General features: G+C 49.5%; 2 protein-coding genes across 2 annotated transcripts; both read right to left on the bottom strand.

The window, feature by feature from the left end:
* Nucleotides 1-1,976: 1,976 nt before the first annotated feature.
* On the bottom strand, nt 1,977-8,035 carry SRXN1 (sulfiredoxin 1). Its single transcript, XM_053573478.1, has 2 exons — nt 7,694-8,035; nt 1,977-4,041 (listed from the first exon to the last, which is right to left on the bottom strand). Exons 1-2 carry the CDS (start codon nt 7,901-7,903, stop codon nt 3,838-3,840), a joined length of 414 nt encoding a protein of 137 aa, XP_053429453.1. The 5' UTR covers nt 7,904-8,035; the 3' UTR covers nt 1,977-3,837.
* Nucleotides 8,036-16,059: 8,024 nt separating this feature from the next.
* On the bottom strand, nt 16,060-29,916 carry SCRT2 (scratch family transcriptional repressor 2). Its single transcript, XM_053573476.1, has 2 exons — nt 29,705-29,916; nt 16,060-18,895 (listed from the first exon to the last, which is right to left on the bottom strand). The coding sequence occupies exons 1-2, from the start codon at nt 29,835-29,837 to the stop codon at nt 18,105-18,107; spliced, it is 924 nt and encodes a 307-aa protein (XP_053429451.1). The 5' UTR covers nt 29,838-29,916; the 3' UTR covers nt 16,060-18,104.
* Nucleotides 29,917-70,698: the final 40,782 nt, after the last annotated feature.

Raw genomic sequence — 70,698 nt, 5'->3', positions numbered from 1 at the left:
GGACAACCAGGACTAGGACTTAACGGTAGAATTCAGCTTGCCTCTAATACTTTACTTATTCAACACTTTAATATTTTTAAAGGCAAATATACTCAAAAATAACTTGTTAAATAAAGGATATTTTAAAAGTCTACCCTGGTGAAGGGGGTTGGTTCCAGGGCCTTGAGGAGCCTAAGGGGTCCCTATGCACTGCCTTGCACCAGAACTAAGTTCCTGGGGGAAGGGACACAATGGGTTATGGGAGCCCAGAAGAAGCACATGGTCCTACTAGGAGGGGCCTGGAAGCTCCTTGGAGGAGGTGCCTTCTTTGCGGAGCTGGAGATTCTCTGGCTCAGTGCTCCCAGCATAGACAAGGGAGATAGGCCTACTCCAGACTTCCAGCCAGGTTATGCCTGAACTCCTGAACCTGGGTTAGCTATTGGGCCTTTCTCAGCCCTGCCCTTCCCATCTGTTCCTTCCCACATCAGCTGCTTTGCAGGCCCAAGATCCAGACCTGCCCTGGGGGCAGGAGAGCAGCGCCACCTGCTGTGGTAAAAGGGAAACGCAGCTTTTAGACCCCATCCAGCGCGACCCGCAGGTTATGCACCCTTCAAAACCCAGCTGCTCTTCCTTAACACCTTGGCTGCCACGCTAGAAAAAAAATTTGCTTTCCTAGGTGCCACAGTGTGTTATTATGAAAACAGAATTTAAAACGTTAAAAACAAAACTATCCTTTCTAATTTAATGAAAATTGTTTTCTGTGTGTCAGGCCACATGAGTTGTATGTGACTCATGACATACTTATAGAGTTTATTTCTAAAATTTGAGTCTTTTGTCATTCCACAATATTTAATTGTGTCTGTAGTGGTCTGTGGGTGGTCCTGGATAAAAACCTCTGAATCATACCCCCTAAGTATGTGCGACAAAATCGTGTCACCGCATACCACCCTATCAATTTTGTTCAAAAAGCGGCCAGATGAACATTCAAGGTAAAATGCAGTCAGAAGTTATGGTAATCAGGGAACACAGACCAGCAATGAGGAGCTCAAGTGGCCCCCCCGACCCACCTGCGAGCAGGGCTACAGGAGGTGAGGGAGATGACTTGACTGACAGTGAAAACAATGAGCAGAGACATATGAGTCACAAGGCCTTGGGCTCAAAACTTGTTTGAACGTGAGTTAAATACAACTCACATAACAGTTAATGTGTTAAATAACTAGTCCCTTCCACTCTGTTTGGCACCTCTTTCCCAGTGCCTATTAGGGTCCCCAGCGCCGCCCATTAAGATCTTCTTTATAAGAAGAAGTTTCAAGAGGCTGCGGCCACCAGGCCTTATTCTAGCCCAATGGGCATAAGAGGTGTCTACTATCAGGACACAGTGGCATCTCACAACAGCACAGTTCACAAAGCATGTCCTCAGCTTCCTTGATCTTTGATACAAACCTTAGGGGTACACAGTCCAGTTGACAGCTTGGAAAAAGTCCCTAGGGGAGGGAAAGGCTTGCCCAATGTCAATGAGTAGCAAGCTGGTCCCAGGACATAAATACCCTAGAGCCCAGCCTGGGGTCTCTCCTATCCATTGGGGGTGGGAGTGGAGGCAGTCATTCTATTTAAAAATAATTGAAGCAGTCTAAATAAGTAGCTCTCAGCTTGCAGTCCCTGAATGACTGCATTGCCGTCATCTGGGAACTTGCTATTAATGGAAAACCAAATTCTCAGACCTTGCTCCAGATTAACTGAATCAGAAACTCCAGGGGCAGAGCCCAGCTGTCTGGGATTTAGTAAGAGAACCCAAACCATTGGTCTAAAGCAATCGCACTCCTCTTTTTTTTTCATTAAATAAACTTTTATTTTGGAATGATTTTAGATTTACAGAAAAGTTGCAGAGAGAGTACAGAGTTCCCCTATACTCTTCACCCAGCCTACCCTAATATCAACATCTTACGTAACCATGATGAATTTGTCAAACCAAGAAAATGACACTGGTATGTCATGTCTAACTAAAATCCAGACTTTATTCAGATTTCCAGTTTTCCTACTAATGTCCTGTTCTTGTTCCAAGATCCAATTCCAGAAACCACATCACATTTAGGAATATATCCCTTTTCAGTTCTATTATTGGTTCCCTCAGTTATCTTTCCCTGGGACAGAGAATGGGTGGGAAAGCTGTTGTCCTTGTTATTGAGCCAGGGAAATTGAGACTTAAAAATGTCAAGTGACTAGGTTCTCTTAGAGGGCAATGAGAACAAGGCCCACTCAATCTGAATCCTTCCTCTATCTGTCTCTTTCCCCCCAGGACTCTTGCTTTTCAGAATCCCCCCTGGAATACTCCCACAAGCCTATCTTCATCCCACCAGGGCAGACAATGAGATACCCTTACCGGAGTTGGTCCAGGTCTTGCAGAAACCCACTTCCTGGCCCATCATCTCTTCCCCTAGACCCTGAAGGCCAGGGAAACATCTCAGTGGCTTCAGACTGGGCAGAGTGAAGCCCTATGGCAGAGACATACATAGAGAGAAAGAGACAGAGAGATAGAGACCAACCAAAATTATTTGTGATAGATGAAAAATGGTCACAAGTTCTTTGTGGCTTCTCCCACCAGGACATATAAAGAGGTGTAGTCTGTTTCCCATCCCTTAAATCTCAGCAGAGCCCTGATTTGCTGTGACCAAAAGAACTCAGCAGAAGAGCCACTGTCCTAGTTCCAGGCCCAAAACTCAAGAAGTCTTACAGCTTCCACTCTTACTCTTTTGTAACCCTGAAGGTATAATGTGAATAAGCCTGAGCTGCATTGCTGGAGGACACGTGGGAGAGAACAAAGTGACCCCAGTCTAAGCCTGTCACCTGCCAGACAAATGAATAAGGCTATCCCAAACCATCCAGGCCCAGCTGATATGGTAGCTGACCATAGCCTAACAAGGGAATCCTGGGCAAGACCAGCAGAACTGCCCAGATGAGTCCAGCCCAAATTGCCAACCTAAGTTTTGGAATGGATTGTTCTACAGCAAAGGCTGATACATGATTCCTCATTTCTCTCTTGGTAATGGGATCCCAGTTTTATTTCAGGAGGAAGTGTGCCAGTGTCAGTAGATGAAACATGACTGGTCTACCCAAGGGTGACAATTCTGCTGTCCTCTGCCCTCTTTATAGCTGGAAACAGCAAAGGTAGCTGACTCAGACCAAGGAGATCCAAGTCAAAGTATGCAGGGGGAGACAGCAGCAGACAGGTTTCTGACAGAGGTTTTACTTTCTGATAGGGTTGACAGGTTCAGCTAGCTTGGCCCTTTCTCTTCCCCCCCATCTTTCTTCCTTGAACACAGACATGATTTCTAGAGATATAGCAGCCATCTTGTGACCATGAAGTATTAAGCAATGAAGGCAAAACAAAAGAACTGTAGAGATATAAACTCTACCTTTGCTGAACTGTTGGACCAATACCAGTAGCCACCTATCTCCAGAATTCATGCTAGGTGGAAAAACAACCCCCTGTTTAAGCCACTGCAACCAAGATTTTCCTTTACTTATAGCTGAAAGTAGTCCATACAACAAGTTACTATTCTTGTCCTTAGGAATGTGAAACCAGCAGCATGTGGGTCTGCAAACCCTTTCTCATTTCATCCTCTCAATAATCCATCAAGAGTAAGGTTAAAACCCTATTTTCACAGAGGTAGGGATTGGGGCTCCCACATTGTTCAGAATGAGTCCAAGGCCTTGCAGCTGGCTAAGGGGGATCAGAGTCAGACCCTTTCCCCAGGTGCAAAAAGAATACACTCCCTGATACTCCTACATGTCCAGCCTGCTGGAGGTCAAATGTGTTTTCTGGGCTCTTGAAGGTGGTGACAGGTGCCAAGGAAGCTGCTACTGCAAGTCTGGTGTGGATGCCCCCAGGTATACACGTAGGTCCGTGAGGGTGGACTGAACAAGTTTGGCAGGGATGGTCTCTCGCTGTAGCTGCTGGTAAGCTGCATAGCGGTGGCAGCCCCCAAAGGAGTAAAAGTAGTCACCACCCTGGGCCCCTTTGATCCAGAGGACATCAATGGGGGGTACGCTGTCTGGGTCCTCCTGGAAAGAAGGGGCACATAGTTAGTGGGCGTGGTACAGTTCTTGACAGATGGCAAAGCAGACTTTGTCAACCTATATTGGGCTCACTGGTGCTCCCACTGGCTCATGAGAGACAATTGTTAAATAGCAAGGAATTTTGTGAGCCGGTTGACATCACCTTGGTAGTTTGAAAGACAGCCATGGTGAGAGTATTTACACTAGGGAAATGGGCAAATGCTACAAATCAGGGATTTTTTATATCCCCTAAATACCCAGGTGTAAAACATTTATCAGTACACCACATAAATTCTCTACATGTGGCTCTGTTCTAGACTCTGGGAAGCCAGAAAGAGACAGATACAGGCCTTGCCTTCATGGGGCTTTAGTCTAAGCGGAGAGATGGAACAAAGAAGTGAATAGTAGAGTGACAAATGCCATGACAAAAATAAGATAGGTGCTATGACAGGGACTGGGGTCCATAAGGCCACTCTGAGATGACACTGAAGCAAGAGTACTTGGGAAGATGGGAAAGCAGAACAGATTAAGGACCTGACTGTCTCAGTTCAGATCTCAGCTCTGCTATTAGCAGCTATGTGACCTTGGTCAATTAACATCTTTGTGCCTCAGATGCCCCATCTTTTAAGTGGAGATGAAGATAATAGACCCATCTCACAATACAGAATATGCATGTAGTAAATGAGTTAATATATGTAAAGTGTTTCAAACAATGCTTGGCACACGCAAAGCGCTGGATAATGTACACTGTGTATTACCTAAGGGATGAGCATTCCCATCAGAGAGAGGAGCAAATGCAAAGGGCCTGAGGCGTGATCAAGTTCACTGTGGTGGAGGCACAGCAAGGAGGTCAGAGAGACTAGAATAGACTCAAGGGCTTGAGGAGTGGAAGAGGTCAGAAGGGCAGCAGGAGCCAGCTGATGTGGGGCTGTTTCTAAGAGCAGCGGGTGGCCCTGAAGTGTTTTAAATGGGAGGGGGTAGCATGATCTGAGACATATCCTCAAAGTTGTCACAGTTGAGAACAGGCTTCGTGGGGTGGACAAGGGCAAAGCAGGCAGGACAGAGGTGAGATCTCTGACGGTATTCAGCAGAAGATATTAACACAGACAATGGTGTGGTGGGGACAGGTTAGGGACATGTTTTTAGGGGGCAGATCTGAAGGGTCTTGTGGAAGGAGTGGATGTGAAAGCAAGAGAGAGAAGAGAATCTATGTGGATTTCCTGCTAGGGCCCCAAGCCGTCAGGTGGAGAGTGGGTCATCCTCTTAAGTAGGGAAAGGCTGAGGCAAAATGCGGTATGGGGTAGAACACGCTGGGAGACCTCACTAAGTGTAAGATGACTAGAAGGCCTCCTGCCACTGGCCCATGGGTTCTCTCCTGCTGCTTTGGTAGAGTCATTTATCCATAAATTCCACAAATAATTATTTAGAAGGCACAGCAGTTCTAAGCTGGAGCTCTAGAACCTGACAAACCTGAATTTGAATCTCAGTTCCTTTACAGAGAGGTGAGGGGCCTCTGAGCAAGTAGCCTCACCTCTTTGAACATTGTTTTTCATCTGTAAATGGGAACCAGCTTTCCTACCGGGATGTTGACTGGATAGTGAGCTTATGTACAAGGAGGCGTCAGTGGGGCACTAATGAGGGGCAGCCAGGCCAAGCAGGCCTTGTGCTAGGCACAGGGGTCATGAAGGTGGGTGGGCAGAATAATGGTTCTCAAAGATGTCCACGTCCTAATCCTTGGAGCCTGTGAATATGTTACCTTGCATGGTAGAAGGGACTTTGCAGATGGAATTAAGTTAAGGATCTCAAGATGTGGAGATTACCCTGCATTATCCAGATGGGTCGGAGGTAATCATCAGGGTCCTTAAAATTGGAAGAAGGAGGCAGAAAAGGTCAGACTGATGTAAGGAGGAGTTGAACCTCCTGCCTTGGCCTCCCAGAGTGCTAGGATTACAGGCCTGAGCCACCCCACATGGCCTAAATGTGTGCTGCTTTTAAGACACTGCATTTGCGCTAATTTGTAACAGTGGCCATTGGAAACTAATACAGTTTGCAAGTAAACAAAGGCAGATCTGGATCATTTTTTTTTTTTTTCTTTTTGAGACAGAGTCTCACTTTGTCACCCTAGGTCGAGTGCTGTGGTGTCATAGTTCACAGCAACCTCAAACTCTTGGGCTCAAGCAATCCTCTCGACTCAGCCTCCTGAGTAGCTGAGGACTATAGGTGCCTGACACAACACCAGCTACTTTTCTACTTTTAGTAGAGATGGGATCTCCCTCTTGCTCAGGCTGGTCTTGAACTCCCGAGCTCAGGTGATCCACCTGCCTCGGCCTCCCAGAGTGCTAGGATTACAAGCTTGAGCCACCACTCCTGGCCCCAGATCTGGTTCTTGTCCTCACAGAGCATATGGATCTAACATGGAAGACAGGTGTCTGAACAGACCATTAAATTCCAGTAGGATCAGAGCTATGCTGGTGGGCACACAGGTTGCTGAGAGGCCAAGGAGCCCCTCACCCAGTAGTGGTGGTCAGGGAAGATGCTGACCCTGAGACAGGAAGATGAAGGAGGAGTTAGAAACAGAAAGGAAGAGATGGAAGCACTTCCTGACAGGAGAAACAGCCTGTGCAAAGGCCCAGTGGTGGAAAGAGCAGGCATGTTTAGATCCCTGCCTCCCACAAACAGCCATGCACTGTGCCAGTGCTGAGGCCAAGATTTGACTATGTCCCTCCATGCTCTTGTGGTGTTCACATGAGGTGGGAAGACCGATAATAAAACACAAACAAATGTGTAATATAATTTCTGGTGGACATAGCACTACATGGAGAAATACCTCAGGCTCAGGGACAGCTATTAAGGCCAGGGATCCATTAGCAAGGGTAGCAGAGACCTGAACCTGCTGGGTGCAGGCCTGTGGACATCTGGGGAAGTGGCTTCAGGCAGTGAAGACAGGAGTGCAAATCCTAGGGCTGAAAGATACCTGGGCTGTACCAGTTTGTTGGGGCTGAGGGATCTCACAGGCTCAACTTTCAAGGGTCTAAGGGGAAGGGGACACAATGCCATGTAGGTCCAGCCTGACACAATGTAGCAGCCAAGTTCCTGCCAAGATCACTGCAGCATTCCTGGACACCCTCCCTCAATGATGGCGCTGACCCCGTCCTCACCCATTTCCAGTTCAGACAAGGCCCTCCCAGTTTCACCGCCACTGTCACAGCCATAAGGAACCACAGCTTCTCTCTGGAGAGTATGGTGGCCATGCAGCTGGGCACTGTGGCCCGGCTGCCTACCTGTGAATTCCAGCTGTGCCACTTTCTAAGTGTCTGGCCTTGGACAAGGTGCTAAAAATGATCCTGTGTCTCAGTTTCTCGGCTGAAAATTGAGACAGTTATCTACCTCATAGCTGTTGGTACAGAATGCTAAGAACATAAAACAGCCCCTGGGCCACTAAAAGCTATCTTTATGAGTTAGCGATCATCATTTAAACTATCTCGTCTAATCTCGTCCTTGCTCACGTGAGGCGACAAGGCCCAGAGAGCGCCAGCCACTCGCTCAAGGTCACACAGCAAATGCCCAGCTCTGGGTGAGCCTGGAACCGTTCTGTCTGGGGTCCAGCGCGACCTCCCTCTTCCGGAGCCCTCCCTCCAGCTGACCCCCAGGGCCTCACCCGGATCGTGTCCACGAGGCTCTGCACCTTGGCCGGGTCCAGTACAGACGGCAGCGGCCGAATTAGCACGCTCAGAGGCACGTTGTGCACCGCGGCGATGCAGCCCGAGTGGATGCTGCCGCTGTGAGCGCCGCCGCTGGGTCCGGGACCCTCGGGTGCCCCCCGGCCTGCGCTCGCCCTGCTCAACGCTCCCCTTGCGCGCAGCCCCATCTCGCCGCCGCCGCCGCCTCGGGACGCGCGGCCTCCCCAGGCTTTAACTCGGGCCGGGCCGTACCATTTGGCGCGGTCGGGCGGGGGGTCCGGGCCAGCAGCGCGAGTTTCTCCCTGGGCCCAGCAGTGGTCTGGCCCCAACCCGGCGGTGCCCAGCAGGACACCTGTCCCGCTCGCTGGGCGTGGCCCGACCGGCTCCGGGCTCCTGCTCTCCGCCGGGGGGCGCCTCGCTGCCTCCTCTCCAGCGCGGGGCTCCGGGGAGTGGAAGCGCCCGGGCGGGCTGACTCAGGGTGAGTTTGCAGGTCCTGGGACGGGAGGGGCGTGGGTGACGCACAATCCGGGGTGACTCAGGCTCTCAGGGGCGGGGAAGAGGGGGTTGGGGAGGATTGTGGCCGGACCTGCCCAGCAAGGATGAGTCGGCAAAGCAGTGCTTGGCCGCCCAGTCCGTCGGAGCCCCAGGGATGACAGCCATACCACTGGTAATACCCTCCCCGTAATACTCGTAACACTTTGCACGTATATTAACTTATTTGAACCTCAAAACAACACTGCAAAGTAGGTATGATTATTTTCCCCATTTTACGGACAAGGAAACTAAGACACAAAGAGGTTTAAGTGATATACTCAATATTGTGGAGTAATAAGTGGCTGAATTAGGGTTCAAAGTTAGTCTGGCTCCAGAGTCCGCTTTCTACACCACTGCACAGTGATCGTCACAAAGAGCCTTCTGGAATTGTGGTAACTACGTGGACACAACCCTAAAGTTACACGCTGTCTCATTGTATCATTGCAGCATCACGAGGAAGTAGGTGTGGTTATTAAACCACTTGTTAGCTGAAAATGAAAGTCAGGCCATCGAAGTCCAAAGTCTGGGACCACTTATCCACCAACTCCAAGCAGGGTGGTGGACAATCTCAGACTCTGTTACTGTCCTCTTTGGTTATCTTCTCTCTCACCCTGGTTGGCACATGGGTGGGGAATGCATTACTCACCTTGTTAGCTGGAAAAAAACAGAAGTGAGGGAGGAGTTTGTAGACCAAGGGTCCTACATGGCCTTCAGCCAGTTACTGACACTTTTCTGGACCCTATCTGTAAAATGAGGTAATACTTCCCGCCACTCAAAGTTGTTGTGTGGTTGGAGAGGAGGCGCATAAGTGCTGTGTGAATTGCATCATATCCCATTTTGGTGTTGAAGATCATTCATTTTGAGTTCTTAGTCTCTTGAAAAGCCTTAGAACACAGAGGGCACTGTAAATTTGATTCCAGCCTTTCCCTTTCTGCAGTTCCAAAACTCAATCCCTGTAAGCTACTAAGTCATACTTTGTTTCAGGAATTTAAACTGACACCCACACCTCAGCCCAGAATTATTGAGAATTAGAGAATTTCACCAAGAAGGAAGTTGTCCCTTCGAGATCCAGTTCTTTATTATAGGAAGTAAGAATGGCAAGGCTCAGCACCTGTGACTCAAACAGCTAAAGCACCAGCCACATACACCAGAGCTGGTGGGTTCAAATCCAGCCCGGGCCTGCCAAACAACAATGATGGCTGCAACCAAAAAATAGCTGGGCATTCTGGCAGGTGCCTGTAGTCCCAGCTACTTGAGAGGCAGAGGCAGGAGAATCACTTGAGCCCAGGAGTTGGAGATTGCTGTGAGCTGTGATGCTACAGCACTCTACCCAGGGTGACAGTTTGAAGCTCTGTCTCAAAAACAAACAAACAAACAAAAAAAAAAAAACCCAGAGTTAAGTTTTTGGAGTGGAAAAATGGAGATTAGACCTGAATCTCTCATCATAGTATGCCCAGTGAGGCCCCACATCTGCTATCAAATTCTGTATGTTAAGATACCTATGGCCTAATTCAAAATGGCTTAAACATTAACATTAAGATTTGGTCTCACACAATAAGATGTTTGGAGGTAGGTGTATGCAAGACTGGTAAAGAGGCAGTTAAATAATATCATGAAAGACCCAGGTCTGTCCATCTTTTTGTGCCATCACCCCCAGTGTTCTGGCCTTTATCCTCAGGTTTGCCCCCTTGTGGTCTCAAGATGGCTGCAGTAGCTCAAAACATCACATCACTTCCTAAGAATGTTCAAAGTGGAAGTTAAGATACCCCTTCTTTATGCCACTTAAAAATTTTCTTTTAAGAAACAGTGTCTTGCTCTGCTGCCCCCCATCATAGTTCATTGTAACCTCAAACTTCTGGCCTCAAGCAATCCTCCTTGAAGGTACCTGGGAGTCCAGACACACACCAACATACTCATTTTATATATATATATATATATATATTTTTTTTTTGACTTCTTTAGAGACAGGGTCTCACTATATTGCTCAGGTTGGTCTCAAACTCCTGGCCTCAAGTGATCCTCCTGCCTTGGCCTCCCAAAGGGCTGAAATTATAGATGTGAGCCATAGTGCCTAGCTTGTGCCTCTTTTTAGGAGTGAAGAAGCTTTTCCTAATCTTCCTCTTCTCACCCTGCCCTGCTAGGGTTCATACTAAACCAACCTCTGACAAGGGGAGTAGAATTGCTCTGACTGGTTTAGCTTGGTTGGCACTCACATCTAGGCTAAAGAGGGCTTACCCTCCCCTGAAGTTCATGGCTCCTGATCACTGAACAAAATTGGGAAGACCTGGAAGCTGCAGCTAGTTTTCCTCTGGGAAGCCTCCCTTCCCCACTCTCAAGACTATGTGGTTGCTGGGGCAGACCCATCCCCACATCTCTCAAAAGTAGACCCTGAGATATTTGTGCACATATAGTTTATGTGGGAGATGTTCCTGTTAGTATTGCTACAAAACAAATAACTCCAAATTTTAGTAGCATAAAACAACCGTTTTATTATCTTTGCAGATCTGTGGGTCAGGAATTCAGACAGGGCACAGTGGGGACTGCATGCCTCTTCCTTATAATGTCTGGAAGGTGACTTGGTGACTAGGGCTAGAATCATCTAAAAATGTCTTCACTTAACACATGTAGTGGATGGTACTTCCTGTCGGCTGGAACCTCATCTTGGACTGTCAGCCAGAACTATACGTGGCCTCTCCATATGGCTTGGGCTTCCTCACAACATGGCAGCTGGTTTCCAAGAGCAAGTGTCCCAAGAGAACCTGGCAGAAGCTTTATGGCCTTTTCCAATCTAGTCTTGGAAGTCATGCAGCAGCATTTGTGCAGCATTTTATTGTGGGACCTATCACAAGCCCTCCCAGGCTCAAGGGAAGGGGACATAGATACCATTTCTTGATGGAGGGATAGTAAGTTTCTAAAAGAGTCTGTGAGAGGGCGGCGCCTGTGGCTCAGTGAGTAGGGCGCCGGCCCCATATGCCGAGGGTGGCGGGTTCAAACCCAGCCCCGGCCAAACTGCAACAAAAAAAAAGCCGGGCGTTGTGGCGGGCGCCTGTAGTCCCAGCTACTCGGGAGGCTGAGGCAAGAGAATCGCGTAAGCCCAAGAGTTAGAGGTTGCTGTGAGCCGTGTGACGCCACGGCACTCTACCAAGGGCGGTACAGTGAGACTCTGTCTCTACAAAAAAAAAAAAAAAAAAAAAGAGTCTGTGAGATAGGATAGACTAGTGTTTTGACCATCTTTGGAAGATACATCTGCTGTACGAGGTAATCCCAGGATGTTCTGGGGAATGGAGAAATGCCAATTAAAGGGAGTGTTAATAAGAAGATTGTTAACTGGGCAACTGGGGTTCATTCCTTCTGGGGACTTTCCAACATGTGTCCATATTGTCCCTCTGAGGAACAAGGGGGCAGGGTATTTATTCACTGACTCCTGTCCCATACTGTTTGAAGGCAGCCTGAAGTTGTAAAATGTCTGTCATTTCTGATCTGCCCTGCACTTGAACATCTGTGGACTTAGAGGCATGGAGCTTTTCACTTACAAAGACCTGAGAGAGGTGGACCTAGGGGATAAAGAGCAGGACACCAATAAATTTCTTTTCTGTCCAAGTCAGCCAGAGTCCATTTTTGTTGTATGCAACCAAAGGCCCTTAATACCTCCTCTTCCCATCTTGCCCCTGGGCTTTCTGCTTTTCCCACAGCAGGTTGGTCTAGATGCAGTGCCCACCCCTTTGCGTTCATTTTTGACGAAGAATCTTGTACATGAAGGATTCAGGTATGCAGAGGACTCTGCTGAGTGTGTGGGAAGGTGAGAGGATTTCTGTGCCATGAAAGTAACATTCAACTTTAATTTTTTTCTCCTGAAACGGCTCTTGTCCACTACAGCTTAGATTACAAGCTTCTTCCTGGTTGCTTGGTCCCTCTCTCCCTTGCTGTTTTCCTCCCCATCTCCTCTTAGTCTCCTCTACTAGCCCCTATATTCCTGTTCTTATATCATTCAGAAAGTTTGCCTCTTTCTTCTGCAGCTTAGGTACCTGCTGAGAGTCTGCTTGGCATCTTGAGACAGTTTCACACATAAACTGTTTTGCTTCATGGTCACAAGATGACTGCCAGTGCCAGCTAGGAGCATCCACCTTTGTTTGCATTCAGAAGAAGAGAGAGGACCTCTTCCCCTGTGATAGTGGAAATAAAGCCTTTAAAGAGCAAAGGAGGGTTTTTATTCACAGGGTCACCTCCTGGTTCAAGATTGCTGCTGAAGTGCCAGCCATCTCATCCAAGTTTCAGCCTTGAAGGCAGTGGAGAAATGGAAATGCAAAATTTAGAGTGCTGTCTCAACAATTTCATATAAAACTTTCCCACTGGTCTCCCTGGATCCATTCTGCATTGTGAAACAGATCTGCACTGTGAAAGATCCCTGTGGCCGCTGTGAATATAGGAAAAAAAGTGGGGGAAGCAGGATGGATCCAGGGAGACCAGTGAGAGAGGCTAGTCCAGCTGTCTAGATAAGAGAAGATGGTAGCTATAGACCAATGTGGAGACTGGGATGATGGAAAGGAAAAATCAGTAGGAGCCATTGATGGATTTAATGAATGGTTGGGTGGGAAAGAAAGGTGTGAGAGATGACGTCTGGATTTTATGACCCCAGTACTGGATGGGCGCTGGCACCATTCAGTTGGAACACTCTGGAGGAGAACAAGTCATGAGTTCAGACTTGGGTTGGTCTCTTGTGTACTTTGGGGATATCCAAGTGGAAGTGGCCTGCTTGCAAATACAGATTTTCAGCTTAGTGAGGACATCTGAAGTGAAAATGTAAATTTGTCGTGTCATCTACATGTGGGTAAAAATTGAAGCCATGGATATATGAACTTGCTTTAGGAGAGCATACAGGAACAGAAAGTGGGTTCCTTCCTTGGGTATAAGAAGGTGAATCTGCAAAGTTGCTAGGCGGAGCCAGATAGGTGAGAGAAGAACCAGACAGTCATGTCATGAAGGTCTTGAACATCTTTGAGAACACTCTGAAAAGCAGACTGGACTGATGTGCTAGTTTTGGGCTATAGGTAATAGAACCTGATTCCCCTCACTTAAACAATAAACTCACAGCACATACCTGGGAGTCCAGAGGCAGTGCATTGAGTAGGTTTTAGGGTGTTTGTTCATTGGCTCCTTGATGTCATCAAGGACATAGGCCTTTTCCATGCCCCCACACTGCCATCCATGCCATAGGCTTCATGCTAAGGCTGGTTCCCTTCATGGTCACAAGATGACATGTTTCTCTGTGCAGGTTCAAGGGGAAGAGAGGATGGATTTCTTTTCTGTCTCAGTTCATTTGTGTTGCTGTGAGGGAAATACCTGAGGCTGGGTAACTTAAAAGAAAAGAAGTTTGTTTGACTCACCAGTCAGCAGACTGTGGAAGAAGCATGGCATCACCATCTGCTTCTGGTGAGGGCTTCAGGGAGCTTCCAATCAAGGCAGAAAGCAAAGGGGGAACGCGCATGTCACATGATGAGAGAAGGACCAAGAGAGAGAAGGAGGTGGTGCCAGCCTCCTTTAAGCACCAGATCTCCAGCGAGTTATTATCCAGGGAGGGCCCAAACCATTCATAAGGGATCTGTCCCCAGGACCCAAATGCTCACCAGGCCCCACCTCCAATACTGGAGATCAAATTTCAACATGAGATTTGAAGGGTCCAAACATCCAACCATATCACTTCCTTTTAAGAGTGAGGAAGTTGGGTGGCACGGTGGCTCATGCCTTTAATCCTAGCACTCTGGGAGGCTGAGGGGAGTGGATTGCTTGAGTTCAGGAGTTATAGACCAGCCTAAGCAGAAGCAAGAGTGAGATTCTGTCTCTACTAAAAACAGAATGGAGGCTGAGGCAAGAGGATTGCTCAACCCCAAGAGTTGAGGGCCATGGCACTCTACCCAGGGCAACAAAGTGAGATTCTGTCTCAAAAAAAAAAAAAAAAAAGAGTGAGAAAGCAGAAAAGTTTTCCATAGGTATTTTTTTTTTTTTTTAACAACTCTCTCCTTAAATCTCATTGGCCAGAATTGATCTTGTTCTAATCTTTGAACCCAGGGGAGATGGTATTACTCTTAAAACAGTTGAGATCATCCCTTAAGCTGGTGTCCAGTACCCCAGGTTGCATGACGGCTAATCGAGGAGGAGGGAGTGGAATGGATATTGGATCACTGCAACTGAACTGGATGTAGCTGATGGGCACCCAACATCCATCCCCACCACCCTATAGGGTACCTTCTGTTTTGCATGGTTAGAGAATTTAAAACTACATTTGTCAGACTTTAGTAGCAAGGTACTGACAGTGAATTAAGATCTGCCAGTTACATGCACTTCTGTGATATTTGAATGGCAGAAGAGGGCTGGGACCAACTTCCTGCTGCTTGACTCTTGCCATTATCAAGATGTTCTTGGATAAAGTTTTTCTCTAGTAGTGTTCCAGTGTCATGCCACCAGCATAGTGGGAGACAGAAAACAATTATAGAAGCAGTGGCAAGGCCTGCTGATCCCTGGAGTGCACCTATATTGCTGTGTTCTTTAGTTCTAATGCAGTCTCCTGATCCTCCCCCCACACCCCAGTGTGATTGTGGGAGAGGCAGGAGCAGCAGTTCTGGGATCTAGTGTCCAGCTAAGGGGTCACTCCTTTAGCCCTTCCACAAATTTTGTCAGCAGCCTATTCCTCATATTAAATTCTCTTTCAAAGGGATGTAATACATGTTTATAAAATCCTGATTTAGAGTAGTTTCTATTCCCAGCACCTAAACAAACATGATGGATCCAACAGCCAATCAGGAGCAGTGTGTAGCCACAGAGGGCTGTGTGTGGGTAGTTAAGGAATGCAACAGGTGTCCGGCCCCTCAGAATCCCATTGGAGACTTTGTATGGGAGTTCCCACAAATGCTGTCATTGTTGGAAACAACTAGCACATTGCTAGGGATGCAGCCACTTGTCCAGAGGTGTGTGAAGGCAAAGGTGGACAGGCACCAGGAAGAAAATCTAAAACTGAGTGCACTGCTTACAGAAGGAGGACGTCCACAACAAGGACCCAGGGGAGAGAGGTTCCAACCCGCAACCCTCTCTCTCCACCACCCTGGCATCCATCCCTTGAAGCATGCAGGCCAGGCTTCTCAGCATGTCTGTTTTGGGGATTGAGGGGAAGTAGCAGGGGTTGCTGGTAAAGTTTTTAGGAAGGCAAGGACAGGTTTGTATTTTGAAAGATTGCCAAGGCAGCTGTCAAGGAGGAGAGATTGTTTGTCCATGATCTTCCTGAGTACTTTTGGTGACTGGTAGCTCACAAGCTGTAGGGACAGCTCACTGTTCTGGGACAATGTGACCTGCAGAGCCAAAGTCAACCATTTTGCTTGGTTGCACTTGCTGCATGCATGATCATAACTGACCAGGGCAGAGGGGCGGGGGATGAAGTGGGCAAGAATATAGAAATAGTGAACTGGCTGTCGACAGACAAATCTGGACCATGGTTGTAGTTGTTTGGCAGGTATAGTTAATTTGAATTGCATTTCTTTAAGATGAGATATATGCTTTCCTTTTAGTCACAGGTTCCATCATTCCCTAATGTCTTAAGGCAACTGCCTTCATTTGCTTATGTTATTAATCTGGTTCTTGAACCCTTATTTGATGCCTGGGACTTGTGCAGGCTAAGGGACCCCTGGGGCTGTGTGACCCTGGTGGCAGCTACACACTGGTCAGGCTATGGAGAAGGAAATGGAATGGAAAACCTCCATCTCTCAGATGCCCTCCCAATCATCCCAATCACAAGGTCCAGAGGCTCTGGTGAGTGGCCAAAGTCCCTTTAATATCCCTGAATTGCGTTACAAGTAATACTGCTGAAGGTGGGGAAGGGAGGGGGCCCTGGGGGTCAGTTAGGAGAAGAGGAGGGAGGGGGAGCGCCAAGCGCTCATACAAAATATGGCCAAAAGGCTTAGCATGCATGGAAAATTATTGCTGTCAGAAGTTCCTATTTACAGGGTCAACACCCTCCATAATTGCTTCTGTGACCCCTCTCCTCCCCACCATCCCTGCAGCCTCCCTTCCCGCTGGGCCTAGAGCTGGGCAAAGGCCCACTTGCCCCTCCGAAGCCCTAGAGAAGTGCCCCTGCCCCGCATCCTCAAGTCCCCGCCCTTTTTTTGTGGCTAGGGGGAGGGGAAGGAGGAGTCCGAGAGTCCTGGACTCAGGCCTGGCCCACTAGCTGGGCGCAGAGCGATGAGGCAGAGGCGTGTGCTTAAAGCAGAGAGGGCCAGGGCCCTTGCGAGTGGAGGTGTGTGCTTCGATCCTCGCCCGGGCATGCAAAAGCGCAGGGGAGGAGGTAGTGGCGGCCAACGGGCAGGTGGCTGGCAGCCCCGGCCCCTCTGCCTGGGAGAGTTGCATAGACATGGCTGGGAGAGAGTGCTCCTCCCGGGGAGCAGGCAGGAGGCCCCAGTGGGTCCGGGGCTCAGTCGGTCCCTGGAACCTGGGGTCTCTAGATAAGAGGAATAAATAGGAAACAAATTGAGGAGCCTCCTCTCCCTGGGCTCCATGGAGTTGGAGTGGAAGACTTAGGAGGATGGGGACCTGCCCCATGACCGGACCTCCTGATACTTCCTCACCGCCTCCGCCCCCATCTCCTTGAGGGTCAGCAGGCTGTCCCTCCCATTCTCAAGTCCCCTTTCTTAGTGAGTTCAGGCTCTGATTAGGGTGGAGCTTCTCCCGAGACAGATTGTGTGGGGGGGGTGTGGGGAGAGCGCGCGCGTGCAGCCTGCTCTGGCCTTTGCTGCCCCTCTCCTTGCCTGGCTCCCTGACCTCCCAGTCCAGCTGGGGAAGCCAGACTATACCTAGGTGAGGCCAAGAGATTAAATAGAATAATAAATAGATAAATAAACAAATACACAAATAAATAACTGGAGGGCCCAGCTGGACAAGGGGAAAGGCATTGGTGAGGTGCTCCAGGCCTTCCCCCAACAAATAAGGAGGGGTACCTGTGTTCTGGGGAGGAGGAAAAATGCTCAGAGATTCTGGGAGGAGGGTGGCTGGGAACAGGAGACTGGAAGTCCAGGGAAGGGCTGTCCTGGGATAGGAGAGGGCCCTAAACTCTCTCAAGAGTTTTCTCCAGGCTAGGTAAACTCGGAGGGGTGAGAGACGCTAGAGGGATGAGGGGATCTGGAGAGAGTAGGGGCTGGGAGTGGGTGATGAGGCCCCCGAAGACTGGAGAGAGTGGAAGATGTGTGGGGTGTGTGTATGAACCGTGGCATGCGGGGGATCTAGGACAGACTGGAGACTCCAGGAAGGATGAAGATCAGATCCCCAGATGGACTCACACAGGGGGACTCAGCAAAGACTCCAGAGGGATGGTCTAGGGTTGGATTGTGGTCTGAGGGCTACAGGTGCTGCGTCCAAGTATGGATAGGGAAACTGAGGCAGGCATAGGCGTCAAGGGTATGTTTGGGGTTTAGATTGGGGGCTCCAACAGAGGAATGGTTAGAGACTCAGCTGAAAAGTGAGGGAAAAGGTCTGAAAGTTAGGAGAGCGGTGCAGGGATTGGGCAGGAGAAATTTCTGGCTCTGAGGCCTGGGAAGGGGTGCGGACCTGGTGCCTGAGTTGGGAGCCTTGAAGGCGCGGACAGGGGATCAAGGTCCAGGTGGTGGCTGGAAAGGTCGGTGTGGGTCAGGGGCGCTGGGGTAAAATGTTGGAAGTGACTTATGGGTTTGGGGGCTGGAGAGAAAAATTCCGGGCTGGGACGGGGTTTCCTTCGAGGGGAGTAGGCAGGGAAACGCAGCTGGGGATTGGAGAGGGCGCTGCGGATGCAGGTAGGGGGCCCGGAGGGCGAGTTCCGGGCGCGCGGGCGAAGCGGAAGGCTCAGCTTGTTGGGCCGGCGGGGGGAGGCGGGGGCGGCTCGGCGCCCTTGACGCAGGCGGCCTCGCAGTGCTTGTGGAGGTAGGACTTGAGCGCGAAGCTCTTGTCGCACTGGCGGCAGCGGTAGTGCTTGAAGGCCGAGTGCGTCTGCATGTGAGCGCGTAGGTTGGAGCGGTCGGCGAAGGCCTTGCCGCAGTGCGCGCAGCCGAACGGCTTCTCGCCAGTGTGCGAGCGCATGTGCCCCTGCAACAGCCAAGGCCGCGAGAAGGCCTTGCCACACACGCCGCACTTGTGGCGGAGGTTGTGCGTCAGCACGTGCATGGCGAGCGCAGGCATGGACACGTACGCCTTGCCACACGTAGGGCACTTGCGCGCCAGCTGGCTGTCCAGGCTGCGGTGCGTCTGCTTGTGGCGGCTCAGGTTCGACGACGTGGCGTACGTCTTGCCACACTCCGCGCACGCGTGCCGGTGCCCGCCGCCCGCCGGCGCCCCAGCGCGCCCCGCGCGGCCCCCGGCGCCCCCGGCGGCCCCAGCGGCCCCCGCGTCCCCGCTGCCCCCGCCCCGTCGCCGCCGCGAGCGCCCGTCTGAGATGAAGAAGGCGTCCATGGAGTAGCTGTCGGTCACGGCCGCCTCCCCGCGGAAGTAGCGTGCCGACAGGCTTGACTGCGGGCTCTCGGGGTCGCTGTACTCCTCCGGCGCCGCCGGCGGGTACGCGGGCTCGGCCGGAGCCAGCTCCAGGCCCGGCTTCTGGTCCGCATCGTAGCTGCTTGCGGGCAGGCAGTGCGGGGCGTAACCTGGAGGGGGCGGAAAGTGGGGGAAATTGAGGGCGAGGCGCATAGGAGGGCTTCTCCCTTTGGGCAAGGCACTCCGCCTCGCCCTCCAGTTCGGCATCCTTGTGACAGGTCTTGGAAAGCGATGGCTGCTTATAAGACTGTAACGGACATGCACCTGAGCAACTCACGTCAGGTTGCCCGGGTTCAAATCCTTCCTCCACGGGCCACGGTACAAATAATCGCTACCCCAACCCGCAGAGCACAGGGCCGGCACGGTTCTACCGACTTTGCATTCACTATCTGCATCAGTGCTCACAATCATACAGTGAAGGTCTTAAACCCACCGTGCAGGTAGAGAAACTGAGTCAGAGAGAGATACAGCAGCCAGTCTAAGCTTACTGCTAGTAAGTGGGTGGAAAAGGAGCCAAAATTCAGATCTTGGCAGTGCGACGCCAAAGTCCAATTCTGCCATCCCAGTCAGATAACTTCTCTGACTCTCTATTTTCTCATCTAGAAAATGGAGCTTGTGATTGGGCACCTTCCAGGGCCTTTGGAGGGACTGAGTAAAGTGATAATAATAAACGTGTTTTGAGTTCTTCCTGTATGCAAGAATCTGCCCCAGTACTTTTACATGTGTTAACTCATTTGTCACAGACCCAAGAAGTAGGTACTGTGTATTATAACCCCCGTTTAACATGTGAGGAAATTGAGAAAGAGGAGCACATAGTACTTTCTATATAAATGTAAGCTATTATAATTGTGCTTTTTACTTGCTTTAAGATTATTTGCCACCCCTACTACATTCTGATCTTCCCAGGGATGGATCTGTGTGCCCAACACGTGTCTAGCTCAAAGAAGGTGTGCAATGAATAAATGTTGCATAAAGGAACGCCATCACAATCCGTTAGACACACCTCCCAGGGTTGCTGGAGGATTTAAAAGTGGTGGTGTGAAATAGGTACTCCAGGAAGGGAACAGCCTTATCTTTGTTCCCAAGCTGCTTTGCTCTGAGCTCCTCAAGAAGTCTTCCTGGGTCTCCAGGGAGAATTCATCTCCAACTCCTCCTCCCACTTAGCTGGAGTTGGACCAGAAGTCCTGTCTGCCAAGGGTTTGAGTGATTGTTGGGTGGACAGGCTGAGTGAGACTCTCCCAGGGGATTCCATACGAGTTTCTCATGGACAGGGGCCACCCTGATTTGCCTCTACTTCCCATGGCCTAGGATGGTCCTAGCACCTTCACTGTGGATCCTGGAGCTGGGCTCCCCAGAGAGTTTCTGGCAGACACAGAACAAACTTATCATCCTGGCACTTAATTACCAAGTGTTTCTATTGTCCTTTGATTCTGGAGTACGATGGTGGTTAGGCCCCAATCTGAGGTTTCACAGCTGGGGAGTGGCAAATCTCAGGATTTCACCCTCTCCTCTGACATCCCCTTTCACACCGCCCTCCCCAATCTTTAACCAGCCCTCCTCTCTACACCCTTCTTCACTGGAGTGAGCAGGTGGAAGAGGGCTTTGTAAGCTGGAAACAGGATCCCAAGATGTTCAGACTTAGGGCTGGATACTCTGGTCAGCTTTCATTCCCTCAAACAGCCTAGTTGATTCAGCTTCCAGACCTTTGCCTCTCATCTGGCATTTGGAATGGTCACAGGGTCAAGTCTGAGCAGACAGAAAGTGAAGAAAGGTGTGTCCTTATTATTTCTTCTGTCTCTTTATCAGACAGCATGGGCCCTCTGCATACTGAAGTAATTGGGTATTATAGGGGAGGATGACTCAGTAGGAAAGGGCTCTGTGGTCAGATGCAAGGGGGGGGGGAGTGATAGTGGCAATTTTTAATTGGGGGTGGGCAGTTCCTAGCTTCTTAGCACCCCATCCCTCTCCTCTCATCTGCTTTTGGTCTGGAGGTTTCAGGAACCATGCCTAGTACTCCAGAATGTTCCAGAATGTTTAGGGAATATTATTTCAGACTACGTTAAATACCAGTTGGGCACTCCCAGACCCCCTCCTTCTCTTGTGTATTTTGTCACATTGTAATTACCTATGATAACACTAGCTAATATTTATTGAGCACTCACTGTGTGCGGGGCTCTGCACTAAATGCTTCACTCCCATCATCTCACTGGATCATCACAAAAATACTCATTACAGACACAGAAACTGAGGTACAGAGTGGTGATGGTTCTTGCTCAAAGGGTGGAGCAAGAGTTGGAAACCACGGGACTGATCTCATTTTCCCACACGGGGAGGTCTTTGAGGAAGAGATTGTGTATGGGTTGTTTGCCTTCCATCCTCGGGGCCCTAGCACTCAGTTAAGTATTTGTAGAATGGATGATTAAGACTTGCCAGGCCACCTTCACTCCCTAGCCCAGCAGGGTCTGCTGTAGACAGTCTTACCCCCAACCCCCAGTCTCAGGACAGGTCAGCACCTCATGGGCTTGGGCCATGGAATGGGTGGGGTGATTTGATTCCTCAACACAGATTCTAGCTAGGTGACCTGAGGCAAATTGTGCATCTTTCTGTGCCTTGAGTCATTTTTCTGGAAATGGAGATAGCATGAGATCATTTTGATGGGGGGTAGGTGGGGGGGGCCTGATCATATGGCCCATGTCTTGTACATGCTGTTATTTAAGAAGGATGAAGTATTGGTTAAGAACACAACTTGGGTTGTGTTCAGGCTTTACCATTCCCAGCTGTGTGACTTTGGACAAACTGCTTGACCTTTCTGTGGCTCTACGGTTTCAGTAAAAAGTCCACCAGCAAACAATGTGTAAAGAAGTAATAACCAAGATTCCTAGTGCACTTAAGTGTCCAGCACTGTTACAGGGCTTTGCAGGCATGAATGCATTCTACCCTCATGACTCTCTAAGGCGAGTGCCCTTTTACAGAGGAGGAAACCAAGGCACCAGGAAGTTAAGTGACATGCCTAGAGTTGTGCAGCTGGTAAGTTAGAGCCAGGATTACAGCCCAGTGGCTGGCACTTGGTAAATCCACAATACATGTTGGCTGTTACTATAAATAATAGTAATGGTCTCCCCAGACAGGTTTCTGGGCTTTGGTTTTCTTGGTGCCCACCCCAACACATCTTGCTGCTCCTCTCTGGTCCTCTGTTTCCTGACTCAGGATGTGTAATTTCTACTTCATGTTCTGATGAGGAAATTTCTGGTGCATGGTAAGAACTCAATGAACCGGGAAGTTTTAAACCGAGTGCTCTTTCCTTGGCGCCCTCTGCTGGCTGCTTTCAACACTGTAGCACCTTGCTCATGCTGCTAAGGGCTCTTTACACAGAATAAGGTGCACCTCAAACAAAGGCTACTTATTTGTCTAGGGGCCAATGAGGAATTGTCTTCAGGACAGGAATTGTGATCCCAGACCAGATGCCATTCTGTGGAGTTTGCCTTGGGTTTGGAGCATCATAAGAGAGTTTGCATGGTCATGTATGGCAGAGATGACTGTGGCCAGATTCCTTAACCTCTCTGGGCTGGGCCTGTATAGGAAGATGATTGACTAGGATGCTCTAAAGATCCTTCTACATTATGGCTGAATCAGTCTCTCCACAGTACTCTTTGTGGAGGATCAGGGAGTCCTCCTTGAACTCCATCCCCTTCTCCCGACATCCGCAGACATCTCCATATGTAACCTTAGGCGAGTTACTCTTTTTGCCACATGTGTGTAAGGGGGTTCATAATAGGATTGAATAAGTTAATGCATGTAAAGTACTGAGTATAAGACCTGGGACATAATAGCTGGTCTCCCAAGCTGTTATTTGTATTGTCTTTATTATTATTCCTACATTTCCTGGTGAGGTACTTCTAATCTGCCAGAGAGTAGAAGGAAATACACATGGATGTCTCAGGCTGCTCTGTGACCTTGGGCAAGCCATTGCACCTCTTTGGGCCTGAACCCTGGAGAATCCTGTAGGACACTACAAGCTGTACTCTGATCTTACAGATGGAACCCAGACAGGTTTTGGGTGCCTTCTTCTGCCCCAGTGGTGACTCTAGAAGGCTGAGTTCTCTGCCCTCCAGCTGACAGGGTGAGACGGGACTCTTCTGTTTGAGTCCTGATAGGGTAGGGAGGAGCAGGGTCCAGAGAGAAGAGACTTGGCTCTTATTCTGGCCCTTCTATTCATTTCTTAGCTGTGTTGGGCAAGTCTCTCTCTCTCTCTTTCTCTGCTTGAATCCTCCATTTGAGGGATGGGGACCAGAGCCACCTGTCACGTATGGATATAAGATGGGCCCAGAAGCACTTTGGAAATATGCAGATGTCACTTGAGGATGACGTTGGTTTTTCCCTGCCCAAGACTTGAGGTCCAGAATCCACTAAAATTTTTTTATGAGAAATAAAGTGCTGCCCCCCACCCCCTGTAGATATTGTCTCATCCAACTGCCTGATCCCCTGGAGTGAGGATGTGTGGGGGAGCTCCATCACAAGTACTACTACTATTACTACTAGTATTTCCAACTAGCACTAGTCCTCCCTGGGAGCCAGATACTGCACCGTGCTCAGCACTCATGGGAGATGATTTGGCCAAGGTCACCAGAGGGGGAGACAGGTGTGAGACCCTCCAAAGCCAGTGTTTTTTCCAAAACTCCATGGAGGGTATGGAAACTTGCCAGGGAGAGAAGATTCTGAATTGGCAGGGGAAAGGGTGCTAGGTTTCTTAAAATAATACCATGCATTTGGCCTGTGTCTTATGGGAGTGTTTGGGGTATGAAGTAGGTGTTGTAGAAAATGCTCCAGCCCCATGTAAATATTTGTAGATAGTACTTAATAACAGTAATGACTAACATTTATTGAGCAGTTAGTGTGTGCAAGGCACCCTGCTAAGTGCTTTATGCATATTAGCTCATGTCTAAGTTCACTTCCTCCCATGCCCTTGTTCTGCAGAAGCTGAAGCCCAGGGAGGGGCCTTGACCCACCTCACATCACCACACAAGTTCTCCTCAGAGCTGGGCTGGCCTCCTTTATTTTTTTTAATGGAGTCAGTCTAGGTCTCCTTTCCTGTCTCTCCCAGACTTCCAGGGTACCAAACTTCTCCAGGGAATTCCTAGTCCCAAACCTACCTCCCTGTCCTGAGCTAGGCAGGAAAAGAAAGGGACCTTGTGGTGGGCTAGCTTCCCAGGCGGCCCACTTTCCTGAGGAGGGCTAGGCCTGCTGGGTGGTGGGGCTGGCGGGGGGGGGGGGCTGCTGCATGGGTATATTTAGAGCTGCCTCTTGCTGTGCCAGGGCCTCGGGCCTCGAGAATCAGCTCCAGCCAGCTGAGCAGAAAGCCAGGTCTGTCAGCAGCAAAGTGGGATAAAAATAGTTTCTCCTGTCTGCTCACAGAGCTGGGCAAAGGGGCTGGGTACCTCCCCCTCCCCTTATTATAGCATCTTTGTTAGCGGTTCCCTGGGCACTGGACCAAAAATGACACCCACCTCCTCCAAACGCCTGGCAGCTGGTACATCTGCCCACGGGGGAGGAGGTCCCCAAGTCCAAATGAGAAGGGCACAGAATGAGGTCTGGCCCCACATGACCGGCGCTGAAGGGCATGGGGCTGATGCCCACTGACCCAGGTTCAAGCAGTTCTAGAGAATTCCAGGGCCCTTCCTCAGCACCCCCTCCTCTTAGAATTCCCTGTTTTCTGGTCTTTCCTGACTGTGACCCAATTCCTGTGGCCCACAGGGAGGTCCAGGGCTCTGCAGGAATCAATAGGAAAGATTTTTCAAGGGGTTGTGGAGATTGGAGTGAGTGGCTCAGGGTCTTGAATTGCCCAGCCCTGGTTGGTGGGCCGGGGGATCTCTGGAGACAGGCTGTGTTGCAGAGGGCCCCGCCTCCCTCCAGTTCTCCTGCTTTTGCTCTACCTTCTTCCTGCCCTAGAAGGGTATAGAGGGCCTCTTCCAAACCTCTCCACTACCCACATGCTGGCAGCAGACACTTCACCCCAGAGGTGTCCACAGCTGGGAAGAAGACTAAGAGGTTGGGGGGCCTCTCATCTCCTGGCAGAGGACTTCCAGGCTGTGGGCCCCCCCAGATCCCATGGATGTAGCACCTACCAGGAAGGTGTGACAGGGCCCACCATTTATGCTCCTGTGACTTTGGGCAAGTCACAGGCCCTCTTTGACCTCAGTGTTGGCTCTATGGGTTGCAGCTAATCATTCCCTGCCCTCTCTGCCCTTTGCCTACTGGGTGAGTGTTGTAGGGATTGCTGCACTGACAAAAGGGACTTAGTATACTCCCCTGCCCTCCTTCAGCAATCACAGACTGTCCTGTCCAAAGCATGGAAGCTTGGCCTGGACCCCACATGGCCCCCTGGTGACCCCTGGCTTTAGGATGAATCAGGGCCCACAGATTCTGTATCTCACTTGGGTCTGCCATTCCGCATCCTGACTGAGGCCTGTTAATTCATAGGAAAATCAGATTTCTGGGTTGCCAGGTCAGAGTTTAAAGAGCTCATACTCAACTATTTGATTTCAGGAGAAGGAAACTGAGGCTGGGGGGAAGAAGGGGAGGAGATGAAACCAAGGCCACATAGAAAGCTAATAATGGGTCTAAGACTTGAACACAACCAGCCTTGAGAATGGATCTGAACATAACCTTGGACTGGAAACTGGACCTGGATCTTATTCCTGGACCCAGAATGTTTACCTGGATCTGTTCCTAGACATTGAAATTTGAACGTGGAGGTGGGTTTGTCCTAGAAATTGGACCTGGCCCTATATCCTCAGATATTGACCTTGGACCTAGACCTTGGGCCTGGTCCTTGGTCTGAAGTTTGACTTAGATATAGGAACTGGACCTGAGATCTGTACCTGGATGCTAGACTGGATGTTTGGCCTGGACCTTGGACTTGGAGAAAGACCAAGATGCCAGGGGAAGAGGTGGTTATAGAAGACTCAGAAAGGGCCTGCTATATGTCCTTTAGCTCCTCCCTAGCCTTCTCTGGGCTCCCTCTTCCAGGAATTGGGGAAGCCCTTTTGTATCTCTGCTCCCCCGATGGACTTTCTGAAGAGTGGGGTGGATGTGTGTCAGCTGGTAACATTCGGCTGGGCTCCCAGGCCTGGCCTGGGCGACTACCTGGCGCCATCAGAGAGAGTGAGAGGAAGTGGGCTCTGGTATAATGTGGTCAACTAGATAAGCCCATGGGTAGAGGTAGGAGGGCTTCCTCAGCCTGCTGGGGGAGGCTTAATGTAGCTACAGAGGGCAGACAACTGTGTTATTCGATTGGCATTGATCCCTCCTCTGCCTGGGTCAGATGCACTCTGGGAGTGGATGGGGGTGGGACAGTGCTGGGGGGTAAAGAAGGGGGGCCTGGCTCCCAGCTGGAACTCAGTTACAGTGTAGGGGTGGACTCTCCAGAAGACATCCTTGCCAGGGGCCCACAGAGACAACTGACATACAGATGGACAAGCCACATTCTGGAGTGGCTGAGAGTCCAGCATCCTTCAGCATGGGGTCAGGTCTGTGAGGGGTGGGCTTGGTGGTGTTGGAGGGTGAGGTTCTGAGAGGCTTAGGAGAATGTGAATCAGCAGGGTCTCATGGAAAGACTGAGTCTGTGCTCAGAATCACCCAGCGGGGGAGAGGGGAGGAGAAACAGTGGAGGAGCAAGAGGGGCAGAGGCGAGAAAGGAGGCATTTCATTGGAGGGGACAATGCAATTAGATCTTATTTCCCTCGTTGGGAGCTTGCAGACCTACGGCTTTCTCCACTTGGGAGGAGGATGCTTTGTGGGTTTGAGGGAGCCTGGAGCACAGACACACCTGCTGCACCCTCTTCCCTGCCTGGCAGAGGCTGAAAAGGGAGCAAGGAGGCAAAGAAGAGTGTTGCTTCTGTGTGTGTGTGTGTGTGTGTGTGTGTGTGTGAGAGAGAGAGAGAGAGAGAGAGAGAGAGGGAGGGAGAGAGAGAGAATGAGAATGCTCCAGGGATTCTACAGCATTCCCAGAATTAGGGGTATACCTCTTTAATTTAGGGTCCTGCATCGTTATCAGTTAGGAGCCTGTGGTTCCTCTAAGCTCTCCCCCAGCCCTGCCTGCCTCCCCTCCCACCAGCCTCATCCTGACCCTGCAGCCAAGAGCTGCAGGAATGGCTTGTAAGAAGATCTTTCTAATAACTGGAACTATCTCCAGCCCCGGGCCCTCCCCCTTCCTCCCTCTTTCCCTGCCTCCCTCCCTTCCTTCTCCTCCCTCTCCTCATCTTCCCCCCTCCTCTCTTTCTCCTTGTTTACCCAGCACACTTACACACGCTGGGAGAGAAAAAACGTCGGCTCAGCAATTTTTCACACTTCCCTCAAATGCTCAGCAAGGTTATTTCCGGCAGAGCAGAGACAACGGGCGACCAGAAGCTGGCTGCTCTCTGAGGACCCCCAGTACCTTCCACCCACCCATGGAATGAGAGATCCCTTACTGCCCAGGCTGGCCACACCCCAGGGAGGGGAGAGGCTCCTGAAAACAGGATGAGGCAGATCCTGTATTTCCTAGTCATACCCAGGCTTTAAGGATCACACACACACACTCACACACACTCCTGGTGTTGGCACTGATCATCCATTGCAGACACTGCCAAGGTGGCCAGGCCGGGGTGTCTGTCCTAACCGTGGGGCAGCCTGCAAGAGACTGAAGCCAATAAAAATGCCTGATCCCAGAAACTCCAACACCCTCAGCCAGGTGGCGTATGCTCAACAGAGCCCTAAGGAAACCCTGACAATGGCTTCCCTGCATTCTGTTAGACCCTCATGCAATACCTCCCACCTTATAATTGACCTTCACAGAAGATGAGCTTGTAAAATTGGAAGGATGCTTAGTTCATGCCGTCTAAACTCTTTCACTGCTGAGAAGGCTGAGGACCAGAGAAGGGAAGGCACTTGCCCAAGGTCACACAGCAAGTCAGAGATTTTTAGAGCCCAGGCTTCCTGAGTTTCAGGCCAGGCATCTGGCTATCAGGACAGTCTCAGGATTCCCTAGAGGCCATGAAGTTGTTCTGGAGCCCTTTGGGGAAAGGGACAAAGACAGAGGTGGTTCTAGGATGTTAATCCCTGTGGGCCCTCCACAGAAACACCCTGCTGGTGCTCTGCCCCCACCCCGCTTCCCACCATTCATTCAGGGGCTCCCTTCAAAGCTTTTTTGGACGGCATTCAAGGCAAAGCATTCTCCTGCCTCCTTCCTGAGGAGCAGCCTGCAGTTTTGGCTGTGCATGGGAAATTCTCTGGGCTTCTCTGGGTTTCCTCAGCTGGCCTAGCCGCAGGACAAGGGTGTGGGAGGGGTTGTGGGGGGTGGCCAGAGCTTTTTGTTAATTTCCTAAGGGATCCACATGCAGTCTTGCAGATATTTCAGTTTCTACACAGCTCCCAGCACACACTTCCTAGCCTTGGCATGGCCCCAGGTCCACCCTCTGTCCTGCCAACCCTCTGCCCAGCCCAGCCATATCCCTAGGCTTCTGTCTCTAACTTCAAGAGGCTCTAGGGTTAAGAGAAGAGGACAGTAGAATAAGTAACATGGGCAGAGGAGGAGGGGGTTCTGTGGAAGATCAGGGAGCAGGGGCCGAGGGGTGTAGCTGTGTCCCTGATCACTCCCTAACTTCTCTGACCTTGAGGAGGTCACAGAGCCCTTTGCCCAGCACCCTTTCTCTACCTGGCATGGCAGTGATGGAATGTGGGTGAAGTGCTTGGAAATCCCTGAGGTGGAAGCCTCCACCCTCCCCACTGCCTATCTTTGCCATTTCAGCCCTCCCCTATCTTAAGCCCTTTCTTCCCTCCTTTTCCTCTTCTCTCCCTCTCCCCTCTTATCATGTACACACACACACACACACACACACACCCCAAAGCTGGTGCCACATGTGATGTTGGAACTCTCACTGCCAAAGGACACTGGAACACCTCCTCTCCAGACACCTGCTCTGATGGAGGTTGCAAGAGGAGAACATTTCTGTGATCCCCTCAATGCAGAGTGGGGTCCACAGAAGCAGTCTCTACTCCTTCTCCCTTCCCTCCAGAGATCACCCCCTTCTGGGCTTGAATGACCTCTCTTGTCCCCCAAACCCTTGTCCCTGCAGGAACTTGTTCTGAGAAGAGATGGAGTGTGTGTGTATGGCGGCGGGGTGGGGGGGGGTTGGGGGGGTTGGGGGGGAGTGGGGGGGTGGGAGGGGGTGGGCTTGCAAGCAGCAGCAGGGTTGGCTTTGGAGGGAGGAGGTTGTGCAGCCCAGGGAATCGAGAGCCACTTTGGAGGAACCCCTCCCAGATATCTCCTCTTCTTTCAGTCCCCAGGACAGGCACAGCCTTTGGCAGGCATGTGGCTGAGGGTAACAAAAGAGTTGTTTCAAGAAGGGGTCTGAGAGCACTTGTAGGGCATTGTCAGCAAGAGCAGTTTTGAAGGGAGGGAGGACACCCCAAGTGACTCCCAGGGAGCCAACCCCAACTCTCCCGGGACTGATAGTCCCATCCCTTTTACATTCCCCACCGACAGGGCACAGCCGGGCAGCCAGCCTCTCCTCATGCGAGAGAGGAGCCCTCATCTGCCTTGTACGTTAGCCCCGTCAGCACCGGCCCTTCCAGAGCGGTCCTCTCTCTCTGGTCTCCCATCACCCCCTCACTCCAGCCTTGTTCTAGGGCCACAACTTTCAGAGTCCGCGGCTGGCGCATGGCTTCGGGAGGAGCCGACCCTGCGACTTTCCCTTTGTACGTCCTAGCCCCTGCCCCGCCCGCCTGGCCCTCGGGAAGCCCGGGAGGCGCACACGGCCAGAGAAATCTTCTCCCCGGGTTTCCTGCTGCGCGCGCCCCTCCTCGTGGCCCAAGTTAGGGAGGGCCACAGCTCCCCGCGCCACTTCCCCACCCCCGCCTTGCCCCCGCCGGGTCCCACTCACCGTTGTCCCCTGGAGGCCCCCGGGCACCAGGCAGCACGTAGGCGGTCTCCAAAGGGTGGTAGGTGGGGGCCGGCACCCCGCTGCACTGGAAGCCGTCCCCTTTGATCTTCTTTACCAGGAAAGAGCGCGGCATGGTGCAACTGGCTCGGGGCTCGGCGGGGGAGGTTGCGTGGGGCCCCGGTGGGGGGAGGCGGCGGGCCGGGCGCGATTGGCTGTCCGCGCGGGGTTTCAGCACTGGACAGCTCCCAGCGGGCGGCAGCTCGCAGCCGGCCCCGGTAGCTGCGGCCGCGGCTCGGGCTCGGGCTCCCGCTCGGGCTTGGCGGCGGCGGCGCGCAGACAGGCGATCGCTGGAGCTGTGCTCAGCTCTCCGGCTGCCGGCTTTATATGGGACGCAGGCTGGAGATCAGGTGGTCCCCTAGCAATGGAACTGTTCAGCGCTCTAATCCATCAAATGTCCCCCAGGACAATCGCTCCGCACACGTTCCCCTGAACCGGCGGCGGTGGGGGCAGGCCAGGCGCAGGGAGCAGCGGGCAGGCAGGAGGGGAGAAAGTGAGCGCGAGAGAGGCGCAGAGATATCGGGAGACAGAGAAAGGGGAGTGAGGGGGGAGGGAGGAGAGAGGAAGAGCGAGAGGGGGAAAGAGACGCGGAGAAAGACAGAAAGAGACATACAGGGGAGGAAAGACGCACACGCAGAAAGACCAAGATAAGGACAAAAAGACGCAAGAGAGAAACAGAGAGACCGAGATGGAGAGAAGTAGCGACACACACGCACGCACACGGGAGGGAAAGCGAGACGCAGCCACACAAAAAGGAAGCCCCCCGGGGATGCGGAGAGAGGAAGAGAAAAGTGCGAAACAGAGGAAGAGGCGGAGGGCAGCAGAGGGAGAGCGGTCCGGGCACATGGGGACTCCGGGAAGGCTTTGCAAAGGAAAGAGCGCGCGCTCGCCAGAGGCAGCCCCCCCACCCCGCCGCCAGTTCTCTCTCCCCGGTTCCGAAGTGGCCAATGTGGACACTCAGCTTGAACTAGAGGAAGTCTCCCCCACCCCACCCGCTGCTTGGGCTTGCGCTGGAGCCCAATGTTGGGTTTGGGGTTCAACTTTCTTCTCCCAGAACTGGTGGGGGAATGAGTCCCCCACACCGATGCCTGGCCTCGCTCAGCCGGTCCTGTTCCAGTGCCTAGCTCAGACGGGCGCTGCAAGAGGAAGTGAAAATCGTCCAGTAATTAATTTTCCTGCTGCTGGGGGGGTGGTGATTTTGACACATCCGAGGCTGTGTCTTTCCCTGAAGCGGGGAGCAGACAATAGAGACACGTGGACTGGGAAGGGAGAGGGGGGAAGGGAGGGGGAGCGGGGCTCCTGCTGGAACTCTTCGAGGTCAGCTCCTTTGTCTCTGGAAGGATCTGAGCAGACCCCCTCCAATTGGACCAAAACCTGGGGGAGCCCCCATATCTTGGCAGGACCAAGGAGCAGAAGAACTCAGCCCTCTGCCCAGAGGCTGCTGGGCAAAGCTCCATGGTGGTGGGCTGGCTTCAGCAAGTGTGGGATGGCCAGTACACAAGAGTCCCAAAATTAGACTCTAAGAACGCCAGGTTCTCACTGGTCAGTGGCATTCTGTTATGGGATGCAAGCCTGGTGGAGTGAGGATATCCTTTTGGGACTGCATTAGCCAATACCAGCTGGGAGGCTAAGACCTAAAGAGGGTGTGGAGGTGCCTGAGTTCACACAGTGAGTCAGCAGCAATTACCCCAGACCTCAGTGGCCTCTGGGCACCACTGGGTCAGGGCCTATCATGGTCCTGGGGGTGTGGCTTAGAAGCCTCAGAGTAAAGTTTGGGCCCTTATTCTGCCAAGGCCCTGCTTTGGGTACTGGCCATCTTCCAGTTGTATTGCCTCGTATTTTTGTCTCTGGGACATTTAAATTTTTATTTTGTTTTATTTTATTTAAATTTTTTGTCCTGGGACTTTTTTAACCCCAGTCACTGAGAGTTTAGGTGACCACACCCCTGCTTCAGCGCACACCCCGTATTCTCTACTCCAGCCACAGGAGCCTTCTAGTTCTTTAGTCTTTCTCTTCTCTTGGCTGCCACCGTTTCTGCTGCCTTTTCATCATTTCATCCTGCAAACCCCTACTTGTGCTGAAGACTTAGCTGAGGCATCATTTCCTCCAAGAAGTATCCCTGACATCCGTCATTGTGGATGAGGCCAGCTCACCCACTGGTCCCTGAGATTCATGGGGACAAGGACTGTGTCCCATGTCTGGAATAGGACCAGCTGCGGCAGGCCAGGCATCGATACAGGAGACTGATTCCCCTACCAGTTCTGGGAGAAGAAAGTTGAACCCCAAACCTAATAGGGGGCTCCAGCACAAGCACAAGCAGTGGGCAGGGTAGGAGAGACTTCCGCTAGTTAAACCTGAGCGTTCACATTGGTCACTTCGGAATTGGGGGAGAGAAGACTAGAGGCAGGAAGGTTGCTACTGGCTCGGCGCTCCCTTTACAAGGTGCACTAGGGTCTTCCAGCCCCCCTACTTATTAGCCATGGGAGCTTGGGCAAGTTACTCAACTTCTCTGCACCTCAGTTTCCTCAGCTATAAAATGAGAATAATAACTGTGGCTACCTCAGACCTCAGGGTGTTGAGAGCATTACGAGAGTTGCTATACAGGAAGGGCTTGGAATGGAGACTGGCACATGGAAGTTGGTCAGTGCATGGGGGTTCTCTATATAGCGTCGTTCCTGTAGCATCCAGTATTTATTTATCACATTTGTGAGATTGTGGAGAACAAGTGGTGAACTAGACATCCCTTGTCTCTGCTTTCTTGGAGCTGACATTCAAGCTGCATGGACACTAAATAATGAAACTCTTAAATCAACAATATTCTTTCAACTATTTTTTCAGGGCTGTGAGGTACATAAAATGGGGTGAGGTGGGCAGTGCCTGTAGCTCAGTGGGTAGGGTGCCGGCCCCATATACTGAGGGTGGTGGGTTCGAACCCAGCCCCAGCCGAACTGCAACAAAAAAATAGCTGGGTGTTGTGGGGGCACCTGTAGTCCCAGCTACTCGGGAGGCTGAGGCAAGAGAATCGCCTAAGCCCAGGAGTTAGAGGTTGCTGTGAGCTGTGTGATGCCATGGCACTCCATTGAGGGTTATAAAGTGAGACTGTCTCTACAAAAAAAAAAAAAAAAAACAGGGTGAGGTGATGGAAAGTGATAGTGCCTTAAGATAGGGTAGCCAGTGAGGGTCTCCTGGGAGAGATGACATTCAAGCTGAGACTTGACTCAGCCATAAGAGGATTCAAGGAAAGTGCTCTTAGCAGAGGCTTCAAAGGCACTGAGGCAGGAATGAGCTTGGGCCAAATGAGGACAACAAGATGTGGAAGAAGATGAGTTCAAGAAATTGGCAAAGGCTTGGCACCTGTGGCTTAAGCGGCTGAGGTGCCAGCCACATACACCTGAGCTGGCGGGTTCAAATCCAGCCCGAGCCCGCCAAACAACAATGATGGCTGCAACCAAAAAAAAATAGCCAGGTGTTGTGGTGGGCGCCTGTAGTCCCAGCTACTTGGGAGGCAGAGGCAGGAGACTCGCTTGAGCCCAGGAGTTGGAGGTTGCTGTGAGCTGTGATGTCACAGCACTCTTACCCAGGGTGACAGCTTGAGGTTCTGTCTCAAAAAAAAAAAAAAAAAAAAAAAATAGAAAGAAAGAAAAGAAAAAAAAAAAAAGAAGAAATTGGCAAGGCCAGAACCTAGAGGACACTTAGTAAATCCTGAATAAATGAATGACTGAGTGAGATAGATTTGGCCTATATCTACATCCCGTAACTAGGTAGGCTTATTGGTTGGAGAACAACTTTTTACTGCTTGCGTAAGAAAGTTGTTTATTTGTTTGGGGTAGCCCTATTTTTGAGTTTGTGCTGGGTACTGGGATCTCTGACCTCTAGGGATGCCTAATCTGGTGGGGTTGGATAAGACAAGTGGATATCAATGGGTTCATCTCTGCCTGTCTGATGGTCCTACCACTTAACCTCTTGCATACGAGATGGCAAAACCGAGCCCAAACTGATTAACAAGGAACTTAGGGACGGAGCTGGAATTGGACTCTCTCATTATGTCTTCTCACTGGGCAGGACATAGAGGTGAGCCATACCTTAACTAATCAGAGGAGGCCCTACAAAAGTGACACATTAAGATCCTGCAGCCCACTAGTGTCAGGTCGAGGATAAGATCCCAGGGATGTTTTTGTTTTTTTGAGACAGAGTCTTAGCTTGTTGCCCTCAGTAGAGTGCTATGGAATCACAGCTCACAGCAACCTCATACTCTTGGGCTCAAGTGATTCTCTGGCCTCAGCCTCCCTAGTAGCTGGGACTACAAGCGCCCACCACGATGCCTGACTATATTTTAATTAATTAATTTTGAGACAAGTTTCAAGCTGTCGCCCTGGGCAGAGTGCCATGGCATCATAGTTCACAGCAATCTCCAACTCTTGGGCTCAAGCAATCCTCTTGCCTCAGTTTTTCTATTTTTAGTAAAGACAGGGTCTCACTTTTGCTCAGGCTGATCTTGAACTCGTGAGCTCAAGCAGTCCACTTGCCTCAGACTCCCAGAGTGCTAGAATTACAGGCGCCTAGCTATTTTTAGAGATGGGTTCTTGCTCTTACTCAGGCTGGTCTTGAACTTCTGAGCTCAAGCAATTCACCCACCTCAGCCTCCCAGATTGCTAGGATAACAGGCATGAGCCACTGTACCTGGCCCAAGATCCAGGTCTTAAACCTCAAGGTGGCATGGGCACCTTAGCAGATAAGAAGAAACCTTCAGCTCAGAAGCTCTGGTTCCAAAATACTTTCCAGGGAGGAGGCCTGAAGCATGGATGAAATATGCAATGGCCAACACAGTTTCATCACTAGGACACCAAGGAGGACCTTTTGTCCCATGTACCTCCTCCAGTCCCAGCTTAGTGGGTTCAGAATGCCCATTGTCAGGAACTAATTTCTCCAAGTCACATCAAATAAGAAGAGAACTTTTATTCTCAAATATGTTTGCTGTAGTATCAGAGACTAGAATAAAAACCTCATGCTGGAGAAAGTGAGGATGGGATTGTAAAGATGACATGTCCTCGACAGACCATTCTGTAGCCATTAAAAATTCTCATGGTTATAGGATATTCTGTCAAGTGCGTATCTTCTTCACAACCCACTCCTCATTTTCTCCAGCATGGGCAAAGCGAGACCCCATCTTTACTAAAATGGAAAAACTAGCCAGGCATTTTGGTGGGCTCCAAGTAGCTCTCTGCTACTTGGGAGGCTGAGGCGAGAGGATTGCTTGAGCCCAGGAGTTTGAGGTTGCTGTGAGCTGTGACTCCACAGCATTCTACCCAGGGCGACAGACCCAGACTCTGTCTCAAAACAAAACAAAACAAAACAAAACAAAATCTCAAGGGGAAAAGCTCATAGAATTATGTTGAGTAAAAGATGCAGAATTGACAAATCTCTCACAGCATGTCCACCACTATGAACTAAAATAAAAATAAACATACACAGAAAAGTGAAAGAAGGGTGTGGGGCTGCAGTTAGTTTATCCAAAAAGATAATAAAATATTTCAGCACAACAAACACTGATCTTGGGCACTTGTTGATCATCCACTTACTTTGAAATAGAAGAAATGATAGCATTTAGTAAAACACGTCAGGATGTCCATTATTCATCCTATGACTTTGGAGAAGCCAGCATTGCCAGGGGCAAATATCCCCAATGACAACAATAATTATTATATTAACAGTCACAGTACTGAGCAGCTCTACGTGCCTGGCACAGCGCTAAGGGCTTACTCTTTGGAGAAGCTGGCCTTGCCCAGGGCTTTAGGAGTCAGCCTATTTGCAGTTTAGATTCCTCTTCTGCCATTTCCCAGCTCTGTGATTCTCTGTGCCACTGTTTTCTCATCTGTAAAAGGGGGATAAAATTGGATCTGTCTCATTAGGTTGCAGTGATGATTAAATGATGATGCACCTGTAAAGCGCTCAGAGCAGTGCCTGGTGCGCAGGAACTTGATGAATGTTGACAATGGCTATATACATGTACACATCTTCATTCAAGTAAGCCATGGCCTCATGGAAGAAGACTTTATTATTGGTCCATTCTACAGATGGGGGAGAAATCACTGGCTCAAGCTACATAGCCACTGTATGGGGGATCTGGGTAGGATCCCATGTCTATGTGGCCAATACCTGCCTCCCCAGAAGCCCCAAGCTGGCATAATGAGTCTAGCTGGTGACAGCTGCAGGCCTGGCCTTCTCGCCCTACACAGCCTGTCATGACATCCTTCAGATTTCACCTGTGTTCTGCCCATGATGAAGGAGGCAGCTACCAAGGTCTGGGTATGAATCTCAGGGCTGTGTGACCTTGGATAGCTGGTAAAGAGGGGACTATATGGTTTGTAGACTTTGCTCTGAGGTGCCACTGGGGAGCACTGACCTGGGAGTCAGGACCCCCATCCCAGCCCCAGCTCTGCTCCCTTTATACTCCCTTCTGGGCCCCAGCTTTCTTGTCTGTCAAGTGGGAATGGCACAAGATGGTCCCTGAGCTGCTTTCCAGAGCTGATAATGGAATTCTGTATGAATTCCAAGGAGGGGAGTAGCCACAAATGCATCCGCTCTGCGCTGATGGAGATCTTCCTCCGGTAAGCTTCACTTACTCTGCTGTTTCTCCAGTGTGTGTTAGCAGACCTGTCTCCTCTGGGCCAAAGAAAAGAGGGTAAGAGAGGAGGAAACTGGAGCTATGTCACAGCTTCTGCACCCAAGCTCACAGAGACGACTCGCCCAGGGGTGCGTGGTGGGTTCTCTGAGATTTGATAAATGCTGCGTTCCTCCATGTGTCGCTTTGGTCCTCTGGGAAGCAGATGTGAAAATGGAGGTGGAAGTGCAGGAGGCCAGGTGCGGGAAGGGAGGAAGAAAGGAGGGCTGGAGAGAAGCCTCCACCACCGCACCGCTCCGGGGAAGTCTTGGCCAACCCGACGGGAAAACCAGTGAAAAGATTCCAGGAAAGGACTCCAGTGCTGGACAGAATGGCTAGGCCCTCGTTCCTCTCTGAGTTCAGTCACCAGCTAGGGCTGCTCTGGAAGAGACACTGGGGGACTAGGAAGTTGTTAGTTGCAGCTGGAGGCTCTCGGTGACTGTAGTCCAGAGGAGATCCCGATGGCACTTCCCCATGGCTGCCACAGATTTTTCTTTATTCATTTAATAAATCCTGGGCTGTGTGCCAGATACTGATCTATGCACTTACAAATGTTACCTGATTTAATCCTCATACTTGCCTTTTAAGGTAGAAAGTATCGTAAGCCCCATTTTACAGAGGGGGAAACTGAGTATAAGATTTCACAGCCAGTAGGCAGTGAGCCATGAATCTAGGCCAGGCAGTCTGCTCTACGGGCTGTGCTCTGACCACTTTGCCATGCTGCCTCCTCTCTAGCTGCAAGGCCCTGGAGGCAATTTCTGGGGACCTTTCTATTTTCATTCACTCTTCATTGACCTCAGAGCCTCGGCAGACTTCAAGAAGGGGCCTACTAGGGTGGTTGAGGGCATGGCATAGTTCCAGCCCCTCCTGAAGCTTCTACCCTTGATGGAACTTCTACCCCTAGTCCCATTACAGACTCCCACCTCAAAGCCTTTACATATACTGTTTGTTTTGTTTTGTTTTGGTGGTGGTGGGGGAGACAGAGTCTCAGTTTGTGGCCCTGGGTAGAGTGCTATGGCATCATAGCTCACAGCAACCTACAACTTAGGCTGGTCTTGAACTTCTGTGCTTAAGCAATTCCTCTGCCTTGATCTCCCAGAGTGCTAGGATTATAAGCGTGAGCCACCATTCTAGGCCTTCTTTGCATATACTGTTCTCACTGCTCAGAGTACGCCTCCTACCACTCCTTGCCTATTAAGCCCTCCTCCCATCACCCCCCTGCCTTGTCCTTGGATCTAGCTCAGGACAAGGGTGGGGGTGGGGGATGGCTAAAAAGCCCCAGTACAATAGATGCACATTGAAGCAAGTGAGGTGGCTCAGAGTTTGGGCCTGATTCATGCTGAGCGTAGTTTTATTTATTTTATTATTATTATTATTTTTTGAGACAGGAAGGGAAGGAACATATTTCAAAATCCCAGAGGATAAGTCTAACTAACATTTGCTGAGCACTTAGTATGTGCTAGGAACCAAGCCCAACCCTTTACACAGATTACCTCCTTCAACTATCATAATAACCTGTGAGATGTGCTCTTTTGTTATCCACATCTCACAGATGAGAAAACTAAGGCTCATATAAGCAAGATAACTTGCATGTAGGTAAGAAGAAACCCAGCTAGAAACCAATGGTATCAGGATTCAAATAGGCTGTCTGGCTGCCAAGCTCTGATCTTAAACCATGAGTTATTGTCTCTAAGAGGGCCAAGGGTGCCGGTGCTGGGGCAGGGCAGGTGGGCTCAAAGGAGTGTCCCTACCCTTCCCTCCTGCCAGGGCTGACAGCTCCCCGAGTGGGGGCCTGGCTCCACTCCATTCATTGTTACACTCCCATTACTTCCCCAGTAAGCACTCAGTAAATACATGTACATCTCCTGAATGAGTGAATAAACTAAGGAGTGAAAAACCTTCTTATGACAGCCTCCTACCTCCCGTTTTGCCAGAGCCAGGTTGATTTGTCAACACTCAAGATTTTCCTTCTTTTGGGGGAGACAATTGGATTCCTATCTTGACTAACATAGACACTGATATTCCCCCATTAAGATACCTTTCCTTCAAAGTTGGAGACATTCCTGAACACGCTAACTCCTGCCTCTGACAAGGTCCCATCTTAAGCAACTTTCTGAAACCTCTGGAAGGGTACTGGATGGCAGGGATCTGATCACCAGGCCCCCCTGCAGGGTTAGGGGATTTGGGACAGGCCACTGGCAAGGGGTGGGGGTGGGGGATGGCTAAAAAGCCCCAGTACAATAGATGCACATTGAAGCAAGTGAGGTGGCTCAGAGTTTGGGCCTGATTCATGCTGAGCGTAGTTTTATTTATTTTATTATTATTATTATTTTTTGAGACAGAGCCTCAAGCTGTCGCCCTGGGTAGAGTGCCGTGGCATCACAGCTCACAGCAACCTCCAACTCCTGGGCTCAAGCGAGTCTCCTGCCTCCGCCTCCCAAGTAGCTGGGACTACAGGCGCTTGACATAACGCCCGGCTTTTTTTTTTTTTGGTTACAGCCGTCATTGTTGTTTGGCGGGCCGGGCTGGATTCAAACCCTCCAGCTCAGGTGTATGTGGCTGGCGCCTCAGCCACTTGAGCCACAGGCACTGAGCCCTGAGCGTAGTTTTAATCCTGATCCTAGCCCTGCCTCCTAAAGCTGTATGACTTTGTTATTTTATTTTATTTTATTTTTTTGAGACAGAGTTTCATTCAGATGCCCTGGGGTTGAGTGCCATGGCATCATATCTCACAACAACCTCAAACTCTTGGGTTCAAGCGATCCTCTTGCCTCAGCCTCCCGAGTAGCTGGGACTACAGGCACTCACCACAGTGCCTGGCTATTTTTTTAATAGATGGGTCTTGCTCTTGCTCAGGCTAAGGTGTATGACTTTAGGCAAGTCACTTTGCTTCTTTGTGCCTCTGTTTTACCTCTACCTGCTAAATTGGGCTCTCAGGCTTGGAGTAAACCTGCCCTCAATAAATGGGAGCATTGCTTGAATGGCCTTCAAAATATCAGCATCATCCCTTTGTTACCTTCATTTGATAATTGGGAAAACCAAGGCAATTGGGAAAACTGAGGCATTGGATGGGGTAGTGTGCCTCCTCTGGAATGCTCAGGCTCCCTGCCAGGTCCAGGCTGCCACCCTCACCCTATGGTGGCCTCTCCTGCCTCCCTCTCTTCTCTACCAGCCAGGCTCAGAACCAGCCCTGGCAGATGCTGAGGCAGCTGTTAGATCTGCAGAGTGGGCATTTCCAGGCTCCCAGGACTCCTGGCACAGAGGAATCAACCTTTCTCAGCACCCCCGGCTCTGCCTCCTGCTCACTGCCTCTGCTCACACACCAGCTGGGACCCATCAGCTACTGCAGAAAGCCAGGAGGTGGCCCAGGTGGGTGGAGGCAGGGGGCTGTCAATACTGAACTGTGCTTGACCCCAGACTTTGGACTCTCTTTCCTGGCCTCTGCCTCACCCCAGCTACAGAGGGACAGGGTGGCACAGGGGTTAAAAGCATGGATGGTTTGGGTTCAAATCCTGCCTTGGCTACTTATTAACAAGTTATCTGTGCTGGGCAGGCAGGTTACCTATCCTTTGTCCTTGGCTTCTTTGACTGTTGGATAAGGACTTTAATACTAATGGCACCTGCCTCATAGGACAGATGGGAGATGCATAAGGTGTTTGCACATGTTTGCACACAGTCAGTTCTCAGTGACATCAGTCATTGTTAATTCCAAGTCCGTTGACCTCTTATAGTTGACCTCTTGGGCCTTTTAACTTCAAGAAGCCTCTCTTCTTTCTGCTTCCAGTGGCTCTAATGGTCAAGATCATGAGATGAGGCCAAGCTCGATGGCTCACGCCTATAATCCTAGCACTCTGGGAAGCCAAGGTGGGTGGATTGTCTGAGCTCACAGGTTCGAGACCAACTTGAGCAAGAGCGAGACCTTGTCTCTAAGACTAGCTGGGCATTGTGGTGGGTGCCTGTAGTCCTAGCTTCTCAGGAGGCTGAGGCAAGAAAATCACTTGAGCCCAAGAGTTTGAGATTGTAGTGAGCTATCACACCACAGCACTCTACCAAGGGTGACAAAGTAAGATTCTGTCGCAAAAAAAAAATCATGAAATGAAATTTCATTGAAACCTTATCTAGACTATGAAATCTTTTTTATTGTTTTAAATTGAGACAGGGCTTGTTCTGTTGCCTAGACTGAAGGCAGTGGTGCGATCATAGCTCACTGTGGCCTCAAACTCCCAGCTACATTTTTAGTTTTTTTTGTATACAGCCCAGGCTTTTCTCAAACTCCTGACTTCAATCTTCCAAGCTTGGCCTCCCAAAGTGCTGGGATTATAAGAGTGAGCACTGTGCCTGGTATAGACTATGAATTCTTTAAGGGTAGGCACCAGTGAGAGACCAGGTACCCCATACAGGCCTAGCACCAATCAGGTACTCATTAGAAGTTCTGCTTGGCTATGATACCACACTTTCTTTTTTTGAGCCAGAGTCTCACTTGGTTGCCATGGTAGAGTACTGTGCCATCATCATAGCTCACAGCAACCTCAAACTCTTGGGCTTAGGCAATTCTCTTGCCTCAGCCTCCTGAGTAGCTGGGACTATAGGCACCCTCTACCACACTGGGCTAATTCCTCTATTTTTAGTAGAGATGGGGGTCTCCCTCTTTTTCAGGCTCATTTTAAACTCCTGAGCTCAAGGGATCCACCTGCCTCAGCCTCCCAGAATGCTAGGATTACAGGTGTGAGCCACCGTGCCTAACCAGGAAAGTCCTAATACATGTTCATGTGTGAACCAGTAAGTGGTACAGATGTATGTTTTCCATACATCTGCCCATCCTGGATGTCTCCCTGAATCACATTTCAGTTTATCAATATTCTGAAAATTACAGGACCTACAACAGAACACAAAACTCCCAGAAACAGATGAGCAGAACCAAGCAGAATGAAACTGTCACCTCCCTCACTCTAGACATTGGACTTCTGATTACATAGCCAGACATTTCTTAAGATTGCTTTGTTTCCCCAGATGACATGCATCAAGCTACTATCAAATGGTTTGTTTTTATGTCTCCTCCTCCCCACATATTTTGCAAAATCTCATTTTACTACCCTTCTTCCTTAATCTCTTTCTCATAATGGCCTTGCCCCCCAAGAATGGCAAATCGATTACAGCTCAAGGGCCCAATCTTCATTGGTCGATAGTAGTTGCCTGATACATGGTGTTGAGATTAATTTTGTAACTGAGTTTGGGCTCAGTGAGGAAGATTGCTGCAATTGATTAACAAACAATGTCTGCCAAGCACAGGAAGGGAAGTAACATTTGTGATGTACTTGTCCCTGTCACAGGGACCCAACTTAGGGTGCAAACAAGGCATCAGGGGGTCTGTCATTAATTTGGATAGGAAAATGATTATGTTTTTCATTTCATTAATCACTATCTGAAACTTATCCTTCCTTCAATTATGATTGCAGGCCATGGACCACAGTGGTATTGGCAGGACCTGTAACACTGTCACCCATAGAAATCCCAGATATTTTCTTATCATATTACAGATGTTCTAGATATCTTGAAATATCATTTACTCTAATCACAACTTGGAAATTACAACAGTTCCTTGCTAGGCATTCACTTAGATTTACTTAGTGCCTGGTAAATGGCCCAGTAATGTGCCAGGCCCTGGGCCAGGCACCAGGGGAAGGGAGGAGATGTGTAGGACTCAGTCCCTCCCTCAAAAGAGACAGACAGACAGTGACAATGGAAAGGCCAGATGCTTTGATAAGGGGAGGTACATGAGGCCCCAAGGCAGCCTGGGGGGATCAGGGAAGGGTCCCCAGGAAGAGGCTGTCTCCCAAATGACTTTATCACTAAAGAAGAATTCTGGAAGCAGAAACAGCTGGTTTGAAGGAACTGGGAAAGAAAGAGGACCAGGGCTTGTAAAGTACTTCATGGGAGTGGTGGTGGAGGGGGTGGGAGATGGCTAGGGAAGGTCAGTCAGGGACGTCATGCTTGGATGGTGCCCTGGCTATGGTGAGGAAAGGGTGCTGGCCCCTGCTGCCCCATCTGTCTCAGTGGCACTGAACTGTGACTTCAGTGGCTTGGGGAAGTTCAAGGTCACTGTCTGGGGGTGGGGGAGGTGAAGACCATCTCACCAGAGCTGGCAAAGGCCAACTGGGAAGTGGGGGCCAGTGCCTCCCCTCATGGCAGCCGCTGCAAAGAGCTTTCTGCTTAGAGGCCTGAGCAGGTCCTATTCCTTTATTTATGGGCTCTGTGAACAATTTCCTCTTTGCTGGCTGGCTGGCTGGATGAGTGTGCGATGGGGGGATTACTCACGCCCCAGTTGTGGTCCGGCCTCTACAGGCTGCAGGGTAGTGAGTGAGGTAATTAAGTGTAAAAGACGGACCAGGCAGGGGAGGGCTGAGGGGGCTGAGCAGTCGCTGGTTCTTTTCAGGAGCAGGGGAGTGAGATAATGTAGGATAATAGCCTAGCCAGGCCCTGCCCAGGCAGCCGGGCCTGTGCCGAGAGGTGCCCCCCAAATGGCCAAGACAATTCAGCCTTTTCAGGGAAAATGGGGGGGCTCGGGCAGGACTGGCTCCCAGGGACAGCTGTATGGAAATGACAGCTCCTCTCCTTCGTCCTGTCCTGTGTGGGCTGAGGGTAGGGGGCAGGCCCTTTGGCTGGGAGTGAGGCTGGGGAGCAGTAGACAGAACCATGAAAGGTGAGGCCAGATGAAGGGTCCTTGCGGGGCTGGAAGACTGAGCTATGCACACAGACTCCACAACCTGACTTAGCTGGGTGGCAATGGTGGCTTGGGTTTGGCTAGTTGTGTGACATCAGCCTAGTCGTGGCTCTTCTCTGAGTTGCAGCACTTTTATCTGTAAAATGAATCTGTCAAATAATCCCCATCTCCCATGGGCGATTGGAGGATGATGCTTAGCACCTGGCACACAGTGGGTGCTCCATAAATGCTTAAGATGGTCACATCCAGAGTCAGAGCACATTGATCATTTGTTCATTTCATGAATAAATGTTTGCGTGCCTACCATGCACTTACAGTTCCTGGTACTGGGAAAGTAGTGATGAATAGAAAAGGTCACATCAACAATCTTCCTTCTGAAAATTTATTCCATGGATGTGTCTGCACACAAGTGAAGTGAATACATTCAATAAAATACATTTATGGCAGATTTTTTTTGGCATAGCAATCTTAGCAACAATCTGAATGTCTGTTATCTCTGAACTGACTACATTAGATATGGAACATCCAAATGGTGAAATACTACACAGCCATTAAAAAGGGTGAGGCTGGGTGACTCCTGTGGCTCAGAGGAGTAGGGCGCTGGCCCCATATGCTGGAGGTGGCAGATTCAAACCCAGCCCCAGTCAAAAACTGCAAAAAAATAAATAAAAAAGGGGGGTGAGGCCATTTTTTATGTACTGATGTAGAAAGATCTCTAGGATGTATGGACAAATAAGAAAATGTGAGGAATAGTTTGTGTCAAAAGGGGAAAGGTAAAAAAATGTATTTATATTAGCTTGTATACATAAAAAACTAAAAGTAGTCATTACCTATAGAGAGGAGTGGGGTTGGAATGAGAGACAGGTGTAGGAGGGAGACTTTTCACTGTATGTTGTTCCATACAGTGAAATGTTTATTTTATTTTCATACCAGTGAATGTATTACAAATTCAGAAAAATAAAATAGTAGTTCAGTGGTTAGAGCGCTGGCCACATACTCTAGGGCTGGTGGGTATGAACATGGCCTGGGTCTGCTAAACAAAACAAAAACAAACAAAAAGGAAAAGAAAATAGAATAAAAGTATTCAGCTGGGCAGCACCTGTGGCTCAAAGGAGTAGGGCGCTGGCCCCATATGCCGGAGGTGGCAGGTTCAGACCCAGCCCTGGCCAAAAACTGCAAAAAAACAAAACAAAAAAAAGAAACGTATTCAGCTGCTTCTTTTCTCTTTCTTCCTTCCCTTCCCCCATATTTGTTAGCAGTGGCTGGTAAGGTTTGGGACCAAGCAGGGAAGGAGCTGAGTGAAGCAGTGGCTCAGTGTGCTGGGGCATTGAACAAACAATCACATACATCAAGGATAATGAGAGCCAGGTTACTCACCACCAGAGGAGAGAATTACAAATGTGGAAGCAGGGAAGGCTAGAATGAACCCTGTGGTGTTAGACTGGAGTTAGAGGATCAGCGTACACTCATGGCTTTTGATGTATATAGTTACACAAGCGTACATGCAACATGTGTGCATTTGGGTGTGAGAGAGATGCATATGTGGATTCCCCAGTTCTGTCCATACCATGTAGCAATGAGTATCCTCAGCACCTAGATCTTCATTTATAAAGACCACCCTCCACTGAAAGGAAACAGGGCTTGGGAAAATGGCTCATTTGAGGGCTGAGGCAAGGAAAGTTCACAGTGCTTGATATTAATACCTCGGTACATGACACATCTAGTTGTGCCATAAAATAAGGAAGTGCTCAAGTCACGGTGAGGATGTGTCAAAAGAGCAGAAGAGCCAACTTGAAGATGTTCTCCTAGGGTCAAATTGGGAGCAATGTGAGTATCAAAATAATGAGAGTAGCAGATTATAACAACCCATTAAATAAAAATAGAACGGATATACATACACACATATTAAACATACCTATGCAGGAAGAGAAAGCTCTTTCTTACATTAGAATGCCCAATAATCAATGTAGAAGGAAAGATGCAAATATCATAGTAATAATTGATTCAGACAAGAATCGTTCACTACTAGATGCTAAAACTAAAGCCATTGTGGGAGAGTTTGTTGAGGACACGATACTTACATGGTCTTAAAGTATCTTCCCACAAGATACAATCATTGGAAAGGGAAGAGGAGTGACCTTATAGTGGATAACATGACGGAGAGCCCCTTGATCAAGTGATCAAAGGTTGCCTCACTTGTGGGACAAACTGATGGGGGCCTCCTGATGGGATACATGGAAAACAGCAAAGAACCACTTCTGTGATGTTCCTGCAGAAGACACCTAACTGAAATATAGTCATGAGGAGCCATCAGATATACCCGAATTGAGGGAACTTCTACAGAGTAACTGGCCTGTGATCTGGGTACATGTCAAGGTAATGAAAGGCAAAGAAAAATTGAGGGACTGTTGCAGATAAGAGAAGACTAAGAGAATAAGACAATGAAATACAGTGAGTATTTCTAGATGGATCTTTTTGCTTATTATAAAAGACATTATCATTGAGATAATGGACAATATTTGACTAGGCTCTGAAGATTGGATGGTAATAATCTATCAGTGTCAGCATCCTGATTTTGATGATTTTATTGTGGTTATGTAGGAAACAAACACCAAAGTATTCCACGGTAGCAAGCAATCAGATCAACAGTTTACGCTTGATGGTTCAGAAAAAAAAGCTCTCTATAAATATAAAGAGAGAGAATGACAAAGCAAATATATTTCAAGGTCAACACCTGGAGATTCTGGGTGAAGGACATATGGAAATTTTTGTATAATGTTGCAACTCTTTCGTAAGTTTAACATTATTTCAAAATAAAAAGTTATTTAGGTGAAACTGAAACCATACAGTGTCAGGTAGTGATAAGTGGCATATAGAAAAATCAAGAGGGCAGGGGAATAGAAATGAAGAGGTAGTGTTATTTGAGATGGTGTGGGCTGGGCAGGCCTTTCAGCAGGGAGGAAGGGTGTGGGTCTGCAGATACCTGGGGGAAAGCCTTTCAGGCTGAGGGACCCATCTGAGAAAAGGCTCAGTGGAGCCAGGTTGGCATGTGTATTAGCATCTGTTACTGTGTAACAAATCATCACACACTTAGCTGCTTAAAAAGACAGCCAGTGAGCTCACAGTTCTGCAGGTCACAGTCTAGTCTGGCACAGTGTCTGGGTTCTTTGCTCACAAGGTGGAATTCAAAGTGTAGACTGGGCTTGGTTCTTGTCTGAAGGCTCTAGGGAAAGATCCGCTTCCATGTTCATTCTTGTCTTTGGCAACAATTCAGTTCCTTGTGGTTGTAGGACTGAGATTCTTGTCTTCTTGCTGGCTGTCAGCTACAAGCGGCCACTTCCACTTCTTGACGAGAGGCCAGTCTGTCTTCAAGTGGGCAATGTTGTTTTGATCTTTCTCATGCTTCAAACCTTGACTGCCTCTTTTGGGATCAGCCAGAGAAAACCCATTGCTTTTAAAAGGGCTCATGTCATAGGTTAGGCACATCCAGAGAATATCTGTATCTTAAGGTCACCTATGCTAAATACCCTAACCTAATGATGGGAGTACACGCCCTGGCATTCACAGCTCAGGGTATTTTGCAGGCATGCACACCTGGAATGGGGAGGACTGGAAATCTGGAGACCAGCTCAGAATCTGCTCACCATCGTAGGGGGCTGGAAGAATGAGGAAGCCAGTGTGGCTGAAGCAGAGTGAGTGAAGGAGTGCAGTTTAGGAAAGAGCGGAGTACATAGGCCAGCGAAAGACTGATGTCCCCGAGGTGACCTTGTGCCATTTTGGTTCCTGAGAAAGGGGAGAGTCATGCCAGTTCCTCTATGGACTCACTTGTGCTAAAGGACCCTGGGGTAAGAAGACCCAGCAGAGGAGTTAAGTGAAGAGAACACAGTTGGCAGCAGTGTGCCCTGAGCTTGGATAATGAGTGGATCTGCTTCACACAGCTGGCCTGGGAGGCACAGCGCCAGGAAGCCACAGGCTCAACAAGGGCCCACAGAGAAGTCTGAAACTTAACAAAGGTGTCTGGAAAAAGATTTCCAAACTTGAAAGTAATGGGATTTAATGAAACACCTCTCAAGTAGCATTATGTTAACTGGTGATCAGCAACTTAATTCTCATAATAGTTACATATGTGTTACATTGAATGTGACTTCGTTTTGTTTCCATTTTTAAGTTATTGTACTTAGGCTGTCATGGTGCCTCATGCCAATCCTAGCACTCTGGGAGGCCAAAGGCTGGTGCATTGCCTGAGCTCAGGAGTTTGAGACCAGCCTGTGCAAGAGCAAGACACCGTCTCTAAAAAAAAATAACCGGGCATTGTGGTGGGTGCCTGTAGTCCCAGCTACTTGGGAGGCTGAGGCAAGAGGATTGCTTGAGCCCAAAAATTTGAGGTTGCTGTGAGCTGTGATGCCACGCCACCCTACCAAGGGCGACAAATGAAATTCTGTCTCAAAAAAAAAAAAAAAAAAAAAGGTTACTTGGCTCAGTGCCTGTAGCACAGTAGTTACAGCGCCAGCCACATATACTGAGGGTGGCAGGCTTGAACTTGACCCAGGCCAGCTAAACAACAGCTAAACAACTGCAGCAACAAAACAATAGCTGGGCATTGTGGTAGGTGCCTGTAGTCTCAGCTACTTGGGAGACTGAGGCAAGAGAATTGCTTAAGCCCAAGAGTTTCAGGTTGCTGTGAGATGTGACGCCATAGCACTCTACCGAGGGTGACATAGTGAGACTCTGTCTCAAAAAAAAAGAAAGGTTACTGTATTTGTCTATTTTTGTACAATATCACGTGCAATATACAAATACAAAGGCTGGGAAAAGTAAGTCCCTCTCCCATTTCTCACCCCCAGCCACTACCCTCTGTCCCTGAGGTCAGTGTCCTGCACACACAAGTGACCCTGTACATACACACTTTGCTTTTCCCCTTTTCACACCAGTGGCTACCCTGCCTGCTCTCTCTCACTCCACAAGGCAATATATCTTGGAGATGTTTCCTATCAGCTAATGTGGAGCTGCTCAAGCCTTTGTGCTGCAGCAGAACAGTCTGTTATTGGAGTGGATGTCATTTATTAGCTAGCCTTGCCCACAACCCTGCCGCCTCTTTTCCTAACACCCCAAGCAGTCTTGGCTTATCCCTGGCTCCAGGGAGGGTCACTACTTTCACTCAGATGATGCCCCAGATGCTCAGAACCTGTACCTGGAACCTGGCTTGTCCAGTGGCTGCTGGAAAGGGCACTCATAAGTGTAGGAGAGTTAAAGCCCCAGCCCCAGGACAAAAGTTGTTCAAAGACAGTCAGAAAGCAATGAAGAAGGAAGAAGAATTTCCCAGATGCCCATGGGCAGGGGACTGACAGAAAGGCCCAGTTCTACTAATCTGAACATGGTTGCCTACACTTCCTGATGCACACAGGCAAGCTTTTCTCCAAAATCTCTTCAGGAGTAGATCGTTGGGTCATAGAATAAGTGCAAAATAATGCCAAATTGTCCTCCAAAGTGGTGTGCTATTGATTCCCCCTTCCCGTCACTGATGTCAAGAAGTTCTTGTTCCACATTTGGAATTGTCTAACTTTAAAATTTTGCCAATCTAGTGGACATGAAATGAGTTTGTAATTTGGATTTCTCTAATTACTCAGAAGTTGAACATCTTTTGCAATGTGCAATGTGTATTGACTTATATTTTCTGTTCTCTCAGTCTGTTCAAATCCTTAACCCATTTTTTCTTTTTGATTGTGTGCCCTTGTTTTATTCATTTGTAGGAGCTCTTTATTTATTTATTTATTTATTTTGAGACAGAGTCTCACTTTATTGCCCTTTGTAGAGTGCTGTGGTGTTACAGCTTGTAGCAACCTCAAACTCTTGGGCTTGTCTCAGCCTCCTGGGTAGCTGGGACTACAGGCGCCCACCACAACACCCAGCTATTTTTAGAGGTCTCACTCTAGTTCAGGTCTCAAACCTGTGAGCTCAGGCAACCCACCCGCCTTGGCCTCCCAGAGTGCTAGGATTACAGGTGTGAGCCACCATGCCCAGTTCTTTATCTATTTTGGATGCTAATCTTTGTCAATCAAATTGTTACAAACATCTCTCAGCTTGTGAGTTGTCTTTCTGCTTTTTCAAAAGGTTGACATTGATGAATAGTGTCAACTCTAATATATAATTAGAAAATATATTAGATGGAATATACCCTGTTTCCCCGAAAATAAGACAGTGTCTTATTTTAAGGTGTGCTCCCAAAGATGCACTAGGTCGTATTTCCAGGGGACATCTTATCTTTCCTGTAAGTAGGTCTTATTTTCGGAGGATGTCTTATTTTCGGGGAAACAGGGTATATATTATGTTAATTAGAATACATATTAATATAATATATTAATTTATTAATATTTGCCTTTATAGTTTGAATTGTTTGTTTCTTCTTTCAGAAATCCTTTCCAACCCAAGCCATCTCTTGTTTCAGAAATCCTTTCCAACCCAAATGTATATGTATGTATTTTTTAAAAGGGGTAATATTATACATTCTGCTTAATAGCTACTTTTCTAATTAATATAGCATGAACATTTTTCCATGTCTGAGAATTCTATAGTATCACTGAAAAATGTTTGCATTAGCTTTCCACTGTATGCAACCAATGCCCTGGGATGAACATTTAGGATGTTTTCAACTTTTCGCTGTGATTGATAATGCTGCCAAGAATATCCTGCAACAGTTGTGGGCCACATTCATGATTATTTTTCTTAGATAAAGTCATAGGAGTGAAATTGCCCATTGAATTTAAGATTTCTGATACATTTTACCAAATTTGCCAGGTAGTGCCCGTAGCTCAGTGGGTAGGGTGCTGGCCACATATACTGAGGCTTGTGGATCCAAACCCTGCTTAGGCCAGCTAAAAAAAAAAAAAAAAAAGACAAATTTACCAGAGATTCCATTTTTTATTCCTTTTTAAGCAGCGATAAGCCATCGTGTTAAATTGTCCTTCCCAAGAGTCTGGAATCAGCAAAGTCTGGGTCCTGGAGCTGGTGCTTTGAACTGCAGCAGTTAGCAGGCATGTTCTGTTGTGTGCGTGGAAACAGTCACCCTGGAAGATAAAGATTTTCCTTGCCCCATCCCCGTCCTTTCCCCCCATTCCAACCCTTCCCCAAAACAGGTAAGATGCCATTATTAGGTATTGTTGAGAGAAAAGAGCCAGGAAATCCCCAGTTAGGCCTGTTTGGGTAATGATTCTTAGCTAATTAATTGTATTTCCAGTGGTGTAAGCTGCTGCCTCAACTAGGACCTCTGTGTGTTGAGGGTGGGAAACGAGGTTTCCTACAGCTGCTGCCTCCTGGGCTGGGCACAAAATGTTCTCATGAAGTGTTTGTCCAGTGAACAAAGGAATTGAAAAAGAATCCCCCAAAGAACTTTCAGCTTGAGAAACTCAAAACCCTTAGGTCATGATTCCCCTTTTGTAGAGGTTGGGGAAGGGAGGGGCGTACCAAGCTTTTAACAGTTAAGCATTTATTTAATTTATTTTTTGTTTTTGTTATTCATTGTTTTAACCTGGTTTCAGTGTGCAAAGCATTTATTTTAGTGAATGTCAATGTACACCCTCTTTTTTATAGCAGTTGATATTAATTTTCATTCATGAAAGTAATAAAGTTTCCCATGAGCATGACCAGCCCAAAATGAGGCAATTTATTTTTTATTTTATTTTATTTTATTTTTTTGAGACAGAGTCTCACTATGTTACCCTCAGTAACATAGAGTGCTGTGCTGTCACAGCTCACAGCAACCTCAAACTCTTGGGCTTAAGCGATTCTCTTGCCTCAGACTGCCAAGTAGCTGGACTATAGGCACCCGCCACAATGCCTGTCCATTTTTTTGTTGCAGTTGTCATTGTTGTTAAGCAGGCCCAGGCTGGGCTGGAACCCGCCAGCCTCGGTGTATGTGGCCGGCGCCCTACTCACTGAGCTACGGGCGCTGAGCCCAAAATGAGGCAATTTAAAGAAAAATGTTTTGTAGATTGGTGAAAGACAGACTGTGGATGGGGTGCGGGAGGGGTGGTGTCATTATGTCTGAACTTGGAGAAACGCTATTTCTATGGAAACTGCTTCCTGGGAAGAAGGTCTAAGGCATGGCTGGGGTGGGATGGGGAAAAGCAGGACCTTGGGACTGCAGGCTGAGGGCACTGGAAGGTTCTGGAGGGTGAGGCTGTCATCATCAGAGGCTGGACAATTGGGAGGGACTTGTGGAGTTCTTGGCATTTAGATTATACTTAGGGATTAAAAAGTGGGCTCCCCTCATTCTGTCCTTTGATACTCGCAGCACCCTTGTGAAGTTTCAGGCAATAAGGAGATCACCTCATGAACTTACTGAGGGAAACTGAGGCACAGAAGAAGAAGCAATTTGCCCACAGTCTCTGGTGAGTAAATAGGGGAGACGGACCTGGCCTCAGGGGTGGGTGTTCACAGCATGGGGGGAAGATGCAGAATTTGGTCTTGAATTTGTGGAGATGTGTCAGGAGTTGCACCTCTAGGACCTCTCCTAATAACAATAACAGCAACCATTAGCATTTATTGAGTGCTTACTGTGTGCTGAGCAACTTTGGCTGTCTCCCTGAACAGTATGAAGGATATGTCTTTATCCCTCAGAAAGAGTCAAGGGCAGGAGTTATTGATTCATGGTGTCTGCTCTTGTAGAAATTTGGATTCCAGTAAGGGAGAGCGGAGCCAGAAAATAACCACGGGAATGAGATAATTCCATACAACGATAAATGCCACGGAGAAAATATCAACAGGGCAATGTGATTTGGTCTCTGAAGGTGGGGAAGGAACATCGGGAAGGCTTCTATGAGGAGGTTATTTCAGAGCTGGAGCCAGTAATAGACTAGAGTTGACCTTGGGCCTGAGTTCCAGAGTCCTGCTCCTGAGCCCAGACCTCCTCTCTCTCTGTCGCGTGTGCATGTTTCCATCAGAGACTCAATCCCTGGAATCACGGCTATGGATGTAGGAACGGAAGGATGGTAAGACGTCCGGGTGGGAAAAGGCCTCATCCGTGGTGCCGCCATGTCCAACTCCAGGGGGCTCCTTGCACTCAGCCTGCACTGGAGTTGTGCAACATTGAGGGTCTCCCTGGATGATCTCCCTGGCCAAAGGGGAAACCAAGTCCCAAACACAAGATGGGCCCTGCCTAGGGCAATAGCTTACAGCTGTGCAATCAGGGGATGCCTCTGTGGGGCTGCTGTACCAGGAATAAAGGGCGCCTGTTTCTAATTCACACAAAGGAGTGCGATGGGCTAGGGGTGACCCTGAGCCTCGTGAAGGATGGTGGCAGAGGCGCCCACCTTGTGCAGTCCTTCCTCTCCTGTCTCCTACCTCTGCTTTTTGTTCTGCCAGCCCCTTGGAGGGCAGGTGGGTGGAGCATCGTCCCCATTAGGGTCGCCTTCCTCCTTAATTGCTGTGAGGGAGCCTTTGCAAGTCCTTGGCAGACCTTATGGGCCAGTGAAGAGGAAGGGAAGCTAGCTGGCTTGGATCCCTGGGGTCTTTGTGGAGCTGACAGGCTGAGGGGTGGTCAGAGCTGGGGGTGGGGGTAGCCCAGAAGCGCCTTATCTCCTCTGGGCCAGTGTTAGCTCTTGTCCTCAGCCTGCAGCACAGGCTGGAGCTGCCAGCCGAGACTGGGGACCGCAGTGAATTTGCATTTATATTGGAGACTTCTGTTTCCAGGGCCTGGGGGAAGGAGGGGTGGCCACCACAGTCAGCTGAGCTGAGATGAGGGAGAGGAGGGGCCCGCAGCTCTGTCCTGCCAGGGGCACAGGAAGTGGCCGGTGGGCTGCGCCCGCCTGGCTGAGGGAACCATGGCACAGAAGGTTCTCTGGGCACACGGCCGGCCCTGACAGCCTGCTTGTCCACCCTCCCAGCCGCTCGCCAACATCAGCTGGGAACTGGCTCCGCCCCACAGGCTTGAGAGAAAGGTCAGGCTGGTGCCAGCAAGGGACCAGGCGAGGCCAAAGCACTCCTGTGACAGAACACAACTGTGCATCTCCAGTCTCGTCCACCTCTCAACTTTGTGTGTTGTTTTAACCAAGAAACTGAGGCTCAGTGGGCTCAACCTCAGTTAGTCCAAGGTGATACAGCTCATAATCTATACCCAATAAAGCTGTCTCCCAGTAACACCCAGGGCATACTCTGTACTTTGGCGTTAGAGAGGAGCTGGCACCCCTTTTACACCTGATTTCTAAAGTATCATGACACTGTTAGTACTGGCTTTGTGACAGCTGAGGCATCATTTCATTTTATAGAGACATCCATGGTCATGGCCAGGCTCAGGCCAGGTTTCCCCTTGTCTTCGGGGAATGCAGCCTTTCCCATCTGTGAGGGTCCATATGGGGAAGGACTGGAAGGAAGAAGGGAGGGAGGGAGGAATAGGGAAGGAAGTATAGAAGAAAGAGGTGGAAGAGAGGATGGAAGGAAGGAGGGAAGGAAGGGGAGTAGGTGGGGGAAGAAAGGCTCACAGATGGGAGAGGCTGCGTTCCCAGTCGTCCCAGTGATGTCAGGAGCACTTTCTCTGTGGCCTTTTCCTTTTCCTGAATGTTGCATGGAATGGTGCTCCCTCTCATCCTCCTCTCCCTCACCCTGCAGCTGAGGCCACTTGACCTCTGAAATCAGGCTGAATCTGCTCCAGGTGGAAGACCAGGACACCCCGGCTCGGGGTCCAGGGAGCAGCAGTCAGGACCCCACTGTGATCCTGGGACCAGGCTTTATCTCCTTCCCTTAGAGCTTTGGTGCCTCTGGAGAGGGCTCTGCCTTACTCTGTGGGTTCTCTCCACTCCCTCCCTCCCCCACCCCTCCAGACGGAGGTCTTGGCCCCCTTCCCCCAGCCTGTGGCTGTGGACTTGCAGCTGACAAGCCTCCTGGTCCTGGCTCTTGGTCCAGCAGAACAAGCCCTCCCTGTCTGTCACCAAACAGTCAGGATGGTCTGTTCCACCTGGCAGGCTGGACTGTTGCCCAGCTTAGTCTCAGGAAATGAGGACCAGTTCTGACAACACATTGCCTGGGTTCCTATCTTGGCTGTGCGTCTTCCTACCTGTGGGATCCTGGGCAAGACTCTTTGCCTCTCTGAGGCTCTGTTTTCTCATCAATAAATGGGCATAAAATGATGGGAGCTGCTCCTGGGTTTGCTGTGTGGATTATATGAGATCATTCATGGAAGGTGCTTGGCTTGGTGTCTGGCATAATAACAAGATATATTAGCTTGTGTTATCTTAGTGCCTGTTCTGGTCTAGGGGGATGTCTGGTTCCAGAGACCTGTCCCCATGCTTCCTCCATTAACCCTTTTATGCCTAGTGTCACCCAAAGTGACTGTTTCAACACATCTAGGATTGAACCTGGTAGTGTTACATACACTACTACTTCTCTGGCAACCACGGGTTGGGTGCTCCTGAGGAGCCATTTTAAAATATGCCTCCAAATTCCTTAAAATTCTTCCCATCAAGGAATGGAGGCTATGTCCCCTCCCTTTATTGCTTCTAAGAATAAGATGAGGCAGAAATGACACTGTTTGACTCCCAAGGATAGTTTAGACATGGCCCTGCCACTTTCGCTTGAGTGTCAGGGTACGCTTACTCCTGGAATCAGCCTCCATGCTGTGAGGAAGCCTGGGGCTCACAGAGAGGCCACCTGTGGGTATCTAGATCAGTGCTTTTCAATCTTTTTTTATCTCATGGCACACTCGAACCTTTAGTTAAACTTCAGCAGCACACTTACATTATGTTGATCAAAAACAAATAAAAAAGCAAAAAGGAATATATTTACTGTGGTTTGAACTTCTTTCTAAAATAATTTAATTAATGATCTTTGAAATTTTTCATAGTACACCAAAGGTCCAGTTGGAAATCACTGCTCTAGGTAGTTCTAGCCTTCAGCTTTCAACTCTTCTCAGCTGAGGCCCCAGGCAGCGTTGAACAGAGGGAAGCCACCCCCATCATGCTCTGCCTGAGTTCCTGACCTGTAAGAATCTATGAGGGTAAGACAGTGGTTAATAGTGCTGTGTTTTGAGGTAGCTATGCTGCAGTGAATCACCAGAGCCTGTACTGATTCATTTAAGCTTCATGACAACAATAGGAAGTAGTTATTATCATCTTGATTTCATAGATGAGGAAATCAAGGCCCAGAATGCTTTAGCAAGTTGCCCAAGTTCACAGAGCTCTTAAGAGGAAGAGCTGGGATTTGTGCCCATGAGTTTGACTCGAGGCTGAACACTGAAGAATCTCCAGGGGCCATGTCCTTCAGGGCCTGGTGGTCCAGATAGGTGATTCGATGCCATCTCGAGGGGTTTGGTGGGTGTGGGAGGACACTGAAGTGGAATTTGTGAGGTCAGGAGGAAGCACTACCAAGCTTGCTTGGGTGCAGTGTGAAGGGTGGGTAAGAAGGGGCTGAAAGTGGACCACAAGGTTGGACAATGTCATCCTGTCATTGTCCACTATCCTCTTCTGCCCTGCTCTTCAAAGCTCTGAGACCAGCCCCAGGAGGCCTGGTCTCAGGACCCAGTGAGCATTGGACCTATCAGAGCTTAGCCCAGTTAGAAATGCCAGCCACTTCCATTGTGCTGACTTGGACTGTGCCCTAATATGGGCACAGCTGGGCAGTCAGGGTCAGGAGCCTCATAGCTAGTGTGGACAGGAAGCCGAAGGCCCAGAAGCATTCTCTGCCCTGTACACCTCAAGGTGGGCTACAGCGTCAAGGCTGTTTTTGCTGACTACATCTATCTGGTTTGGAGTTGGCTGTGAATAGAAGTGAGCTCACAAAAAACAGTGACTTAAGGGAGACAAATACTTATTTCTCTTGCTTATAATCAATCTACAGGCAGACAGTCCCAGATTAGTATAATGGCTCCTTGATCCTTAGTGACCCAGGTTCCTTCTATCCTGGTTCATCCTAATACTTCATGGTCCAAAATAGCTGCTCTTCTCTAGCCATCACATCCACATTCCAGCCAGATGCAAGAATGCTTTATTCTTTTTAAGGACCCCTCCCAGAAATTGCACTTGATACTCTATTTATTTCCTCTTGGCCAGAATGTACACACATGGCCACACCTAACTGCAAGAGAGGCTAGGAAGTGCGCTCTCTATTCTGGGTGTCCATGTACCCAGCAACATCTGGAGTATTGAGGGAGAGGGACATAAAGGACATGGGAAGTTACAAGCAATGTCAGCCACACTTGGCAATGAGAAGCCAGAAGGAGTGAATGTTCTGAAACTTGAATCAGATCATTTTAGTTCTCAAAACTACCTTGCAGCTCCCACTGCTGGGGGCTGAATTCTCACTCAAGCCTCAGGACTTCCTGATTTTACCCTGGCTCACCTCTCCACCTTCACTCCCAGGGACCCACAGACTCATCCCCCTAATCCACCTCCAATACTGAACTCAAAGCATGCCACCCCACCCTCACCTGTGTCTCCCTTGGTTTGCTGGAGAATACAAATAATCAGACATGAGGAGCCATAGAGGCAGTTAATAACGGCAGTGACCATGGTTATAAACCCCCTACCGTGTGCCAGTCCCAGGCTCTGTGTCAAGGACTAATATACATTCTCTTGTTTTAATACTCACAGCAGCTCCTTGAGGTAGGTACTGTAGGGAGCCCTTTCACAGATAAAGAAAGAAAGCTTGTGCTGGGTGGGCTGTGGCGTGACAGCCCTGCTGCACTGCCTTGCTGAAAAGAAAAGTCATTGATGGGGGCTTGTAATCCTAGCACTCTGAGAGGCTGAGGCAGGTGGATTGCTTGAGCTCAGGAGTTCAAGACCACTCTGAGCAAGAGTGAGATCCTGTTTCTACTAAAAATATAAAAATTAGCTGGGTGTGGTAGCTCATGCCTATATTCCTAACTCTTGTGGGAGGCTGAGGCAAGAGGATTGCTCAAGCCCAGGAGTTTGAGGTTGCTGTGAGCTATGACACCATGGCCCTCTACCCAGGGCAACAGAGTAAGACTCTGTCTCAAAAAAAGAAAAGAAAAGAAGAGAGATTCATGAGTCTGGTGCTTACACTTTGCTTTCCATTATTTCATTATTTCGCAGCCTCTGTGCTCTTTTTGCAAATGAGGAAATGTAGGCTCAGAGAGGGCTGGTGATTTCCCTAGGGTCACACAGCCAGGTGGTAGCCATGTCTCCATTGGATGTTGGGTTTGCTTGCCCATTGCTTCCTGGCATTAGTCCTGTTTGCCTTTCCTCAGGAGTGAAGACATATTTGACCTTCTGTGGTGTTGGTGAAGGTGGCAGGGATTCCCAAGTCCACTTTTTCGAGAAGAAACTGAAGGCCCCAGAGGGAAAGGAACTTGCCCTTGGTCCTACGCTCCATCAGAGGCAATACTGGGAAGGGACAAAGGTTTCCCAACTGCCTGTCCAGAGCTCTTACGCACTTTGCTCATTCATGCAACAAATAGTAAGGGCAGCCGCACCTGGCACTGGGAAGCCAGAAGGAGTAAATGTTTTGAAACTTGAATCAGATTTTACTTCTCAAAACTATCCCGCAGCTTCCACTGTGTACCAGGCACAGTGCTAGCCCCTGGGAACATAGCAGTAAACACAACAGACACAAATCTGTGACACTAGGCCAAGCATGGTGGCTCATACCTGTAATTCTAGCACTCTGGGGTGTTGGGCCTTCTCGCGTGGGCAAGGCCTACTTAGAGGAACTTCCTAAGCCTGAGTCCAGTTGGTGCTGTCCGCACACTTCCGCGTAGGAGTGACTCAGCAAGACCCGACCTGAAACAGCCTCTGCCTGGATACAGGTGATGGGGTTAGATTTTATTGGCTTGAAGCCTGTCACCCCATTTTACATACCCCCTCCTTCCTGCTTCCGCCTTTTGCCCCCTAGCCGAAGTGTATAAATATTGCAGCGTGTTACAATAAAGGTGAGATCCTGCTTCGACACCCGGCTCTATGTGGATTTCTTTGAGCCGCCGACACTCGCCATCCCGCTCAGCCCCTGGGACGAGGTCGGGCTGGCCCCGATCTTCCCTCAACTGCGACTGCGGGAGAACCCAGCAGACTGGTGCCCCGTGTGAGGAACTCGGCTCCTCACACGAAGATCGCTGACGGGCCAACTGGTCTGCGCCATGAGTGTACTCCCATAAATTATGGGGAAGTCTTACTCTAAACTTGACCCCGCTTTAGAGTCCCTTCGAGTTTTGCTCAAGAGTCGAGGGCTTGACCTCTCGGATAGTCAGGCCTCCCAGGCCTGGGTGTGCTTGCTCTGGATCGCCCCCTGGCTTCCGGAGAGCAACCTCTTTGATTGGGACACTTGGGACAGGGTTGAAAGGTTGATTCAGAGAGCTCATATAGAAAAAGGAGAAATCCCCCCCTATCAGAGCTCTCCCCACAGTGTCCGCCCTGAAAGTTTGTTTCCCTCCGCATCCGCCCAAGGAGGCGGACCAAGCTCCTCTCCCTCAAGGAGCAGAGAACAAAACCCCGACACCAATCGGGACTCAGATCAGAGTCCCAAACCTGTAAGCCCCACCAAATCAGCCTCCCTCTCTTTATCCTTCTCTTGATCCATTCGGGAGTGCCCCTTGGCCCCATAAGGAGCCGCACCCTCTGATCACCCCGACCAACCCCTTTCGGGCCCCATCTGCGCCTCCTCCGTGTATCTGGGAAAGTGAGGTTGGGGACTGAACGACCGCCTCTTTCTGGTCAATGTCAATCCTGGAGGCAATCGCCCTGTGGCCTGGTATCCCTGGGAGCCTCAAGATCTTAAAGACCTGAAAAAGGCAGTCGCTGAGGATGGTCCTAATTCACCTTGGGCAGAAACTATCTTAGAAGGGCTAGCCCATTGGGCTTGTGTTGCCCGCGACTGGAAGGAGCTTGCCAAAACTGTGCTCCCTGGTCCTTCCTTCCTTAAATGGATGGCTTTCTTTCAGGAAGAATGTCGCGTATATGGGGAAGGTAACCAAGCCACCCAACCCCATATACCTATCACCTATGGCATGCTTTGTGGTAAGGCGGATCAATTTTCCACCTGCCTCTAACAAGCTACCATCCCCCCCCCCCAATCAAGACCAGGTCAGGGCCAATGGGCTAGCCGCTTGGAAAAAACTTGATGAGGGCCCAACGGAGTCCCTCATATCAGGAATCATTCAGAAGGGCACTGAGGACCTCTCCACGTTCATTGACAGGGTCCAGAAAAGTTTAAAAAACAAGTTCCCTGCCGGCGAAATGCGCGATTGTTTCGTTCACTCCCTAGTTTGGGATGGCATGACCAACGAGTGCAAGCTTGCTTGTGCTGGGCTTAGAAACCAGTCCATAGAGATGGATTATTGCTACCGAGACGTTGGTACTGCGTCTCACCACACGAGGGCGATGGTCTCCGCATTACAGGCTAACCGCCAGGAGGAGCTTCAAATGCTCATTAACACCTTGCAGTTAGCCCCCACATCCGGCAAGCGGACGTGCTTTGGGTGTGGCAGAGAAGGACACTTCCGGCGAGAATTCCCTAGCCAGCCTAAAGCCCCTTCCGCCTCCACGGGTGGAGACGGACCCGGACCCCGGGCCCCATGCCCCCATTGTAAAAAGGGTTTTCATTGGGCCCGTGACTGTAAGTCTAAATTTAATATCAAAGGTGAGCCTTTAAACTCCCAATGGGGCCGGCCTCAGCCCCGTTAAATAAGGGGAGCCGACCTGTCCAAGCTCACTGGACCATCCCTCTTATTGCCAGCCTGAGACCGAAAATGACTGTTTTGATAGGGGACAAATCCTTTAAATTCCTCATCGATACTGGAGTGGATCGCACAGTCATTAGAAAGGAAGAAGTGCCCACGTCCTGGCAGCTAATTCCTGGACGCCCCTGGTAGGGGTGGGTGGCCAATCTACATCATGGGAAACTGCCGACTGGCTTCCCTGGGTAGACCCTAGTGGAAACAGTGGAGCAATCCGCCGGATTGTAGTCCCTGGCTTAACCGCCAACCTTCTGGGTCAAGATACTTTAGGCGAAGCTGAAGCATGTATTACCACGGACCACAAGGTTCTTTATGACAACCTTTCAAACCATGATAGAATCAAGCAGCCGCCTCAACAACAACATGAAAGCCAGCCCAATCTAACACATAATTTGCTCCCTGAACCAATTACACAATTTTTTCCCAGGGTTCACCCCCAACCCTAAGGGCCACTGCTCGTTCCCCAATATTCCAAATACAGTGGATACCCGGAGACCCTGTGTGGGTAGAGCAGTGGCCTCTTCCTACAAATAAACTCCAACAACTGCTTGTGTTAATCAAATAGCAAATAGATCAAGGACACCTAAAACCTTCTACTAGTCCTTGGAATTCCCCTGTTTTCGTTATTAAGAAGCCAAATGGTTCCTGGAGGTTTTTACAAGACCTTAGAAAAATAAATGATAGAATGATCCCTTTTGGAACCCCCAGTGGGGCCTTCCCTGGATCCCGGCAATTCCCTCAACTTACCACCTAACCATCATCGATATTAAAGACTGCTTCTTTTCCATCCCCCTTCACCCTAACGACACTGAAAAATTTGCTTTTTCCGTACCCTCAACTAATTTTCAGAAGCCAGATTTAAGGTTTGAGTGGACAGTGTTACCCCAAGGGATGGCTAACAGCCCCCCTATTTGTCAATACTATTTAACACATATTTTTACCCCATTAATAGAACACCCAGATGTATTATTCTATATTTATATGGATGATATCATCATAGGAAATCCTACTCCACATGGCCTCCAGGAATTTACTGCTAAATGTCTCAACATTCTCCAACAAAATAACTTCCAAGTCGCGCCTGAAAAAATACAAACTGTCCCCCCCTTTCAAAATCTTAGGCTCTATCCTTTCTTTAGATTCTATTTCCCCCATTAAGCCCCAGCTAGTCTTTCAAAACATTTATACCTTACCCCAACTCCAGAGGTTATTGGGGGAGATTAATTGGCTCTGACCTTGGATTCCCATTTCTACGGAAGAGTTAATTCCCCTATTCGATCTCTGTAGAGGCCGTGATTTGGCCTCTCAAATTACAGTCCCGCCCCACTGTTTATCTATCCTCACAAAAATCCAACAATCCATAGATAAAGCCTCCCTCAAGAGATTTGATCCCCACGTCCCTCTTAGTCTTTATCTTTTCCCAGGGGAAACTTTATGCACTGCCCTTCTGGCCCAAGAAGGGGAGCCTATCCACTGGATCCACCTTTCAGTGGGAGGGGTCCCCAGAGTGTAGTCCATGATCAATCAAATTGTTGACTGCATCATTAAGGGAAGAGACACAGCAGTCAGGTTATTCGGTATTGAACCCCATTTCATCATTACCCCATATAGGGCCACTGACTTCCTGGCTCCACAGGAATAACAACAGAATTGCATTGGCACTTGAAGGATTCCTTGGCCAAATTGACTGTCACTACGGACCCTATAAGTGGATGAACTCTTTCTCCCAATTAACTTGGAAGCCTCCCCGATTATTCCTTGCTCACCCTAACCCTAATTTCCTCACTATTTTCACGGATGGGGGGCGCCTGGGAGCTTCTGTAATTATTTATCCACCCCTGCTCCAAGCACAAGAGCCCACACCTTCAAAGTCCCTTTTACAAGAACTTGAAGGATCAGCTTAGTTCAAAGAACTCTTTGCAGTAGTTATGGCATTGAACCCCGTCACCGAACCTTTCAACTTATTTTCAGATAGCCTCTATGTTGTGAACCTTCTACCCCAATTAGTAGAAGCTCATATTAGATTAGACTCCAACCCCATTTCTCCCTTAATGATCCAAGCTAGAACTTTACTCGAAGATCTAATCCTATCTGTATACAACATCTCCAAGGACATCAGAGTCTACCAGGATTCTTAACAACCGGCAATAAATTAGCCGATCAATTAGCTTCTCAACCCCAATGTAATACAGTTATAGAAGCCACTCATTTCCATCAACTCACTCATACCAACTGGAGAGGACTAAAACATAAATACCCCCAGGTTCCCACCAAAGACTTAAAAAAGATCGTTCGCACCTGTCAATCTTGCCAACCTTTTCTTCAAGTTCCCCCACTTTAACCCACAGGGACCAACCCACAGGGCCTCCAGCCTAACCACCTCTGGCAAATAGACGTCACTCATTATGCCCCTTTTGGAAAATTAAAATATATTTTCGTGTCTATCGACACTTTTTCCCATGCCTGCTGGGCATCGGCACATGCAGGAGAAAAAACTGAACATGCTATAAGCCATATGCTCCAATATTTTGCCACATTAGGCCTACCCAACCAAATCAAAACCGATAACAGTCCTTGCTTCACAAGTAAACCTTTTACTACTTTTCTCCAAACTTGGAAAATTTCTCACTCCACTGGTATACCCTATAACTCCCAAGGACAAGCAATCGTAGAAAGATTCAACCAAACCCTTAAGAAAGCCAATTACAAAAACAAAAGGGGGAGTCAATATCCCCACATGATCAACTCAAGAAGGCATTATTCAGATTAAATATTTTGAATTTTTCCAGAGATGACTCACATCTCTCTCCGTTTCAAAAGGACTGGTCTTCTGCAGTCACCTACAGCTCCATTTGGGTCAGATAGCGGGACCCGCTCACGGGAGCATGGATAGGCCCGGACCCCCTGCTTACAGCAGGGAGAGGATTTGGGTGTGTTTTCCTGCAAACTGAAAACAGACCTATTTGGATTCCGGCACGCGATCTCAAATATTTGCCCCAGCCGGAACACACTGATCACCCTTTGTCCAGGGAGTCTGACAGCCCTGAGACCCCCCTCCTATTTTTTCCCCAGATACTGCTCACAATGAGGATATGGATGCTGACACCTTTGTTCCTCTCCCTATTGACGATGTTCATCCACCCCAGCGAGGAGAGGCTTGATGATACGGCTGCCGCCAAAGCACTCCTGCAGAGGATGTATGGTAATCCTTGTGGCTGTTCCACAGGAACAGTTTCTGCCCTCCCAGCTGGATTGGTAGAATTAGGCCAGACACTCCACAGTTGACTGTGGAGACAAGTTAGCATATCACCACCTCATAGCACAACCTACAGGCGCTACCGCCGGCTGGTACTGTGTGCCTAAACTGAAGATTACACCCTCAGTGGGCGGGAGGCCAGGTCCTTGCCCGCCCGAATGCACTGTATTCCACTTGACTATGCATGCCGCCTGTTATGATCAGGCCCAGCAGTGCACCTCTAACAACCAAACCTATTGGACAACTGTCAGAAAACAAGCAGGGGCCCCTAGTTCATCCACAGGGACAGGCAACTTAGCTACTGCTTCCTGTCCTGGGAATGCTGGACAAACTGTATGCTGGAATTTAGAGGTGTCCATTGGGTACACGGATGGGGGTGGGGTACAGGAAGACATCCGGAAAGCTAGAGTCCAAAAGATGATAGAACAGGATCTTAAGTCCAGATACCCTAAGCTCAGTTATCACCCATTAGTTTTACCTGAGAGGCGAGGCAATTTGGCCCTTGACCCCCTTACTGAGGATGTCGTTAGTCTCACCTTTTCCCTTTTAAATAGTACAGCTCCCACCCTTGCTGAAGATTGTTGGTTGTGTTTACGCGCTGGCCCCCCTCGACCCATAGCTATAATCACTAATTCATCCATTGGCAACTATTCTAGTGCATCTTTCAATTGTACATTGGTACCCCCTATACAAATACAAGCTTACCCCTCATTTCCAGGAACATGTGTTTGGGCCAGCCCTTACCCAAATGTGTCCAGAGTCGATCTTGGACAAGTCCCCCTTTTGTACTGTTTTTCAAATTCTACTCCAGAAGGCGATGGCCCGTTTTGCCCCCCGTTCGGCATGGTTTTTGTTTGCGGGGGAGGATTAGCTTATAGTTTTTTGCCGGTCAATTGGACAGGTTTGTGTGCTTGTGCCCTGTTAACACCTGATGTAGATATCATTCCTGGAACCGAGCCCCTCCCCATCCTGGCGTTTGACCACATTCGGGGGAGGGCCAAGAGAGCAATTCACATGATCCCTCTCCTTGTTGGGTTAGGGATCACCACAGGAGTGGCTACGGGAGCCACAGGACTGGGCCTTACTGTCCAATTCCATCAAAAACTCTTTCTTCGATTAATCAATGACGTTCAGCTCCTATCAGGTACCATTCTTGATTTACAACAACAGCTTGATTCACTAGCTGAAGTAGTGTTACAAAATAGACAGGGGTTAGATTTATTAACTGCTGAAAAGGGAGGCATTTGTTTATTTTTACAGGAGAAATGCTGTTTTTATGCTAATAAATCTGGAATCGTCCAAAACAAAATTAGAGCCCTGCAAGAAAACTTAGAAAGAAGGAAGAAGGAGCTGCTTGAAAATCCTCTATGGACTGGTCTACATGGATTGTTACCCTATTTCCTCCCCTTACTCGGCCCCTTGTATCACTCATTTTACTTCTTGTTTTTGGACCTTGCATTATTAATAAAATCACCCGGTTCATCCAAAGTAGAATAGAGGCAATACATTTAAATCAGGTCGAGGTCCACTACCACCGACTCATTAACCGAGAGGCTGACTCTTACCAATGACCCCTTCCCTCCGTGTTTCCCATGACGGGTAAGATCCCAGACGAACTGGGACAACCTAAAACAGGACATGGAGAGGTTCCCCATAAACTGATGTCATAGTGCCCAATGACGGGTAAGTTCCCTCTGCAATCAGTCAACCTAAAACAGGGACCAAACCTCAGATGTTTGCATCCTGATGACCGGTAAGACTTGAGAGTGCGAGAGTGGACAACCTAAGACAGGGACTATGTATAGCCAGTAACTAGTATTGTACAAAAACAAAAGGGGGAGTTTTGGGGCCTTCTCGCATGGGGAAGGCCTACTTGAGGCCTAGAGGAACTTCCTAAGCCTGAGTCGAGTTGGTGCTGTCCACGCACTTCCGCGTAGGAGTGACTCAGCAAGACCCAACCTGAAACAGCCTCTACCTGGATACAGGTGACGGGGTTAGATTTTATTGACTTGAAGCCTGTCACCCCATTTTACATACCCCCTCCTTCCTGCTTCCGCCTTTTGCCCCCTAGCCAAAGTATATAAATATTGCAGCGTGTTACAATAAAGGTGAGATCCTGCTTCGACAGCCTCGCAGGCTCCGTGTGGTTTTCTTCGAGCCACTGACACTCGCCATCCCGCTCAGCCCCTGGGACGAGGTCGGGCTGGCCCCAATCTTCCCGCAACTGCGACTGCCAGAGGACCCAGCACTGGGGGGCTGGGGCAGGTGGATTGGTTGTCTGTTAAGAGTTTGAGACCAGCCTTAGTGAGATTGAGACCCCCCTCACCTCTACTAAAAAGAGAAAAACTAGCTGCACAGGTGCCTGTAGTCCCAGCTACTTGGGAGGCAGAGGCAGGAGGATCACTTAAGCTCAGGAGTTTGAGATTGCTATAAGCTAGGATGCCATGGCACTACCCATGACACAAGAGTGAGACTCTGTCTCAAAAAAAAAAAAAAAATTAAAATAAGAATAAAAATAAACAAAAAATCCCTGCCTCTGTGGAGATGACATTCACTAACCAAGTAAGTAAGCTGCAGTGACTGTTTTTCCTCTTAATTTCTTTCCTGTAGCAAATATTTATTGGGAACTTTATTGCTGTAAGACAAGCACAGGCCTGACTGTCCTGCAGTGAGAATTTCATGGTGGAGACAGGCACTAAATGAGGAGATAAATAAATATACAAGGTAAGTTCAGGTTGTGATCCTAGCTGCTAAGGAATAAGGCTGAAGAGCTAGGGAGTAGCAGGGAGGTGGCAGAGGTAGTTATCTTTAGATGGAGTGGTAAAGGAAGACCCCTCCAGGAAGTGACCCTTAAATTAAGACCCAAAGGGTGTCAAGCAGGGTATTCCAGGTGTAGGCGGCACCCAGTACAAAGAGCTTGGGGTGTGGGAGGAAAGAAGGCCAAGGTGGCTGGGGTGGGGTGAAGGGGGCACTTCAGGGGGAGATGCCTAGAGGGGGGAGGCTGGAGAAAGTGCAGGGTGCCATGGAGAGGGATGGAACAGAGAGAAGTGATGACCAGCTCCCAACACGGGGGGCTCCCCATCTCTGCATCAGGGTTTCTCAGCCAGACCACCAAGGGGTGGGGGCTGAGCACCTGCTGGCCTGGCATGCCCACCTCTGCAGTGATAAAGCTCCCTGTCCCCCTTCACACACACACCCTCCCCGTGGTGTGTCCACCTGCACAGCCGGGCAGGGTGTTGTATGTCAGTTCTGGAGGGCACACCTGGTGCTTTCGCCAGCCTGCTGGCTACTCTCATTTAGGGGCTCATCCCAGCCAGCTCAGGGGCCTGTTCCCTGAAGTCTGCCAGCTGGGATAGAAGGAAGCAGGCTCTGGTGGTAGCCATGAAGAAGGCACTCAACAGCCTCACAGGCATGTTGGACCATTTTTGAAACTCCCTTCTCCAGCTATCTTTTCCGCTTCTGGAGACTTGGGCAAAAGTAAGCTTCAAGCACCAGTTTAGCTGCTATGTTTACAAATTTTCTTTTCCTCCTTGGGCCTCAGTTTCCTCATCTGTACAAAGGGTTGACCTGGATAAACTCATGGTATAGACTCTAGAGCCAGACTGCTGTGTTAGAATCTTTACCATGCTAAGTTACTTGACCTTTCATTCTCAGTTGATCCATCTATAAAATGGGGGTAATAATAGCATCTATTTCAAAGGCTGTGTGAGGATTCAGAGAATTAGGCATGTTGGGTGCTTAGAACAGTGGCAGCCCCATGTGCTGCATATTTAACTCTGATTGTTATTACTATTCAAGTCTTTAGAGAATGTTGCCCTGGAAAGACTCAGTGGAGAAATCTGAGTCCATTTGTTTGCAAACTTTTTGGTCTTTATTTTTAACAGAGAAGCCCACATTACTCAAAAGAAATTTTACTCAGAGCCCCAGCTGTTAGCAGGGAATGGAAGGGGGGCGCCTGCCCCACCTGCTCCCCTGTCTCTGTATCTGCAGCCCTCAAGGGGCTACTGGAGCATAATTTGAAAACCCCTGCTGAGTTTGTTCCTTCAGCTCATGGTCAGGGAAACTGAGACTCAGAGGGGAGTGGGGATCTGCCCAGAGCAAGTGGCCCAGCCTAGCCTAGAACCCACATCTCTTGGTTCTCTCAATGCAAGACAAGAGTAGGAGCTGGGAAAAAAGCTAGGACCAAAAAAGCCTCTTATGGGACTGGGTGCATTGTGGCGGCAAGCCATTAGTATGCAAATGGATGTAAATGAATGCAAAACAGCATGTTTTATGCTAATTTGCAGAGTTGAGAGCGATGACACTTTTGGTAATAGGGCAGCAGTCCTGGTCCCTGGGCATTGCCGAACATGCCACGTGTCCTTTTTTTCTTTCATTATTACGACCAGGCCCATAAATCTTGGCTTGGCTTTGACCCTGTTCCTTCTCTCCTGAAAGCCTAGCTCCTTTCACCCTCAAGGGCTCCCTTGCCATCCCCTAGTCTAGCCTGGGTCCAAAGACAGGTCTGGGCAGTGGCTCAAAGAACCAGGATTCAGGAGACACCAGTCAGAGCCGGGGGGTGAGCCCAGCCAGTTTGGCCTGGAAATCATTTCAGGAGGAGGGGGCCTTGGCACTTCCTCCAGCGCCCACAGCCACTGCAGATTCAGTGCCATTGTCTGTTTGGGGTTGGGCTGCCTTGCTGGATGAGCCACTCAGGGAGGGCAGATCTGCTCTTCTTGTCAGGGTGACAAAGGTTTCGAATGTGTTTGGTGTTCGAAGACTGCATCCATACATGGCGAGTTGGTAGTGTACCTGGCAGTAAGCCTGTGTCTCTGAAGCCGTGAGACTGAATTCAAATCCTGACACTGCTACTCTCAGAAAACAGCAGTACATAATCATTGCTCCCATTAAGTGAGCACCTACCATGTTCCAGGTACTCTGCTTTGGGCTTGTTGTTTAAACCTTCACTGATAATCGTATTCTTTTTTTTTGAGACATAGTCTCACTATGTTGCCCTCTGTAGAGTGCCATGGTATCACAGTTCACAGGAATCTCAAATTCTTGGGCTGTTTCTCTTGCCTCAGCCTCCCGAATAGCTGGGGCTACAGGCACCTGCCACAGCGCCTGGCTATTTTTTTTTTTGTTGCGGTTGTCATTGTTGTTTAGCAGGCCCGGGCTTGAACCCACCAGCCTCTCGGTGTATGTGGCTGGCACCCTAACCACTTAGCTATGGGCCACGAGCCGGTAATAGTGTTCTATAAGGTGTGTGTAAAGGAGAAGTTAAACGACTTGCCCAAGGTTATATTCCCTGGGAGGATGGGTAAAGGGGCATTTATATGTACCAAGGACGGGGGTTCTTACCAGGCTGTAGCTTTAAGTTACTCAGCAAAGCTGCTGCTACAGGGTCACAGCATCTTTGCCTGAAATATCAACTCATTTTGATAGTATTAAACTTTACTCAAGTCCTGTGCTCCTGATCAGTAAGAAATCTGATCAGGAACCTACCTCTGGTTTTCTAAAATCCTCCTACCATTTTCTGTTCAGGGAAATGGGTTACCCAAATGAGCCACTCTTCCCCACCTGACTCAGATTCGCTCAGATAGCTCCCTCCTGATTCCCGTAAGAAGGGGGATGATTCCCTTGTTTGCTTGTAATCTTTCCCCTTTTGCCTGAACCCTGCTGACAAGGCCAGACAAAGATCCTCCCACTTCCCCGCTCTTTGTCTCATGGTTGATTACCTGAGATTAGAACCGTGTGTCCCCTCCGAAACTAGCTAGACCCAGAGATAAACATTTTCTCTTCAGCTGGAGGAGACATCCCCTGGCTGCAAGATGGCCCTGTACCTGTGTGTAATCTGTCTACTACTCCCTGTAAAAGCCTAAGGCAGACCCAGCCTGTACATACACTCCGATCCTAGGATCTGGGTTGCTGTCTCTATTTCAATAGCTTGAATAATATCTCTCCAATTGTCTGGTGTGTTTTATCTTGAACACTTTCCACAGAGCTGTTTTCCACCTAAGGCGCTGGGCCCGATAAGAGCCCTGTGACCTTGGACTCCGTGCCTTGGTTCCTTCTCGGTAAAGCGGATGCTCCCAGGCCCTCTCAGGTTGTGAGATAAAAGGAGACCACGCCAGGAAAACGCTAGGCCGCTTGGCGCAGCGCCCGGCGCAGAGTGAGCACTCCAGAAATGTCAACCGTCCTCAGTCCAGGAGAGGAGAGCGGACGCGCTTGGAGAGGGGACCGGACCTGCCCTGAGACTCACAGCGGGTGGAAGAGGGGTTGGACACGCGTGTGGAAACCTCTGCCCCCAGCACTGGAGGTGCCGGTGTCCCCCCATCCCACCTCCGGATCTCAAGCCAGGGCAGGGGTGCCACACTCCTCGCTCCTCAGCTCCCCGCAGCCAGCCGCCCGCCTTTGATTGTGGAGAGCAGCGAGTCGCGGAGCAAATTAACTTTTTGCACACTTCATTATGCGCCGCCCCGGGTCCCCCGGGGCCGCGGCCCCCGCCCCCGCCCTGCGCCGACAACTTGATTGGGCAATTAATCTTCACGCCCCCCACCCCCACGCCCGGCCCCCGGCCTTTGTGCGCCTGAGCACTGGCAGTGGTCGCCCGCCCGGCCGCCCGGTCTGCTCGCGCAGATAAGGCGCCCCGCGCCCCCGGCCCCGCCTTTGTCAGGGCGCCCGGAGGCCCGGCCGCCGCGCTGCCGTCTCGCACCCCGTCAGCGCCCCCGCCCCCTGGCTCGGTCCATCTGTTTGAGCTTCACAATCCTCCCGCGGCCCGGGGGCTGGGGGAGGGGTCTCGCTCTTGGGCTGGGAGCCAGCATCCCCCTCCACCTGGCCGCCTCATGTGTGAGAAGTGACCCCCCCCAGCCCCCAGACACGCGTGCGCTCACACACACATATATGCCGGGCTGCCCAATTAAGTGCGGCATTAATTAAGAAGGAGGTGCGAAGCACAGCAGCAGTTTGAGGAATTGGGATTCCCAGCAGTGTCCAGAAAACAGGGCGACCCTGCCACCCACTCTGTAGCGCCTGGTTATTTGGACTTGGGGGTTTTACGGCCTCCCGTGGTTGGAGGTTAGGAGAGGGAGAGATCGAATCCCTGGGAATTTGCTCAGGGCTGATAAATAGTGCCTCTTTGTGCATTTTGGGGGGGGGGGGTTTGCCAGCAGTTGACCCAGCCTCAAACCAGGGTCCTAAAGGGTGGGTAAATCCGAGGCTATTTTAGAGGCCAGGGGCATGGTGCAGAAAGTGCTTCCTACCCACTGTGGTGGTTGCTGTGGCCAGGGGTGGTGGAGGTGATGGCGGAGACCCGTTGGCACAGTGCAGGTAGACAGTCAGGGTTGGCTCATAAGTGTTGGTTGTTGGTATTTTCTGTGATTTTGCCTAGATCGGCACGGAGAAAACCAAAACCTGATGGTTCTGGAAAGAGGCCCTTGAGTTCCATCTCAGACCTGGACCAGTGGGGTAGAGTGGTTTCCCATGCTGTGGTCTGTGCAGAGCGCTTAACTGGGGTGTGTGTGTCTGTGGTCCTAAGGAAGTGTATCCTCCAGTGTGTGAGCGGTGTGAGTTTTTGAATAGAGAATTTACAGCCTCCACTAGTTCCCACGAGAGGAGTGTGACCTGGTGTGTGAAGAATCTCTGT

The sequence above is a fragment of the Nycticebus coucang genome, chromosome 21 (assembly GCF_027406575.1).
Source record: "Nycticebus coucang isolate mNycCou1 chromosome 21, mNycCou1.pri, whole genome shotgun sequence".
NCBI classification, from domain to species: Eukaryota; Metazoa; Chordata; class Mammalia; order Primates; family Lorisidae; genus Nycticebus; species Nycticebus coucang.
The sequence above is the reverse complement of the archived record's forward strand: the minus strand, read 5'-3'. Positions and strand labels throughout refer to the sequence as shown.

Excerpts from the sequence above, each read along its gene's own strand:
- SCRT2 (XM_053573476.1), bottom strand. The coding sequence starts at position 29,837 with ATGCCGCGCTCTTTCCTGGTAAAGAAGATCAAAGGGGACGGCTTCCAG. Across the intron at positions 18,896-29,704 it reads GGGGCCTCCAGGGGACAACG|GTTACGCCCCGCACTGCCTG; the intron begins GTGAGTGGGACC and ends CGCCCCCTCCAG.
- SRXN1 (XM_053573478.1), bottom strand. The coding sequence starts at position 7,903 with ATGGGGCTGCGCGCAAGGGGAGCGTTGAGCAGGGCGAGCGCAGGCCGG. Across the intron at positions 4,042-7,693 it reads GCCTCGTGGACACGATCCGG|GAGGACCCAGACAGCGTACC; the intron begins GTGAGGCCCTGG and ends CCTTCTTTCCAG.